At 37.8% G+C, this 68214-nt stretch overlaps 12 protein-coding genes and 1 long non-coding RNA gene across 18 annotated transcripts in view; 7 read left to right on the top strand and 6 right to left on the bottom strand.

Annotated features, from left to right (window-relative positions):
• Positions 1-1226, bottom strand: part of LOC18769036 (B-box zinc finger protein 19) — a 3006-nt gene extending 1780 nt beyond the window's left edge. The window contains exon 1 of one of the 2 annotated variants that reach the window (XM_020568172.1): positions 973-1226. Coding sequence is in view for 1 of the 2 variants with exons in the window: in XM_007202641.2 (XP_007202703.2) it covers positions 478-570 (93 nt within the window). In the remaining variant the exon portion in view is untranslated. Of the gene's footprint in view, positions 1-477 lie in introns of both variants that reach the window. The other variant, XM_007202641.2, reaches the window with a different exon arrangement.
• On the top strand, positions 1835-5592 carry LOC18769745 (pentatricopeptide repeat-containing protein At1g09820). Its single transcript, XM_007203974.2, has 2 exons — positions 1835-4671; positions 5466-5592. The coding sequence occupies exon 1, from the start codon at positions 2266-2268 to the stop codon at positions 4087-4089; it is 1824 nt and encodes a 607-aa protein (XP_007204036.2). The 5' UTR covers positions 1835-2265; the 3' UTR covers positions 4090-4671; positions 5466-5592.
• LOC18771062 lies at positions 4832-6189 on the bottom strand. The gene is made up of 3 exons (XM_007203831.2): positions 5758-6189; positions 5494-5596; positions 4832-5409 (listed from the first exon to the last, which is right to left on the bottom strand). Exons 1-3 carry the CDS (start codon positions 5919-5921, stop codon positions 5119-5121), a joined length of 558 nt encoding a protein of 185 aa, XP_007203893.1. The 5' UTR covers positions 5922-6189; the 3' UTR covers positions 4832-5118.
• Positions 10628-17488, top strand: LOC18770921 (kinesin-like protein KIN-7C). Its single transcript, XM_020569174.1, has 14 exons — positions 10628-10845; positions 11736-12179; positions 12661-12750; positions 12843-12943; positions 13043-13156; positions 13231-13312; positions 13394-13461; positions 13586-13651; positions 13755-13879; positions 13957-14293; positions 14895-14993; positions 15083-16039; positions 16383-16702; positions 16806-17488. Exons 2-14 carry the CDS (start codon positions 11969-11971, stop codon positions 17125-17127), a joined length of 2892 nt encoding a protein of 963 aa, XP_020424763.1. The 5' UTR covers positions 10628-10845; positions 11736-11968; the 3' UTR covers positions 17128-17488.
• Positions 19396-24014, top strand: LOC18770274 (probable LRR receptor-like serine/threonine-protein kinase At4g36180). The gene has a single exon (XM_007204611.2). It carries the CDS (start codon positions 19932-19934, stop codon positions 23337-23339), a length of 3408 nt encoding a protein of 1135 aa, XP_007204673.1. The 5' UTR covers positions 19396-19931; the 3' UTR covers positions 23340-24014.
• Positions 25424-27116, bottom strand: LOC18771680 (V-type proton ATPase 16 kDa proteolipid subunit). Its single transcript, XM_007202614.2, has 3 exons — positions 26870-27116; positions 26480-26765; positions 25424-25875 (listed from the first exon to the last, which is right to left on the bottom strand). The coding sequence occupies exons 1-3, from the start codon at positions 26949-26951 to the stop codon at positions 25743-25745; spliced, it is 501 nt and encodes a 166-aa protein (XP_007202676.1). The 5' UTR covers positions 26952-27116; the 3' UTR covers positions 25424-25742.
• Positions 34409-39153, top strand: LOC18769721 (NAC domain-containing protein 37). Of its 5 annotated transcripts, none has more exons than XM_020567784.1 (4): positions 34409-34918; positions 36816-37021; positions 37396-37667; positions 38444-39153. In XM_020567784.1, the coding sequence occupies exons 2-4, from the start codon at positions 36856-36858 to the stop codon at positions 39011-39013; spliced, it is 1008 nt and encodes a 335-aa protein (XP_020423373.1). In that variant the 5' UTR covers positions 34409-34918; positions 36816-36855; the 3' UTR covers positions 39014-39153. The 5 variants fall into 5 exon arrangements, with proteins under 5 accessions (XP_020423373.1, XP_020423376.1, XP_020423378.1 ...); XM_020567787.1 differs by lacking the exon at positions 34409-34918 and adding an exon at positions 35027-35117; XM_020567789.1 differs by lacking the exon at positions 34409-34918 and adding an exon at positions 35636-35669.
• On the bottom strand, positions 44914-45868 carry LOC18770894 (histone H1). The gene is made up of 2 exons (XM_007202562.2): positions 45581-45868; positions 44914-45486 (listed from the first exon to the last, which is right to left on the bottom strand). The coding sequence occupies exons 1-2, from the start codon at positions 45755-45757 to the stop codon at positions 45091-45093; spliced, it is 573 nt and encodes a 190-aa protein (XP_007202624.1). The 5' UTR covers positions 45758-45868; the 3' UTR covers positions 44914-45090.
• On the bottom strand, positions 48658-53325 carry LOC18769671 (nucleolin). The gene is made up of 11 exons (XM_020567753.1): positions 52929-53325; positions 51515-52626; positions 51356-51445; positions 50749-51213; positions 50237-50360; positions 50000-50152; positions 49640-49911; positions 49469-49562; positions 49309-49361; positions 49142-49226; positions 48658-49050 (listed from the first exon to the last, which is right to left on the bottom strand). Exons 1-10 carry the CDS (start codon positions 53152-53154, stop codon positions 49158-49160), a joined length of 2658 nt encoding a protein of 885 aa, XP_020423342.1. The 5' UTR covers positions 53155-53325; the 3' UTR covers positions 48658-49050; positions 49142-49157.
• LOC18769902 lies at positions 53404-55744 on the top strand. The gene is made up of 6 exons (XM_007202502.2): positions 53404-53559; positions 53652-53735; positions 53869-53953; positions 54226-54314; positions 55066-55177; positions 55341-55744. The coding sequence occupies exons 1-6, from the start codon at positions 53524-53526 to the stop codon at positions 55568-55570; spliced, it is 636 nt and encodes a 211-aa protein (XP_007202564.1). The 5' UTR covers positions 53404-53523; the 3' UTR covers positions 55571-55744.
• LOC18769620 (GDP-mannose 4,6 dehydratase 1) lies at positions 55970-57448 on the bottom strand. The gene has a single exon (XM_007204312.2). It carries the CDS (start codon positions 57283-57285, stop codon positions 56170-56172), a length of 1116 nt encoding a protein of 371 aa, XP_007204374.1. The 5' UTR covers positions 57286-57448; the 3' UTR covers positions 55970-56169.
• Positions 60920-65441, top strand: LOC18771389 (zinc finger CCCH domain-containing protein 6). Its single transcript, XM_020569351.1, has 4 exons — positions 60920-61321; positions 63598-63801; positions 63911-64035; positions 64131-65441. Exons 1-4 carry the CDS (start codon positions 61250-61252, stop codon positions 65251-65253), a joined length of 1524 nt encoding a protein of 507 aa, XP_020424940.1. The 5' UTR covers positions 60920-61249; the 3' UTR covers positions 65254-65441.
• LOC109950433 lies at positions 65770-67043 on the top strand. The gene is made up of 2 exons (XR_002272622.1): positions 65770-66471; positions 66790-67043. It is a non-coding gene; the product is annotated as an uncharacterized LOC109950433 (long non-coding RNA).

Below are 68214 nucleotides of genomic sequence, written 5' to 3' on the forward strand. Positions count from 1 at the left end.
TAACCATTCTCAGTCACTAAGCTATTTCCAAAAGTAATTTTTAACTGAAAAGGATATATGCAATGTGGGAAAGACAAAAGGAAAGTAAACAACAGAGGAAACAAGAAATTACAAGGTTCTAGCAGTACAACCAACGCACATGTTTGCTCCAAAAACTTCTTAAACTCATGTTAGTTAAGCATGGAAGCAACTAACAATTCAACCAGCAAGTAAAGGAGAGCTACAAATATAAACCCACCTGACTATACATATGGGGTTCAACTTGCACCCAGTAAACTAAACATATGAAAAACAGCCAGGGGTCTCAGGTTCAAACCCCATGACATCTTGGTTGTGTGTAAGAAAACCCCTCCCCTCTAGTTTAGGCTATCACTTGTACACAAGCAGTTCCCTTTCCCCTAGATTTTGGGCTTTAACATATGAATCTGCCAATTGGTTACTATAGAAAATTAAGAGCCAAATGGTAAAGAAGCAAACCTTCTCATCACAGGCAGGGCAAAGTGCAGCCTCGTCCGCAGCGCAAAATACGATTGCAGCTGCGCTTTCACAAGAGTCACAAAGTGTTCGCATGATTAGCCCCTTCGACTACTCTCATATTTCTACCCAACTAACACATATAAGATAGCACACATGCTAAGCTCACATCTAATCAAAAAGCCATATACAACAAACTAAAGCAGCAATTCACCAAAATCTACTTGTGTTGGTGATTTGGGATTTATCAAAGAAACGCTGATATCAAACTCACACTCTGGTTGAGGCCAGTCACGAAGTCAATAATGAGGGGAAGGACTAGGAACAGGAAAAAAGGATTAGAGAGAGATAAAAGTGGGTTATGTTTGGTTGGGTTGGCGTTTGTTGGGGAGATTCGAGAAGACAAAGAATAATAATATAAACAATCAAACAAACAAACAAACTATATAATAGAAAATTGATATGGGAAATTTGATAAGAAACAGATATCATAAATACGTTCTTGGGGTTTGTCAACTTTGTTGGCTCCTCAAACTCAAAAGGCTCTCTCTCTGTCTCTCCCAAAGCTCAAAGCTCACACCTTGGCCACAAGTTTAAAGAGGTAGAGTGGGGTTGATATTCGATTGTGGCTCTCGGGCTCTTCTCACCCACCAGATGCATATCTGACGTGGGGTCCATTTCCTTCTGGTAAATATTGTTACTTGCTTGTTTTCATGGTCTCTCTTTGCTCTCCCATTTCGTTTTACAGCTCTCAAGCTCAACCAACGCCCTGCCGTTCACAGAGCATCTTTGGGGCCCTTTACATATATATCTGTCTATCCGTACCTAAAACGGTCATATATATGGAAGGATGATAATCTGAGTGGACGGGAAGACGTGACACCATGAATGCTAAGTATTCATGTCCCTTGAGGATCTGGCAACTCAAAAGGTATTTACAGCATTTGGGAAGGAAAAAAAAATTACAGCAGAAAATGAGTTGTATAAATATTCTACTTAATTCTGCAACATATCTGTCAACGGAATCTAGTTTAGTGAAAAATAATCTAACTTGCATATTAGTAGTCTCTTATCAAACTCCATGACACTTTAATAGTGTATATGAGAAAACTACCTTGTAATTTATCACTTGTATTTTCTACAACATATCTAAATTCTCTTTAATATACTTGTGATTTTTCACCAAATAAATTATGTTAATCAAACAAAAATTGGGTTGATGTGTTGAATTTTATTTTACTTTTTCTCTACGCTATGTTCCTGTGGTTGAGAGTTGGGTCTCCTAATTTTTGTAGAATATAATATGAGAGTTGGGTCTCCTTTGTACAAACCCCAAAAAAAAAAAAAAAAAAAAAAAAAAAAAAAGAAATTGGAAGGCTTCTAATGGAGACATAATGATTTCTCCTCAACATTATAATTTCATCTTTTGACTAATACCTACTAACTTTATCTCCACTAATTCCCACCTAATTTTACCTATGTGGGCTTCATTTATTTTATAACAATTTCATATATGCAATAACCTTTTTAGAGATATTTGGGAACTTTGAAACATAAGAAATTTAAATTTAAAAAAATTAAAGTGAAGGGATTCCTAGGTTCGGGCCGGCCCGTTTACTGTCCGACAGTCGTTAAAAAAGGCGGCAGTCACTGACTCCTCTCTCAAGAACTCCGCAGTCGCAGAAATGGCCGTTTTCCCATACACACAGAAACCAGTGGTCTACAAGCAAACTCATACCCTAAATTAAATTCCAATTTTGACCTCCAATTTCAATTGTACCGCCACTGAAAATGCTGAAACTCCTCTCGTCCTCCTCCTCATGCCTCCAGGCCAGAGTCCACGTTCAGGGACATCGTCGAACCTGCATCAGACTCTGTTCCTTAATTTCCATCTCCACAATTCCAAGCTCACAGCCCTTCAGCCTTCCAATCATTTCAGAGCTCATAGCAAAGCAACATTGGTCAGAGCTGAAAACCCACCTCAAAGACTCGAACTTTATCGCGGTTCTTCACCAACTGTTTGATGCAGGAGCTGACCCAGTTCTGATACTCAGGTACTTTAGTTGGTCGCAGAAGAATTTCAATGTTACACACCCTCTTGAACTCACTTGTAGACTTTTGCACTCCCTAGCAAATGCAAAAAAATACTCAAAGATCAGAGCTTTCTTAGATGGATTTGTTAGAAACAATGAAAAGCATTCGAATTCTTCAATTTTTCACATGCTTTCAATGTGTGGCAACCAGTTCTGTGCAAATTCTGTTATAATTGATATGTTGGTGCTGGCATATGTGAAAAATATGAAGACCCGTTTGGGTTTTGAAGCATTTCAGAGAGCTGGTGATTACGGGTTTAAGTTGTCAGTTTTGTCTTGTAACCCTTTGTTGAGTGCTTTGGTGAAGGAAAATGAAATTGGGTATGTTGAATATGTGTACAAAGAGATGGTTAGGAGGAGGATAGAGGCTGATTTGTTCACTTTCAGTATTGTGATTAATGGTTTGTGTAAAGTTGGGAAATTGAACAAGGCAAGGGATGTTACTAATGACATGAAAGCTTGGGGGATTTCACCAAATGTGGTTACTTATAATACTCTTATTGATGGGTATTGCAAAAAAGGTGGGTTGGGGAAGATGCACAAAGCTGATGCCATTTTGAAGGAGATGGTGGCAAATAATGTTCACCCGAATGAGATTACTTTTAATATTTTGATTGATGGGTTCTGTAAAGATGAAAATGTAGCTTCGGCGGTTAAGGTGTTTGAGGAAATGAAGCAGGGTTTGAAACCGAATGTGATTACATATAATTCTCTGATTAATGGGTTATGTTGTAATGGGAAGCTTGACGAGGCTTGTGGTTTGCAGGATGAAATGCTTGGCTTGGGTTTGAAGCCAAATATAGTTACCTACAATGCACTCATAAATGGGTTCTGCAAAAAGAAGATGATGAAGGAAGCTAAAGAGTTGTTTGATGACATTATGAATGGAGGCCTGGTGCCCAATGCTATAACATATAATACGCTAATTGATGCTTACTGTAAGCATGGAATGATGGAGGAAGCATACGCATTGCATAATTCAATGTTAGAGAGAAGGGTTTCCCCAAACACTTCGACGTTTAACTGCTGGATTGCTTGTTTCTGTAGGCAGGGAAACATGGAATTAGCTAGGAAGTTCTTGCATGAAATGGAGGTTAGGGGCTTGAAAGCTGATCCCATAACGTGTAATTTATTAATAGATGCATTGTGCAAAGAAGGGGAGTCAAGAAAGGCAGAAAGGCTCTTGAATGAGATGTTTAAAAAAGGTTTGAGTCCTAGCCACGTGACGTACAATACTTTGATGGATGGCTATTGCAGGGAAGGAAACCTGAAGGCAGCTTTGAATGTGAGATTACAGATGGAGAAAGAAGGGAAGCGGGCAAATATAGTAACATACAATGTGTTGATCAAGGGACATTGTATGAAGGGAAAGCTTAAAGTTGCAAATGAACTTCTCAATGAGATGCTGGAGAAAGGTTTGGTCCCAAATCGTACTACATATGAAATAGTAAAAGAAGAAATGATGGAGAAAGGTTTTCTTCCTGATATAGAGGGACACCTGTATAACATCTCTAGCTTTTAATCATCGAAATGAGAAATTGAATTGGTTTCACTCTCACCATAATCAAAATGTTTCTTTGATGTGAAGGGGCCATGCATGTATCCACATCTGCAAGTAATCAATATGTGATGGATGAAAGAGGAAAAACATCATTCAGTGGTTGCAAAATGCACTCTTGTCCCTTCTCCCACCTCCACCTATTCAGTTAATATTATTATCGCGATTCGATGTTGTGGTGGTTGACTACAGCAGAGGCGTAAACTGTCACAAAGTTGGAGGACGGTATAACTTGTGATGTAACTCTGAGTCTTCTTTCAGAAGACTATAACAAGGATGATGATGTATAGAGGCAACAATATTTGAGGTTATATTGACCTTCAGAGACTAGTTCCCTATGGAGCATAGACAAAGCTTTGTTCAGCGCCTGATGTACTTGGAATATCTTGTTCCCTGGTTAGCAGATTTTCTGCAGTATCTGGTACAAACAAATTGCAAAGCCAGAAAGTGCTTGAAGAGCTAAGATGTATGTGTCAAGGTTGATATTAAAGAGCTTAATTCAAATGGCTTATTTGTAGAAACATTTCCAGTCAAGCACAAAGATAGGTATCTTCAAAACTTTTTTATCCATCTACCATCCAACCTTTATCTTAAAGCGTCCTGTATCCATAATGCCTTTTAACTCAATTTTTTGTTTCCATGTGTATAAACATTTAAACTTGAAACTTGAATTAGTGAAGAAAGAGCGAAATCAGTAGGATATATATTGAACTACACATGGCCAAATTAACTCAAACTATATTAAGGAGTTTCTTGCTTCAATAATATGAGCTTAATCACATGGCACATATTGGCCTCAAGAGATTAAGTATAAGCATACACACAGTACAACTTAATCTTCCCCACAAATTCTTTATTACAAGCAGTAGAAAACCAATACAACTTGTCTTTGGACCAAGACACTAGACCACACTATATAGACCCTGTAATACATTTGCAACATTTTTCTTCCAGTTGACAGAAAGGAGTGAGACTTATCACTCTTTCTGAAACTTAAAATGAGAAGTTCATCATGTCCAGGCTCAAGCTCTCCATCATGACAGTTTCCATGAATCCGCACTTAGTGATCGATGCCTTCTTGAAACTACTACCTCTGGGTTTGAAGGCACAAGCAGAGATGGGAATGATTGGGATGTTCTCGCAGTTGCAGAGCTCGATCATATACCCGTCCGGGTCATGGAAGAACACCTGGTCGACCTTGACCCCATCGTCCTCCACCACGGCTGTCACATACCTCATCCCCATATCTTGCAGCCTCCTCTTAACAAGTCCAACATCAGTGCACTGCATGATCATAACCAAAACATATTTGTTATATTTGACCACAAATAACATTACAGGTTCCACAAGTACCGGTGCAGCTCTTACTTGGAAGGAGATGTGGTTGTCCTTGGGATTGATTGGCCGAGATTCATAGTCTTCCATGGCTGGACTTTCAATCAAGTGTATCCCGATCCCATAGTTATACAACCTACACAAGGTCAGAGACAGATTGATTTGTTATTTTCTTTTAAACAAACTTTGGAAAAGCATGCATTTTCTTTTCAAGAAAATCATAAATATTCAACTTTGCTGAGTATGAAAAACCATTCCATACTATAAAAAGCATGTTCAGATAGAGAGAAAGCTAACCAGGCTCCATTGAAGTTGAAAGAAGAAGGGCGTTTGATGACAACAAAGCCCAAGACATCTTCATAGAACCTCAAAGAATCCCACACCGATCTGCATAATAAAGACACATGATTTAAAGAGAGCAAAGGCAGTGCCTCGCAGTTGCTTAGCTCCTCAATCTCCATTTGACACTCTTACTCTTATGACTCTTACTTGCACTTAGAATTCTCTCTTTGATTTCTTGTATGCCCTGCATCACAAGACTAGGGGAGGTGCCTTTTTATAAAGCCACACTTTGGTGCATCTTTTGAGTTCAATTCAAATTTTTGCACATTGTTCTTTGCTCTTGTGAGGAACTTTCCTGGCAGATTCTCTCAGATCATACCAGAAAAGTTAAATTTAGTCATCCTCACAGCTACTGTCCACCTTGACATATTGGGAGGGGTGGTGATATCCTTGAAGGCCACATCAACAATGTGTTAAACACAATTAAAAGGGTACTCTTTTTTTTTTTTTTTCCTTTTTTGCTGTGCATTTTCTAACATGTTAAATCTTGTCATCACAGTAATTAGCCACTGTTTAATTTTCATCAGGCAGATTATATCTCAAGGTATTTCCTAATCATCAATCATTTTGTGTGGTTGATTTCAAGTCCAAAGGTACACACAGTTTGGTTAGTATCCTAAAGCAAAAAACCAAAATATGAAATGGGGGCAAGTGTGCATTTTGACCCAACCTTTTCTTGGAACTTCAGGTAGTTCTTAGAAGCTTGTAAATCCAGGGAACTACAAAGATGCCAAATATTGAGAAGTTTCTGTGATGTTTCCTCTCTCCCACATGACATTATCATCCTTTTTTCTTCCTGTAAACTCAACAATCCAAAATAGACAGATAGGATGAGATATCATTCACCAAGAGATTGATCTGCCTTTTTGGACGGTGATAATCAAAATGTTTTGAATGTGTTCATATTCTGTGTCTCCTTTCTATATTTTGTTATGCATGTTTGAACAGTCTAATTTGAGAAACAATGGGAAAGTGCTCATTGGGCTTTTGGTTTGTATGAGTTTAGATCCATTATGCCTGGTTTGGTTGCTATAAACTATGTTTGTACTTGCTTGCTGGCTCTATTGGACTTTGTCACTTGCAGAGCATGCTAACAAACATTCCTAGAACTTGGATTATTGTGAAGAGCCCTAAATTTAACCAATGCAAATAATGGGATCCCAATTCACCCACACGTTTGTTTTTTCCACAGGCAGCCCAGTCATCTTTTAAAAATTCTGAGTAACCCAATTTGGTCTCATCAAGCATTTTACCATATATCTTTTATCTTGTGTAAAATCCTGTCAGTAGAGGCTAGTTGAAACAGTCTCCGCCGACATTTTACCATATATCTCGGGTAAAATCCTAATTTCTTTTGCCTCCAGCAGCGGCGGAGGCTGCTGTACCCGCATGGGCCTGAATGGTTTTTTCATTCGTTTGGTTTGGGCTTTTCTGGTTCTTTTTCTTCCATTCGATTTGCTTGCTTGGGTTTTCTTTTGTTATTATTTGTATTTTATTTTGGTAGGCCCAGTTACTTGATCTCCCATGTGTAATGAGCGCATACTCAATGACTCCTGCAATATTGTTTTTCTTTTCTTTTTTGTTGAATAAAAGACCCTTCAACGATGAATTTTTCTTTCAATACAAGCAATTGGGAAAGGGGGGTTTACACACAAATATTTATTGGGTGTCTGGAGATTTTGAACCTCAATTCACATGGATGGAGGTAGAAAAGTTCAACTAACTGAGCTATACTCCACTGACTAATTTCAACGATGAAATTTAATTGAAGCGTCCCTAATAGAACTTCATTAAGTAGGGCTAATTTCATTTTAGTAAAATAAAAAGATATTTTGAATATTAGGAATTGATCATAAATACTGTGTTAGGTTTGCTAGTCATCCATCAAATTAAATATGAAGAGGTTTTTGCTATGTACGGGCTGTTAGGTTGGGAGTGACATCCTTAACCAAATAATTTACTTTTTTCTAGTTGAAACGGACATATATATATATAGTTCTTTTTTTATTCTGATATCCAGACGCGATTATAAACCTATTTATATATTTCATATGGTGAAGTAGGTAATGGGCTAATGGTGCCATTAATTATGCCCAATTCCAATTCACTGGCAGCCAATTTTTAGTGGAACAGGTAAAATTAGATTTGAAGTTAGGAAGGTACATATAGCAAGCTGGTTAAATGATGTCCTCCCAATTTTAATATATTAACTGAGTATGGATGAGCTTGATTATTTACCACAATCATTCAGAAGAGTGTTGGAATTAGTTGGGTTTTCGTTTTCAATCCTGGACAGATTTTTCTAATCTCGGAAAAGTAAGATGGATTTTTGTGTTTGTTACTCATCTCAACTAGTCCACAGAAGTCTGAGGTTTCTTAAACTATATGTGTCTGTGACATTCTATCATCGCTCATGGGAAGGTGCAAGGAATTAATTAAAGTGTTTTTATATCCAAGATTAATGTAGGACAATTGGAAAATGACAATCCACCACGTGTCATTACTCCACGTCTTCATAGGTCCACTTAGTTGAGATTATCTCGAATATCATTGCTAATTATGCGTAGACCACAGTTAGGTGCCAAATAATGGTTTGTCAAATAATTGCTAATTTACTTTAGGTGCCAAACTATCATTGCTAATTTACTTCAGGTTTGTCAATTAATGGTGTTTAATAGATATATGTTATTTTTCAAGGCATGACGCTTGAGGCTTGTTTCATAGTTTTAGACTAGAACGGACTAGATTAACAATCAAGGCATAATATATAGATATTGTTGTCTAACTTTAGAGGAAGAAAGAGTATTATCGGGGGATTATGAGAAATAAGTTTTAGTCATTAACCTCTTATAGATGGTCCTCATTCTTCCTCAAAATTAAACAACATATATTTATTATGTCTTAAATGCACACAAAATGTAAGCATCATGCTAGTCCAGTCTAGTCTAATACAAAGTTCAACAGAAACTACTGGCACTCGTATTTTCTAATTAAGCAAGAAAAAAATGGGTTCAAAACTTGAAAATATGAGGTCTAAAAGGAACGGAACGGGATATTTTCTATAACCTACTCCATGTAGTTTTTTATTTTTTTTATTTTTTATCGAATATGAATCTGATGGATTCAAAATAATTTATATACAATTTTCTGTTAAAAACTCGAACATGCGTGCATAAATGTCACCGCTGGAACCACAACCAAAATTAAATCCAGATTTCATGACAAAGAAAATAAATCGCCTTTAAAAAACTATCTTCTTTTGTGTTTTTTTTTTCAGCACTGACAAAGAGAAAAACAAAAACAAAGAAGAGAAAAAAAAACACAAAGAAATTACAAAAAGTGGCCCAAATGAAATGAGAGCTAAAAATAAACAAGTATCACTGTCGGCAAGAATATGGTACCACTGCACATGCAATGCAGTGCCTTCTTCTTCTGGTCGAATGAATTTGCATGCACATTATCTACTATATATATTATGAGTCTCATAGATTTTATTTGGGACTTCCATTCCATTTTAATTAATTTAATTTATTTATTTTTACTTTTCATATGTTTTTAATTAATTAATTGTTTAGAGTCTTCTAGCTAAGAGACAAATGCATGGGGTCCTGCTAATCAAGGAGGGACGAATTAATATTTATGTTAAGTAAATAATTCATTTGTGTAGTAATTAGAAGTAATTACTAATTCAAACAAGATTTTAAATTTGAATTCTAGAATTCGTGATGTGTGTGGATTTAGCATATCATCCTGAAAAGGTCCTGAATTTATTTTTTTTCCTAAGCTTTTCTTCCACATGGGCTGTCTCACTACATACATGCTGCATTATTCTTCTTCTTCTTCTTCTTTTTTCTGGTCAAAGGTAAAGCGGTCCCCATACTCTTCGTTTTGCAGCTTTTTGTTTGCCTCACTCTTGGAGAGGGGGAAATTATAAAAACCTCGAAGCAGCTGAGCTGACTTAATATAAATTTTTTTTAAAATTATAAAAAGCTTGCATGGCCGCGCATGCCACAATAAGCTCCTTTTCTTCATATATATTTTCTTCTGAGATATAAATACACATATAGCTTCTGTATATATAAATATAGTACACCAGTCAAACAACTAGGGGCTCCATCAACAAACCCTAGCTCATGTGATGGTGAAGTTTATGGTCAAGGGTTGAACTAAAGATCATTTTCATAACCAAAAAATTATAATTGGACGGTTTTAATCGAAGACTAATTAAGAGAGCTTATGAAAAGTCAAAGCTAGAGTGATATAGGACTTTGTAATATCAAAAATCAAGTAGTAACAACAAGGGCTAATAAGGGTTCATTATGCATAAGTAAACTTTCCATGTTTGCCTCCGAGTGCTCGACACAACGTGTGTGACACATATTTCTCATATTTGGCCAAATTATTATATGTTATAATTTATCAATGAAATATTTCTCACATTTAATAAAATTATTATATGTTATAATTTATCAATGAATCATTCTCATAAAAGTCATACGTATTATTTATTTATTTATAGTACTAGGAATTTATAAATTCTTCTGTTACGTCAAATTGAATCCATCAACCAGATGTTTTCCTTTTTTACTTTTAAATTTTCAGTCCAATATTATGAATATGTTATTTTATTTTAACGTTAAATTTTTTAATTTTGGTTTAACGTGGACGGTCGAAAGTTTTTTTGGAGTTTTACTTTTAAAGTTAGAAGGGTCATGTGCGCCACCGAATTTACAGTGAACATTATTTCAATGCTTTAGCCGTGGCTGCCAACGCAAATTAGGTACAGTGTCAAGGGCAAATCAGTCATTTCGACACCACCAGGTAACCACTCGTTCGCGTTAGCGCGGTAGTTTTATTCAAAGGCCAGTAATGATTTTCAGAGTAGCTGCGAAAGCAACTAACAATTAACAAAGAAGTCGACGCCATAACCACTCCTAGTAGAGTAGAGCCCCATCTTCCTCAGTCCTCGCAGAGATTGAGAGAAAGCAATCATTTTGTCGAAGCTCCAAGTTTTCCAACAATGGCGGTCTCGGATTTCATGAGGTGAGAGAAATTTTAACATTTTCGCTTTTGAATTTTGAGAATGCAAATCTATTTCTGATATGCTCAATGTTATTTCACTGGAGTTTAATTTTGTACGATATTTTTTTTTTTTTTTCAATTTTGATGGTGGTCTCTGATTGATGCAATTTTGGACTTGCTTTAAGTGTGTGTAGTTAATTTCTCTGACAGCGTTCTCAGTTAAATTTTGGAATTTTCCAAATTTAGTTTTAGAAATATCCAAAATTGGAATTTTTTTTTTCTTTGGCTCAAATCTGTTGCCATTCTGTGACGATTTTTTTTAGAATATGATAGATTTTTTGATATAGATATGAGTGTTCTATTTTGGGGAAATGTGGTAGAATTTCTGTTTGGATTTGGCTGTACAGAGTTAAATTTAGAAATGTGGAAGCATCCAAAACCCAAGAGTTTCGTCAGAAAATCAAATCCCGTTCACAATTTCAGACCACCATCTTTTACTCTCTTTCTCCCTCTTCCTCTCCATCTCTCCCTTTTGCAGTTAGAGAAGAATCTTGTTGAGGTCACAAACATTCCTTGATTGAAAGTGACTGTGAATTCTCAACCCCAAGGTTAAATAAAAGTTCTGTTTTTTCTTTCTCTGGTGTTCTCTTTGTTTCTTTGAAATACATGTTCTTAGTCAAAATGGGCCTCTATTAGAATAAGACTTTTGACAGCCTGTGTTCGGCTACCACCTTACAAAAATCCAAGATTTCCATTATAATAGAGAGGCCACCGTTTGTTTGTGTACTGGTTTTTGCATTTCTGAATTAAAAAAAAGGGTGACTAAAGAAATCCAGTTTCATGGTCGAGACAAAACACTGAACAAAATGTGGGTGAATTGATACTGACAAATGATTGGTCTGTTGATGCAGATGATGATTGTTGGTGTATAGCTTGGGTGGCCATTATGTTCTGTACAACCCCAGCAACACATTTGCTTTATAAGCATTTGGGAACATAAAGCATTAACCGAATAGAAAGAAAAGGTTAATGGGAGCTGAACAAAAGAGCCAATGATTAAAGGTTTATAGTTGAATGTGTTGGACTGTTGATATATAGTCTCGTTATCAGTCTTGCCTGGAAGAAGATAGGGTAAGGGTGAAAGATGGTGGCCATTGGTGGTGAGGAGCCAACGCAAGAGCCAGGTAGCCACGGGGACAGAATATTTGTTTCAGTCCGGCTGAGGCCTTTGAGCGAGAAGGAGACTGCAAGAAACGATGTGTCGGATTGGGAATGCATTAATGACAGCACTGTCATATACAGGAACAATCTTTCAGTTTCTGAGCGCTCCATGTACCCAACTGCCTACACATTTGGTAAGGAAGTTCTTACATTGCAGTTTTGTAAAATTAGATTTTATTTGGTTAATGCATTCCAGTTTTCTGTCTGAATTGTTCGAATAATGTGGACTTTGAGATTTATGACATGACCGTTATGAAGCATTCGACCCAAGTGGACCGGGTTATACCGGATTGTGAAGCATTTTGCTGGAATTAGTTTCCATCTCCAGGAGTTTCTGAAATCTTTGTGATTTCAATACTCTAATTTCTTTTTGAATTAAGTGTCTCTAGAAATTCCGAATTCCTTTGCCCTGCTTTTGATACTATTTTCAGTAAAACTGACCATATTAATACTCATAACTCTTTCAAAAAATTTATTGGATATATATACATATATCTGTGAGTTTGTTGGTAGAGCATTTTGCGTAGCCCATATTGTTACTACTGTGTCTCATGGATTTAATTTTCACATGTGCTTACTTATTTAATCTGTATTCTTTCCCTTTCTTGGTATCAGACAGAGTATTTGGGACTGATTGCTCCACAATGCGGGTGTATGAAGAAGGAGCCAAGAAAGTTGCTCTTTCAGTTGTCAGCGGCATAAACTGTAAGTAGAGTATAATTTAATTTCCCTTCTTTTTCATTATTCTTCTTTGGTAATTTTTCTTTGAACTGATCAATATCTATCCATCCTTTCAGCAAGTATTTTTGCATATGGACAAACAAGCAGTGGAAAGACGTACACCATGAGTGGAATTACTGAGTACACTGTTACTGATATATATGACTACATAGAGAAGGTATTTTACAGAAAATGATAATTTTTTTTTTTTGGTTTCCACATTTCATTATGTTTCTTGGTTCTCTAACTTTGATTAAATAATGTGTATTTTATGTAGCACAAGGAGAGAGAATTCCATTTAAAGTTCTCTGCAATGGAGATCTACAACGAATCTGTTAGGGACCTCCTCAGTGCAGATACCACTCCACTTAGACTTCTGGATGATCCAGAGGTAAATTTCATTTTTGGTATGCTTGAGAACTTCTACATGTAAGTTTCTTGTACTAATTGTTAGACTTTTTATAGAGAGGAACAATTGTTGAGAAACTTACAGAGGAAACTCTGAGGGACTGGGATCATTTCAAAGAACTTCTATCTGTCTGTGAAGGCAAGGATGCTTTAACCTATTATTTGATTAACAGATGACTGTGGATGCAAATTTAAACAATGTCTTAATACATTTTCACAGATCAAAGACAGATAGGGGAAACAGCCCTAAATGAAGCAAGCTCCAGATCTCATCAGATTCTCAGATTGGTATGACCAGTTTTTTTGCTAACAAACTGCAATTGTAGATGTCACATTGTTTTTTGCTTGGCTAAGTTTGTTTGCTTACCAATTATACTAAATTACCCTGGTCATTATGTTGTGGTTTTATCAGGTAATAGAAAGTTCAGCACGTGAGTTTCTTGGCTATGACAAATCAAGCTCCCTTACAGCTGTTGTGGTAAGTTATATTATTTTTAAGGGAGAAAATGAGTTTTTTTTTTAAACCATCGTTAAGGGGATAATGGGATAACAAAAGAATGATACAATTCCTTTTGGTACAGAACTTTGTCGATCTTGCCGGAAGTGAGCGTGCATCCCAGACATTATCAGCTGGCACAAGGTTGAAAGAGGGTTGCCATATAAATCGCAGTCTACTAACTCTGGGCACTGTTATTCGCAAGCTCAGGTCAGCTTGTGCAGCCTTTTTTTTATTTTCTCAGTTACGGGTCATATCTGATACTAGTTTGTGCAATACTCCTGCAGCAAGGGAAGAAATGGGCATGTTCCTTACCGAGATTCGAAGCTAACCCGCATTCTGCAGTCCTCCTTGGGAGGAAATGCTAGAACTGCCATCATTTGTACCATGAGTCCTGCACATAGCCATGTTGAACAATCAAGAAATACCCTCTTGTTTGCAAGCTGTGCTAAAGAAGTGACAACAAATGCGCAGGTTAATGTAGTCATGTCGGATAAAGCATTGGTGAAGCATTTGCAAAGAGAATTGACTAGATTAGAGACTGAGTTGAGAGGTTCAGGACCAAAAACTGTTCCAGCTGATTCTTCAACATTACTAAGAGAAAAGGACCATCAAATTGAAAAGGTAACTAATATGCTTTTGGTATAAAAGTTTGGCATCTTACAAATCCTCAAAATTACATTTGTGACAAGTATTCATTTTCCTTGCATGGAAAGATGTCATGTCATTCTCTAAACAATATGTTATTCTCTTCACTCAGTTCTTTTCTTTTTTTACGTATTTTTTTTTAACTTAAGTGAATATCCAAAACTGGGCAAAGAAGCACAAAACAGAGGCCAGCAGATTTGCTAACCTCTTAAAAGATCACCAAAGAATTCAAAAGAGAGGATAAAAATATAAATTCTGGTAATGGAAAGAAGGAATTTTCTCTTTAATATGTATAGACCTTCAAATATTTTCTTTCTGGTCTTTTCACAATTTGATCAAGCAGGTTTCTCCATGTTAATTACTTTTAATTCTGTCTCATGATTCTCGAGTTGTCTCAAGTGGCAGTCTCTGAAAATCTTCATTGTGCTTACCTTGGAAATTTCTTTTCTTTGTTTTTTCTTTCTTCTCCATGGTTCTCATATGTAAGAGGACAGAGTACAGTTTTTCCTGTTCATGTTTCATGCAGCATCCTTTTCTTGTCTAAAAAACCTTTTGGTTTTGTTTATTCATTGTGTAGCTCAAGAAAGAGGTATCCGAGCTGACTCAGCAACGAGACCTTGCTCAGTCTCAGGTTAAGGATCTGGTGCGAGTTCTTGGAGATGATAAACCATCAGCAGTATGTGTACTAACATAAATTGAAGAATCCAGTTTCACTTCAATGTCCCCTGCCTGTCCTAAGTTCAATTTATTTTCATGTTACTGTAGGAGGATCTGGATCGTTATTACCCCAAATTGCGAGTGCGAAATGCATGGGACATTGAAATTCAAACATCAGGGGCACCTGTTCAACCTGTTTCTCACGGCCGAGCCAACAGTGTTAGATCTTTTGGCACATCTCAGTATTCAGATGGAGACAGTAGGAGTAGTTCCAATGAGACTTTATTCCAACTTCCTGACTTGGAAGAGAGTTTCCTGCACACTGACTCCTCTCGGCAGTTGTCCGTTGGCATTCCTAATTTTGTTGATGGGAATCTGCATCAGGAGGAGAGCAAAGAACGATCTGATGGAAATTCGGAGGATCTTTGCAAGGAAGTACGCTGCATTGAAATGGAAGAGTCAAGCACAAACAGATATGTAGTGTCAAATATATCAGATTCAAGTGCAAGCAGATACCAAAACTCAAATATGTCGTCTCCGATGGCAAACACAGCTACCTCAGGATTGACAATGGTTGAGAACGGAGATGGCACAAATCAAGAATTGGAGTCACCCCTATTGAACCAAAAAGGTTTTCTAATTCCATCTTCCGAGCAGACATCTCAGTGGCTGTCAGAGAAGGATATGTTTAGCCCCTCATTCTTGAAGTTAAGGAGGACTAGAAGTTGTAGAGCACGTCTTACGAACAGTTGGTCTTCATGTTGGTTTGAGATGATGGTAGAGAAGAATGAGAGCACACCTCCTCCAATTGATTTTGAGAAAAGTTTTACAGGAAGGCCTGAGGGTGTCCAAAAGAAACTTCCTTCATTGAACTATGGAGGTGAGATTGAGAGGCTATCAAGAAATGGCTCTCAGGCTTCTGCAAGAAGTGATACTGTTGAGGAGTGTAAAGCACAAAATACCACATTCACAACTGATGACAAGAGTACTGAATGCAGTACCTTAGCTGAAGGAACAGAGGAAATGACTGATACCCAATGCAATACTCAACTTGCTGATCGTACGGTGAGTTTTTTATTTTTTCATCACTTCTTTAGAATAGGCCAGTCGTCTTATTGGTGCATTGATGAAGAGAAGGGAAGGGCCACTAGTAAGATGGACACCCAGTTGAAAGAAGTAAAAAGGAAGGGCAATTTAGCAAGACCCTTCACTTTGTTTCACACTGTTAAAACTAAACTGAAAATTATGCAATATCTTCTTTATGCACAATTCTAGCAGGAATTATAGGGGTTTTAGTAAGATGTACAACCAGTTATTCCTTTTTTCTTCAAATTTAGCCGTTGAGACATAAAGAAGAGAAGTTGTAGAAACTAATTATATTTCTAACAAAGATTTTCTCGTATGACAGGTACCAGAGACGGATTTAAAGCCCGTACCATCTGCAAGGGATGTAAAAGATGTTGGCTTGGACCCAATTCATAGTGATGAGGAAAGCCCTTCAATGTGGCCTTCAGAATTCAACAGGCTCCAAAGAGAGATCATTGAACTTTGGGATGCCTGCAACGTGTCATTGGTTCACAGGACTTACTTCTTCCTCCTATTTAAAGGTGATCCGAGTGATTCTATTTACATGGAGGTTGAGCACAGGAGATTGTCCTTCCTCAAAGAAACATTTGCTCGGGGCAATCAAACTTTGGAAGATGGTCAAACTATAACACCCGCTTCAAGGTATTTTAACGCATCTGATCTAGATTAGAAGGCTTCAGATTTACTTGGAACTTATCTTGTATGTGCATTGTCTGAACTTAAACATGTTCCATTCTATAAATAGCTCGAAGGCTTTGTCTAGTGAGAGACACATGCTGAGCAAGCAAATGCGGAGGCGGCTCTCTGCAGACGAAAGAAATAACCTCTACCTAAAGTGGGGTATTGGGCTACATTCAAAGAATAGGAGGCTGCAATTGGCAAACCTACTGTGGAGTGACACAAAGAACATGGACCATATCATGGATAGTGCCACCATTGTTGCAAAGCTTGTGAGCACAGTAGAGCCTGAGCAAGCATTCAAGGAGATGTTTGGACTCAGATTTGCACCCCGAGACGCGAGGCCAAAATCTCACTTCTGGACAGAAAGTTTCAAGGCTCTTGTGTAAGAGCTTGTGGGATCACCATGTTAGAAGTCTCATTTTGTTCAATTCCAATCACCTATAGAATAATGATTCCTTGACAAATATCCCATTTGATATTCTCTCTTCTGATTGTATTTTTTGTTTTTATTTTTTTGACCAGCTGTTCTGATTGTATAATTTTTTTCCCCCCGGTTAAAGTCCTGATTGTAATTGACTGCAAGAAAGAGTGTAAATTTGCCCAGGCTAGGCTTCCCTAGTTTATTGTAAAGTAATTAGTACCTTACCAATAATCATGTGGAGAGATGTAATGTAACTATATAAAGAGTGTTATATACGGGTTTTTTTTTATTCTTTTTATTTTTACCAATTCAATCTTGATTCCTTCGCTTCTGTCTTTGCAAGCATGAACATTACATAATTTATTCACAACAGCTACTCTTTACCATTTTCAAATGCTATTTATTCGTTCCTCTTCTATAACAAGAAGATGTCAAACGCAATCTGTGCCAGCTTCTTTTCTGCTGTCAATTATGAGTTCATATTTGACTTTTCATACTGAAAACTGTATTTCAAAGTTGAACTTGTTTTTTCGGGTTGAAATGGGGATCCTAAACACACAAAAATTAAATGACCGAGAAAATACGAGTTCTAAAAACTCTTAACAAATCATCATCAAAAGTAGCCGCAACCCATCTAGGAATCTCATCCAGCATAAAGTTGGACCCCAAATTTTGAAGTACAAGAAAATTGATCAAAATTTTGCAACTACTGGCATTCATTGTGTCCATCAATATATTCACATAAAAGGGAAAGTCTCTACTCTCATATCATCCCACTGACTCGACATTAATTATTTTCATTCAGACGATGCCTTGGATTGAATTGGATTGGGTTGGGTCAGGCATCGATTCAGGACACTTTTATGACAGCCCTACATGCCCAATATCTACTCATCTGTTGCATTCAACTAGCTTTAATATTAACCCACCTTGGCAAACCAAGGATCCCAGTGGATTTAACAACTGAGAGGAAAAGAAGAAGAAAAAAATACATTATCGTGGGTCTACCACAGACTTGACACCATGAAAACAACAAGAAAGTTTACATGATAAAAATATGATAAGTCATTGAAGCTAATTATTTCCCTAATAGAAAGGGACCCTTTTTAATTGGCGTAATGCGTGGCCATTGTAAAGTTGTGAGTTCAGAGCTCAAATAACATCAAATTGTTCAAATCTGTCATTCCATTTTTAGGACTCGATGCCTATTATCACCATGGTGCACCTCCCTTGGCATTGGCAAAAGGTGAGATTTTGACAGATTGGATAGGGATGAGTTGATGGACATTTTGATCGAGGTTTTCCATCGAGGAAGAGAATCCAATCCAGGATAGGATGAATGCTTTTACTGGTAATTATGTGTTGACTGGATACACGTTTGCCGGATCAACTCATGGACGGGAAAAGTATTTGAATCACGAGACAAATATGACCGAAATTGCATTCTATATAATGCGTCAAAATCTAAGGCTAATAAAATAGTTGGTCCATTCACTCGCCATGTTATCTTGGCGCATTTCACATTCATTATTAGAAGATGTCGTATTATGTTGGGTGTATCTTTCGTTCATTATTAGAAGTTGTCGTATTATGTCAAGATGCATATTATGTTTATTATTAAAAGTTGTCGTATTATGTTTGGTACATTTTACGTTCATAGATACTAAAAGTTATCATATTATGTTAGGCGTATCTCGCGCTAGTTATTAGAAGTTGTCTTATTATATTAAAGACATCTCTCACACTTTCTATTAGAACTCTCACGCTTTTTTACTTGTCCTATTGTATTGGACGTAAACTCGAAGAATGAACCAATTAAGCCTCCTACATTAGTGCCAAATGCATATCCAAGACTGGATGCTTTTAAGATTATTCAAAAAGTGCTGCCAACTATAGCTGATTTTGTGGGTGGTCCTTTCAGCCGATTGACCTTCTACTTTGCTCATACGAGCTTCAACCTTTATGTACTTTCCCATATCACTCCAAGCCAACCACCAAGGCTAATAAAATAGATACATTCCATGATAATTCCACTTCACAATCTCTTTTACAGTTCACCTTGACGTTTTGGATCTTGACCATTCAATCCAAGAACATGCTTCAAAAGAGAGAACCCCATTGCCAGTCACAAAGGTGGGAGTTTCCTTGCTAAAAAGCTACAAGTTACTAGGGTGGGGTTAAGAGGGAAAATTTGTCAAACAAGGGGGTAAAAGCATAAAGGGTCTTAGCCAACCAACTCGAAACCCTAGCCCCAAATCAATGGTAGGGACATTTAAGTTTTAATTGGACCCACATTTAAATTTATCATACTATTTTTTTCCACATACCCCAAAATAAAATAAACAACAAAAGCAAACATACAATATACATAACATCAAACACACTGCACAAGGGCTCAATGATTAAACCAACATCATGTCATATGAGGTTGAAAAGTGCTACCCCCATCCCCCACCACACCTCACTAAACCACTTATTCAAAGTGCTTGTTCAAAAAGCGCTTTTAAGAGCACACCCACAGACCAGCCCCCCTTAAAAATTTCAATTTCAACATCAACACTCTCTCACTCTCACACTCTGACCGAAAGATACTTGCACTGGCCCAACATATGGCGACACCTCTCTCTGCCCCTACCGGCCGGCCTCTGCTAATTTACACACCCGCTGAGCACTTACTTATCCTCAACCCACCCCTCTCGTGAACTAAAATACGAAACCGAAACCCGTTTCATTCATTTTCACACAAAAAATAAAAAAAACCGCCACTTTATGGCCGGGGCTGCGCTTCTCTTCTTCCTTGTGGTACTGTGCGCACCCCCTTTCTTATCCTGGGCCCAACGCAGCGCCGAAACTGTTGCCGAGATCGAGGCCTTGACGTCCTTCAAGCTTAACCTCCACGATCCACTTGGCGCATTGAACGGCTGGGATTCAACCACGCCGTCGGCTCCATGCGACTGGAGGGGAGTCGATTGTACTGATAACCGAGTCAGCGAGCTCCGCCTGCCTCGTCTCGAACTCGGTGGCCGACTGAGCGACCGCCTTGGTAACCTGCGCATGTTGCGCAAGGTGAGCCTCCGGTCCAACTCCTTCAACGGCACCGTTCCGTCTTCGCTTTCCCAATGTACGCTCCTACGCTCCGTCTTCTTGCAGAACAACTCACTCTCCGGCAAGCTCCCGGCGGAGATCGGAAACCTGAGTAACCTCCAGATTTTCAACGTCGCCAGTAACCACCTCTCCGGCGAAATCTCCGGTGAGTTGCCTCCGAGGCTCAAGTACCTCGATCTCTCCTCAAACTCATTCTCCGGCGAGATTCCGAAGAGCATCGTCAATCTGACTGGCCTTCAACTCATCAACCTCTCGTACAACCAGTTCTCCGGTCAGGTTCCGGCGAGCTTTGGCGAGCTCCAAGAGCTCGAGTTCCTCTGGCTCGACTACAACCTCTTATCAGGACCACTGCCTTCGGCGCTCGCCAATTGCTTGGCACTCGTGCATTTGAGCGTTGAAGGCAATGCGCTCAGCGGCGTGATACCGGCGGCGATCGGCGCTCTACCGAAGCTTCAAGTGCTCGCGCTTTCACAAAATACTCTCTCTGGTACTGTCCCGTACTCAATGTTCTGCAACGTTTCAGTTTTTACGCCGTCGCTTCGAATCGTCCAGCTGGGGTTTAATGCGTTCACGGATATCGTGAAGCCCGAGACAGCGAGTTGTTTTAGTGCTCTGCAAGTTTTGGATCTTCAACACAATCAGATTGGCGGCGATTTTCCTTGGTGGTTAACACAGGTATCAAACTTGACAATTCTCGATGTTTCTAGTAACTCATTTTCTGGTGTGGTGCCGCCAGAGATTGGAAACTTAACCAGATTGGAGGAGCTTAAAATGGCTAATAATTCATTTAGCGGTCCGATTCCTGCAGAGATTAAGCAATGTAGCTTACTGCGCGTGCTTGATCTCCAAGGGAATCGATTTTCGGGTGAAATTCCTTTGTTTTTGGGTGATTTGAGAGGTTTGAAGGTGCTGTCCCTGGGGGAAAATCAGTTCTTGGGTTCAATTCCTGCAAATTTTCCCAACCTTTTGGGGCTGGAGACTTTGAGCTTGAGAGGGAACCAGTTGACTGGAACTTTGCCTGAGGAGGTGCTTATGGGGTTGGGCAATTTGACCACATTGGACCTCAGTAGGAACAAGTTTTCTGGTGAAGTTGGCATCACTATTGGGAATTTGAGTCAGTTAATGGTTCTGAATCTAAGTGGTAATGGCTTTTCTGGGAGGGTTCCTAGCAGCTTGGCCAGTCTTTTCAGGCTTACAACTATTGATTTGAGCAAACAGAACTTCTCTGGTGAGCTACCTTTTGAGCTTTCTGGGTTACCCAATCTGCAAGTTATTGCATTGCAAGAGAACAGTTTGTCTGGAGATGTTCCTGAGGGCTTTAGTAGTTTGATGGGCCTGCATTATTTGAACCTCAGTTCCAACGCATTTTCTGGTCATATTCCGGAGAATTATGGTTTTCTTCGGTCATTGGTTGTTCTGTCATTGGCTGACAACCACATTTCGGGTGTGATTCCACCAGAGCTTGGAAACTGCTCGGATCTTCAAGTTGTGGAGCTGCAATCAAACTCTTTGACAGGCAGCATTCCAGCTGATCTTTCTCACCTCTCATTGTTGAAGGAGCTTGATTTGGGAAACAACAACTTAACAGGTGAAATCCCTGAAGAAATTTCCAAATGTTCATCACTAACTGCTTTGTTACTGGAGTCCAATCATCTTTCAGGTGGCATACCAGTCTCATTGTCTGTGCTATCAAACCTAACTACTCTGGATCTTTCGAACAACAACTTGAGTGGGGAAATTCCTTGTAATCTTACATTAATTCCTGGTCTTGTGAACTTCAATGTCTCCATGAATAACCTCGATGGTAAGATCCCGGAATTGCTTGGTTCTCGGATCAACAATCCATCAGCATTTGGAGGAAATAAAAACCTATGCGGGCGGCCATTGGATCGGAAATGTGAGGATGTAGGCACCAAGAGTGACAACAAGAAGAGGCTGATTCTAATGATTGTTATTATTGCAAGTGGAGCTTGCCTATTAGCTCTGTGTTGCTGCTTCTACATCTTCAGCCTCTTCAGGTGGCGCAAAAAGCTCAAACAAAAGGCATCTGGAGAGAAGAACAGGAGTCCAGCAAGGGCAAGCTCAGGGGCCAGTGGGGGCCGTGGAAGCTCTGATAGTGGAGGGCCAAAGCTTGTTATGTTCAACAACAAAATCACACTGGCAGAGACAATTGAAGCTACCAGACAATTCGACGAAGAAAATGTGCTCAGCAGAACAAGATATGGGTTGGTCTTCAAGGCTTGTTATGCTGATGGTATGGTGTTATCGGTCCGCCGCTTCCCAGATGGAGCACTCAATGAAAACTTGTTCAGAAAGGAAGCTGAAGCACTGGGCAGAGTGAAGCACCGGAACTTAACAGTTCTTCGAGGCTACTACGCCGGGCCACCAGACATGAGGCTTCTTGTCTATGACTACATGCCCAACGGAAATCTCGCCACCCTTTTGCAAGAAGCATCACACCAAGATGGCCATGTCCTCAATTGGCCAATGCGCCACCTCATTGCACTTGGAATTGCTCGTGGCTTGGCCTTCTTACACAGTTCCGCAGTGGTTCACGGCGATGTGAAACCCCAAAGCGTGCTCTTCGACGCCGATTTCGAAGCCCATCTGTCCGATTTCGGGCTAGACAAACTCACATTGGCAACCCCAGCTGAGGCCTCAAGCTCAACCACAGTTGGGACATTAGGCTATGTGTCTCCAGAAGCAGTTCTAACAGGAGCAGTTACAAAAGAATCAGATGTTTACAGCTATGGGATCGTTTTGCTTGAGCTCTTGACAGGGAAGAGGCCGGTGATGTTTACCCAAGACGAAGATATAGTGAAATGGGTGAAGAAGCAGCTCCAAAAAGGCCAAATCACAGAGTTGCTGGAGCCGGGTTTGCTTGAGCTCGACCCTGAGTCAACGGAGTGGGAAGAGTTCTTGCTTGGAGTGAAAGTTGGGTTGCTCTGCACAGCACCCGACCCGCTTGACCGACCCACCATGTCCGATATCGTTTTCATGCTCGAAGGCTGCCGGGTCGGACCCGATATTCCCTCCTCCGCTGACCCGACGTCTCAACCGTCTCCGGCGTAATCAGAAGCCCAACAAACTTTGACCTTTTCTTTTTTCTTTTTTTAATTTTTTTTAAAAAAATGTTTCTTTAACTGTAGTCTATCGTAGCTGAAGTTTTGGACTTTTTTGTCTATTTTACGCTTTTGCCCTTTTAGCACGCTCGTCTATGCCGGCCGAGCCGGGACTGTGGGGTCCGCCGGGGGATTTGAGTAAAATCCAAGATTTTCAGTCAACGAAATGGACAGGCGCAGTTAATTAATTAAATAAAAAGCCAAACGAAGAGCGAAAAAGACAGGGCCCACCGTTCTGTTTCCCGCCGCACACCAAGCGACGAAAGGAACTGTTTATTTGGTTTCGGGCGGGGCCATGTGGGCTCGTGAAAATATAGCCGTTAATGTTGTGGGGTCTGAGTGGTACATACATACACCCTGGAATCCAGTTAAGCACAGATTCAACGTGATTTCGATCTGTTGGACTGCCACGTGGGGTAAGCTGCTGGCGCTGATTTGTTTCATGGCAGTGGACTAGAGTGGAGAGGTGCAGACAAGGACGTTGAGTTCAGGTCCCACTGGATCAGGACTCAATAACTCTTTCCAGTACTTGGAACTTTTAGTGGGTCGTGACTCGTGACTATTTTGTATTGAAATGAATTGATTCATTCAATTGAATCGTAGTAGTCGTGTGTCTCATTCGTCATCTAATTGGCATTCGTGGTTTGATGCTACCAAACTTGAAATTTGGCTCCAAAATGAGCCAAACTGAAATTTATATACCACAAATATTTTTGTAATATTAGAGGCACAAAAGAAGAGACAACAACCAGAAGATTCGCCTTGGAATACCCAAACATATAATAACTAAATACTAAATAAATACAAGAGTTGAACGAATGGTTGGGTGTGGAAATAAAATATATGTTCAGCGACACTGGGAACTGGGCAAAACGCAGTGACCGTTAAGCTATGGATCTTCCTCTTTTGAATGTCTCTGATTTTTTTTTTTTTTTTATAATTTATTTTGGTTTACGTTGCTTCTGATTTCCGTTGGTTAACAAACAGCACGATAAGTTGTTTAACAAATATTTTCCGAAACGTTGGTCTCTGTTATTCGATAAAGAAAATACGTTTTTTTTCTTTTTTTCTTATGGTCAATGGAAATGTGTTAAGTCAACGCTTATAAATGGCATCATCACCCAAAAAAAAGGCCAAAAAAAATCTCTTGAGAATGGCTAGGTGAAGGAGAATGACTGACGATGGAAATTGGCAGGCAAGACCAACATAGTTGGACCTACAAATTATGCTTAAAAGCCTATAACTCTGTTCAACTTGGGATATGTAAGGAAAAACCCAACAACATATGGGTTAAGAGAGAAGCCCAAACAAGAGATAGTTGGGTCCAATTCCGACCCAAAACAGATTCGATCCCTAAGAATTAAAAAACTTGGCCACAGGTTCCCACCACAGTGTTGGTGGATTCCCCTTCTCCCCATGGCACCCAGCTTCGAAACCTCTAGGGTTTGTTTCCTCCAATGTAACAACCAAAAACAAAACCAAAAACTTGAATTTTGAGTTTCCATTCTGAGTCATGGTGAATAATACTAGAAGGCTCCAAATCAAACACATCAAACTTGAGATAATTAGCCATGGCCGCAATCAAGCTAGATTTGTTTGCCAGTGCCAGGAGGACCATACAATAATAAGTAGCCTCTTTTCCAAACCTTGCCCACCTAATAAAACTCCCTTCTCCTCCCCCACAAACCTATCCTAATCCTCTACAATCATTTTCTCAACCTTTTTCTCTTCTCCAATTGCATTGGCCTCAGCGAACACATGGGACAAGTAGTGTGTTTCATGTGGAGCGTTAGCACAAACTAACTCTTTTGCGGTTGTTCAGGGGCGGTGGCTCGTTGCAGTATTTAGTTTAAACTTATCGAAGGAAGGCGTCAATGATTTCATGGCCTTTTTCTTTTCACAAGGTGTTTTGCTAAGTCTGAGACCGTCTGTGGAGGGAGGGACTAATCTTGGTTCAGAGGTGAGAGCTAGCGGCTTAGTATAAGTAAGATTATGTTTTTAGAGGTCATCAATGTATTAAGCATTTCCCAGTACAATAATCTATCAAATGATAGTAATACCATTGAATATGATGATCAGAAACATAAAACAAATTCGTGGAGTGGAATATTCCAGAATGATGACTTCTCCATTATGTCAAACTAATATGTAGAAAAAGGAGCAGGTGAACAACCAGCTAAAAAAGCTTTATTTCAAAGACAATTCACTTCAAATTCTACAATCAGAAAAAGGATCTTCCTATGCAAGACCAATAACTTGGCACAACACTGCACACTGCGAATGAGCATCACAAACCTGTGAGTAACCGAGACGCCAACAACATACACATTCAAAGCTGGCAGGAATGCCATCTCTAATCTGCTCTGGATTGTCCGGATCGGGATGAAAGGATGATGCCGACAATGAGACCGTACAAAGCCAAAGCTTCAGCAAAGATGAGAATGAGAATCATTCCAACAAAAAGCTTTGGCTGTTGCGCATTCGCCCTGCGGAATAAACCTATTACATCAGGAACATACTAAACATCCTATCACAGAAAAGAAAAAAGATCAATTGCACAAGAAGAAAACAAGGAGCAATCCAAATGTAATGCCTGCAGAGCCAAGAACCAAAAAAACACGGCACCTAAAATCGGGAGAATAAATCTCGAAAACCCTTCGGGGAAACATCCAATTAAAAACTGGGTGGAACAACAGTCATGGCAGCAAACACAGGAAGACTAGGGATTATCACTCTACCAACATGGAAAAGATTTTGTCTTTCTTCTGTAAGAGTCACTAAGAAACATTAAGAAGGGTGATCACATTTCCTTCCCATTAATACACTCATCCAATCCAATTGTATCAAAACCCAACAAACATTGTAGACTAATTTTCATTTATAGGTCAGTTCTCTTCACATTGCCTAGAAAATTCCACGTATTTCTGCCAGTCTAAAACCTTAATCAAATCCCATAACAATGCCAACAAGTTATTCAAATACCCAATTACTCAGACAAAACATAATTCTCTTCCAACGCACAAAAAAAAACATAGCTTCATCCATACAAAACTTAAACAAAAACCAAAAATGGAGGGAAAACCAAATTACCTAACACCGGCATCGCCGACGATTCCGATGGCCATTCCGGCGGAAAGTCCGGCGAGGCCGCAAGCGAGGCCGGAGGAGAGGTGGGCATAGCCATCGAAAAGGTAATAAGATTTGGCCTTCGGGTTAATCCCAGTGCTGATAATCACAGCAATGATCAAACCATAGATACCCAACACTCCCGCCATAACCACCGGAACAATCGATTTCATGACCAGCTCTGGCCTCATTACCCCCATCGACGCCACGCCCACGCCGCTCTTCGCCGTCCCGTACGCCGCTCCCATACCTGAATTGACCAAAAAGCCCCTCTAAGTCATTCAATTTTCACGCAGAAATGAAATGTGCAAATTGGAGCTAGATTTGGAGGGAAAGTTGGGGGTTCTCACTTACAGGAGAAAACTAGGGCGGCCGCGGCGCCGAGGAAGCCGAAGAACGGCGCCGTTTCGTCGCCGCTGAACGTGGATGACGCCATTTTCTTTGCTTTTGGTTTTCCGATTAGCGATTGGCTTCAGCCTCTCTCAGATTTGGGAAATTTTGATCGCGGAGATTAGAGACTGATAGATTTGGATTCACACGAGCGTTTTGTCGCTTACGAGTCACGACAGCGTGTGGTGCCTCTTTCTCTGAAGCTTCAGTGGGGCCCGCTGATTGATTGGCAACGGGACAAAATGGATAAATGTTGAATTGGGCGTTTCATGGGCCTACAATACAGGCCAGCCCAATGGGTCATTTTTATATGTTCGATCAACGACTTGTCGTTTCACAACGCCCAACTAAAAAAATAGGCTTCCCCCATTTTTATGAGTGATATGGGCTATAATGCCTGCAAAGCCCAATCATCAAGCCGGTCGAGGCTTAACTTTTGGCGTAAGCGTGCCTTTGATTTCCCTTCGTGTTCTATTTTTACATGCATCTGTGATCAGAAATTAAATTTGCACGTATAGACAACTGATCATAACAACTCATTTTAATTCTTTCTAAAATATTTATTTTCAGTAACTAATAGACAATTGTAAGATGCGTATGTTCATTTTCACTTTTATTATGAAAAGAAGAAAGAAAAAAGACTTCCAAGAGTGTGAGTAAAACCACCATCATGCAAACAAGTACCACCATGACCTTTTTATTTTCATCTTCTTTGCTTTTTTCCATTAATATCTACCATCACATTCACATACCCAATAAAAAGATGAAAAAGAATGCAAGAGTCAGTTTAAAGTAAAATAATTATGACTGGTTTGATGGATCCGTGCAAATGCTTAACGTTGAATACATTGTGATTATTAATATGCATTTAAAAAGCTCTTCCCCTTTCATCATTCTGCCTTCAAGAAATTTGTTGTGGTGCAGAAAATACAATCTCCCCAACCCTGAAATGGTTGACTTTGATTGACCCGTTGCTCTACTTAATTATGCTTATTGAGGAGGATTAATTAATCTCAGATTATTACTTCCAGAAGATGTTTACAGATAAAAGAGAGGTGTTGGCCACACGTTGGTTTCAGATATTATTTTATGGGGCCATGTCCAAGTGTGGCCAGAGAGATGAAGGAAGCACATAAAATTACTGGGAAAATTTAAATAAATAAATAAAGAAAAATTAAAAAAGGGGTATTTGAAATCTCAGTGACATTCCCCAGTGAGGCAGTGAAGTGTAATCATTCTATGATATGCTTTCCATACCTTTGGTGGTGATAAGTCCACTTCCTCTAGCATTTGAAATCTCTCTAAATTGCATCATACTTTCTATCATTTCACAAATTTAATTTTCCTTTTTTTTTCCCTTATGATTTTATTTTTTGGTTATATTGGGAGGAAAGAAACATATGATTTCGATCCTGAGTACCAAGCATAAGGGAAGGGGGAGGGCACAACCATTGTGGTAACCCCGCTCGACTTGTTATGATTTCTTTAATTATCTGCAACTGAGATTTATTGAGCCTAGTTGCTACTAGCATTTGCCATATTAATCTGCAGAATAATGAGCCTGACATCACTCTCTATGCAAGACAGTTCCCAATTGAATTTTGCTTCATTGACTGGAAAAAAGGTAACACGCCAACAATCAAACCTTTTTGACAAACAAGCACAAACAACATGTCTAATCAGGGCCAAAATGTATCAAGAACCAGGAGAGGCATGTCTGTGCAACACAAGCAACAGATCCAACAAGTCAATTTATACGCGTTGTCATTGTCATTGTCGTTGTCATCACTATCTATTCGACTCGGACCCTCCACTGAAACCTTAGAATGATCTCATTGTTCATGAACACAGGGCAGAGTCAGGGGCAGCTCATTTGGAAACCCACCACCATCATATAGTCTCTGCTGCTGCTTGTAGCAGAGGACCCCTCACCTAACCCCATTCAACATCATGGCATCTATTCCAATCCTTTCCCAATCAATGGCCCATCTCCGCCCAATTTGCATACCTAGAGAGTTCCTGTTCAAGTTGATAACCTATCTGTCAATATCATCGTATGCTTAGCAGCTCAACTGCTGTAATTAAGAGTGTTTATTCCTGCATCCGAGATCCTGTATTCGATTTTTCTTTTTCCTAATATCCCTTGCATCAAAGAGAGAAAAAGAGCCTGTGCCAATTCTCTTGAATGGTTTTCCAAATCAATCTCTCAGGCATCATACAAGTCTTCAGTTCTCATTGTTACTTCATTGGCACACTTATGAGTGCTTTGGGTTCAATCTCCAACACTCTTCTTCTCTTTGCTGGACTTTTCACTGGTAATGATTTCAATGCCAAAAACCATCACAACTACAATATTTCTAGTTTAGGGCCATTTTAGAATGCACTGATAACCAATTTGATACCATCTTCAATCAAACCCTAACTTTCTTTTTTTTCAAATCTGATCATATAACTTGGCCACGGGATATCCACTCTAATTTGCATTATGATCAATCATCACCTCACAGAAATGACAAAATACACGTAATTTAACTTTTCCCCCGTCAAAAATCTAGAAAGGTACAAACAGTTTCCATCAATTGCTAGGGTCTAGAAGGCAATATATAATTTTATGTTTATGTGTGAATAAAATGTTAGAATTATTAGACGCTACAAGAAGTGCAATGATCATCCATGTCCTTGCAAGAAGCTTGTGTTTCACACCTTACAATAAAGAGAGATATTCAAGGGTCTAGATATATATAGACTCTCAAATACTTTTATTTGAGGGACTCCATTTAGGATCCCTTACGACCTTTTTAAAACATCCAAATCATCTATTTTTCAAGTCTCCATTCATAGATCATTCTTGCAAAAAACCAAGCAAATTGAAAATCATTAAGGCATCTCATTCACACCAAAAAAATCAATAAACACGGTGCTTCAAGAAAATACTTAAGTTTCAATAATTTAATTGAGTGACCAGATGATATCGGATTTAAGTAATTTTTTTGTAAAGATGATTTTTCAATGAGTATCTACAAAATAGATTATTTGAATTAGTAAAATACAATAAAGAAGTGAGCCTTACAAGAGTATTCTTCATCGAAAGCTCTCTCTATATAACTACTTACAAGTTAATAATTGAGAAAATTCGTGGTCATTTTCTCTTCACCAACCACCATGAAAACCATATTTCAAAAAGAAGACATAATTTCCGTAACATAATTTGTAAAGGGTAGGGTGTAATTCAGAGATTGAGATTTGAGAGAGAGAGTTTGGAGGGTGGTCGATGTCAAAAAGGGCTATAAGATCCTCATAGGACCCCCCAAGGATCTCCTTTTGCTGCTTACGCTAACCCTAACAATATCAATTTCTCCACATTTTTTTTAATTTTGTTTGTTACAAGCTTTTGGATTAATAAAAAAAAACACACGCTTATAGTTTCAGTGATGAAGCATTTTACTTAGTTTATAAAGAATTGAAAGAAAATTTATCTTTTTTTTAACGCATTCACAATTCAATTCTATGCAATCACTCGCAAACTACGCACATTAAAAGCGAAAAAGATTCTTATTTGGGCGATTGTTTGGCTCACCGCCCCAAGATAGCCTATGAAGAAGAGGGTTAGAAGAGGAAAGGCAAATTTATGGTGGGGACCACAGTGAGTCTCATAAGCTCAATGATGCGGTCCGCCGCATGATTGGAGAGACCACGGCCGACCATCACCGTCCTACGTGGACTGCACGTCCATATCACCGTTCACTATCCTCCACTCACGAGCCACAGCTTCACAGCTTCATAGCTTGCCCTTCGTATTTTTAGTTTCCGTAACTGCCACTTCTTTTCTATTATAGTTACAAACTTACCCTCTGCCGTCCCCAAACAAGTTTGCTACCTTTTCCATGCGTCAGATCAGTCAATCAACGTTCAAAGTTGGGCTTACCCTGCAATTTACATCCTTGTCTTGAACTACCAAATTAGATGGTTTCTTCAATGAAATACTCTTCTTGCACGCATTATGTTTTTAGGATTTAGATTTTTTTTGTTGGTCTCTCATATGTATAGGGTTCAAGGCTTATTATGTATTTGTATTGTATTGATTGCATGAATCTCTATTTGCCTAGTCTAGGCATTACCTTTTGTTGTTTGTCTCTAATATTCATTTTGTGTTCGTCATTGAAAAAATAAAAATTTATATAAATAAAAACTTTTCAGATGAAAAAAAGAAAAGAAAAAACTACAACACATTGGTTTGGAAATATTATTTTGTTGAACATATAGTCATTGGAAATTAGTCAATGAAACTACAAACTAGCGTTGTTTATATAATTCAGTGTATACTTTTATTTTTAGAAAAAAAAAATATAGAAATTGTTAAGCTAAAGGCATGTTTGTTGGACCGAATTAGGACAAGAATCTCATTCATCCTTACTTATCTATAATGATAATAAATAAATACACGTGTAATAACATGAATAAATTAACAACACCACTAAAAATCTATCTCACTATGTATTGCCGACATCTTCTCTCTTTTAGCCAGAAGTAATTTTTGTGTTAACAAAAGTAAAATCAGATCGAAGTTTGAAATCTCACCTTCCCTCATGCATCAAATTACATAAAAAAGAGAAGGGCTTAATGATTTCTATCCAAATTTAGCCTCATTGGATTACACGTGCATCATGTTTTGTTCCAAAAATTACTCATGATTTTTGGGTAAAAAGTCTATAATTTTTCAACACAAACAGATCCCCCCGCCATGTGGCCTCTCATTGCAGGTAATGTTGCTTGACAACAAGTTGGTCCGATTTCACATCATTAGAAACTCTGTCGTTTGGCCCTGTGCACCAAATTTAAATGTGAAATGCATTGAATTGCACAAGTCTTTTCTCATTTCTTGGTCCAATATTACGGGAAGAAGAAAGCTAGTCTTATTATTATTTATATAATTAAGTTTCTCATAACATGAGATCCTCAATCAACATTGCCGTACAAACCTTTATTATATCAAAATGAACTTTTATCAATTTCACAAGAAACAAACCTATACTTACAGAACTTATTTATATTCGAAGGCACAAAATGATAATTGATCTTAATTCATTGCGATTTATCTAGTTTAAGACCGTATTTTTTCCTTTTCGCAAGGTTTGTTTCCGTAACCAGAAATTACCGTTAAGCACAAAGTGCTCACATTTCATCACAAAATGATTCCCTTATGTGTGGCCGGTTTCATCTCTTGCTCAACCAAACGTTCTTTCTTTGTTATTATTTGTTCTTCCATGGAAAATGACATGCAGCAAAGAAAGCTCTTCCCTATAATTATTCATACAAAAGCTGATCAAGATGTATATCAAAACCGCCCTTTAAAACATTTAGGCATAATAATTAAATGGATTCAGTGGGATAAGATTGTGACTTTGTATCAGAAAAAGAACTCAGTTTGTTGGCAGAAAGTAGTCCATTCAGATCGACCAAAAAAAATCTCAAGGCATCTAGTAAAAAAGATACGAGTACTGCATATATAAATAAGACTGCCATGATTAGTTCTTGTTATGATAGTTACTAATACTTAACATATCGATAAATAAATCCGTCAAGAAATTAACGATCATGCAGATGGAACCACGTACTAGCTAGTTTGGTCCACTGATCATCTTCTAGAACTCACTCATCCAAATTCCCTCTTGTTTGAATATTATATATGAGACTATTGATCAAAGACTGTGAAATTTATTTTATTATTATTAAAGACTATGTCAAATTGACTAGAACGGATGTGTTCCCTACTCTACACTCGAGAATTCTCCCTCCACGTAGTTTAGATTATATTAAAATAGAATATCATTTGTAAAATGATATTTGACCCAATTGAGGCGGGGTCCTGATAAATCGAAAAGAATCTAGTCTTTATAGTCTTTAGGAAATATTTATTTGTACTGTTTGCTTTGCTTTGCTTTGTTTATCTTCTACGTAAAGTTGTACCCCAAAATAAAAAACCTAAAAAACCACAGATTGTCTCACGCGTTGGTTTGCTTCGATTGTTCTCCTCACTATACGTTTTCCCTGTCTTTTTCTACTCTTTCCTTCTCCAAAATACTTGTCCACAAAGAAATCAAATCATTTCCAGGCCCTAAACGGAAGTGCGTGGACCTCTTAAATGACCAAAACGCCCTTCCAATACTATTCACAGCGGAGCCTGGAGGAGTTTTTGGTAAACTGGCATGCAGCTAGCTAGCAAAACCAAGAAGCCATGTGAGCCGCGCGAGCCGAGCCGAACTGGGGTGTTTGGCGGCAACACGTGGCGCGAGGTCGTAATTTCAGTGCCGACGTGGCAGGTGTGTCAGTCAGAAGACTGTTTGAAAAAGAAAAGCGACTACTACCCAGAATATTAATGGGAGATAATTGTTGTTTTTCAAAGGATTTTTGACGACAAGTTGAAGAAGAAGAAGGAAAGGAATGGAAAGATAACATGAAGCTTTCAGTTTTGGGGTCCATATATGTGGAGGAAGATAGTAGTCACGGCAAAACGGGATAGCAACAACACCAAAACACCATGATCATGAATTCTTTTGCAACCAAATTAATTAATTGCAATGATTATTGTACCTCACTAGTGACTAGTAAGTTTATTATTTGGTACCAACTTAATACTCATCCAATCATATTGTTCAAGTGTAAATATTGAACTGCCGAGAATTTAAGGGTTTGTTTGATAATCATTTCAATTTTAGTTTTTAGTTTTTATTTTTTGTGCTAGAAGATAAAGGAAAAAGAGAGAGAATGGAAGTGAGAATGAGAGTGAAGATGGGATTGAGAGGGAAGATGAGAGGAGATAATGGGATGGAGGAGTAATAAAAGTGAAAACAAAAACTGAAAACGATTTCAAATTGTTTTCACTTTTGTTACTCCCCCCTCTCACTCTCATTTTCCTCTATACTCTAGCACAAAAATGAAAACTAAAAACTATAATTGAAATGGTTATCAAACGTGCCCTAATTAATTCATATCATTTTATTGAGAGTTTCCCTAGGAAATAAAAAGCATTTTGGAGATTTACTAAACATAAACGAGTTAGAACTTGCCACGGACATTGATTTTTGAATGAAAGTCATAAACATCTGAAAGTGATGCTAATGAAACTCGTTTAATTCTGATTAACAAATCTCCAAAAGCATTATGATGATGGAGTAATGGGCAATATATGCGATCATGCCCTTACAAGGAGAATTACTCCATACTACTAATAGAAGTACTCTTTTTCTTTTTCTTTCAAAAGAAATTTCTTGATCATTTGTTTCAATCCAACAACTTGTTGTTCCACAATGGTGCGCTTTATATATGCGACATTAATATGTGGGTTATCATATATATAAAGTAAGAGAATTGTAATTCAGTTGATTAAGAGCATTTATTATTAGACTTAAGGTCCTATATTCGATTTCCTCATTCTCTAATATCGTTTGTATTAAAAAAAAAATTAAATTAAAATTAAACAAAAAGAAAAAAGGTTGTTTAAACTTGAAGATGTCCTAAAAATATTGTTAAAGAAAAATATAAAAAAATCAATTAAAGAAAAAAAGTTGATAAGTTTCCATATATATCTAGAAGAAATTGAACAAAGGAAGTTCCCTTTTTAAACTTGGAAAGAAAGAAAGAAAGAAAGTTGTAAAAAAATGAATAAAATATTATATATGGTGATGGTGAGAAGAGAAAATGGACGGAAAGCAAAGAAGAAAAAGGGAGTTTCTGTAGGAAGCTAGGGGGGGAGTGAGAGTGACGTCAGCTGCTGGGGACAACCATCAACCCATGCGCAATCGAGCGGTCCTCCCTCTCTCTTGTCTTAGCTCTCCTTCCTTCCCTTTTATATTCTCTTCATCTCTCTCCCTCTTAACGGAATTTTATTTAACTCTCTCTCTCTTCAACTTCGTCTCATTTTCTTCTTGTTGTTGTTGTTCATCTTCAGTTTGTCTTCTTCTTCTTCATTGCTTTCTGTCTTTAACGAGTAATTACATCAACGCCGTTGATCAGGTAATTTTTAATTAACTATTTAATCAAATTAAGTTGTTTTTGTGGTTGCATGGCAAATTCCTTATCATAGAAAAACGCGTCTCATTAGTCATTCATTCCCACCAGACTATAATACTTTAGTTTAAGGAATAAATTTGATCTTCTGTGTTTGTTCTTGGTAATTAAGACGACGACGGAGGAGCTATATATGCAACACAAGGTCTCTCTCCCTCTCATCCACCTGCATTTATTTTGCATCCCAAATATATATATATATATATATATTTGCATAGGACTTCTTCTTGATCCTGTCACAAACTGTTTGTCCTTATTAATTTCCCAGACCAGACGGTTTCTTCTTCTTCTTCTTCTTCTTCTTCTTCTTTCTGGTCTGGTTTTCTGGTGGAGATTTGATATCTCTGGTTTTCTGGTCTTGGGTATACATACTTTCTACCACTAGAGCTACAAGTCCCGGTTAACCCAGCTGTTCTGCCGGTTGAGCAATCAAGACTTTTGCTCCGTACACAAACACACGATGAGAAAAAAAACATTCTGATCTAGTAATTTCTTGGCCTATTTGACAAGTACTGATCAAGTGACATTCTACTCATATGATCTCTGTCTGAGCCAACACATGGTCATTTGCTCACATCTTTCTATTTGTTATAACACATTAATATTATTGTTGACCTAGGCTCTCTCCAAGCCTCCTAGCCTTCTAGCCAGGTGACTTAAGAGGAAAACAAGAGAAATAAAAAACCTGGAGTTTAAGGTAAAGATTAATTAAACACATGGATTAGCTAAATTAGGATAAGTTTAGAGAACATTGATGATATGATGGTTTCAATGCATGCATGTTTGTTTGTTTGTTCTTCTTCTTTTGTATGTATAATGTATGGGTCAGCAGCAGTACTCTAGCTATCAAAGAAAAAGAGGTCAGATTTGTGCCATTGAAATTCTCGACAAGCAGACAAGTAGTTCAGTGCCCCCCGTCTTTGCAGTGAGAGAGAGACCACAGTTGTTTTTCTCTTTTTCTTTCTTATCCTTTTCTCTTAGCAGGCTTGATCCAATCAAACGCTGTCGTCTTCCATCTTTTTGCTTCCAAAAACCCTTTCCTCTTTCGAGACAAACGCATGCTTATTCTGTGATCACGTCATCCACCCGACTGATCTTCCTTTGCAATTCTCAATTTCAACCCTTGTATTTTTTCCCCCTAATATATATAATATAATGGGTCTACTTTAACTAGTAATTAATTATTATAAATAAATAATTGTATTAAAATAGAAACCCCGTTCTTGATGCATCATTTCCACCATTCACCAACACAAGACAACATCATTAGCACAAACCTCTGGTTGTCCGTTTCTTGAGACCCCCCCTCCCTCTCCCTCTTCCCCCCCTCTGCACAAATTAGCAAACTCCAACTTCCTCTTAGTTTTTATCAAAACCAAACTCTCATGATTCTCTTTTTCTATTCCTTATTTCACTCTTGGGACAAAAAGTAATTAATTTAATTAATTACTTATTAATTGTCTCTGATTAGTCTCTGAGAGAGATATATATATATATATATATAATTAAGTATTTTGTTTATCCCACGCGCTTATTATAGTTCCCTCTCCTATATCAAACCAAAAATGGTGATGGTGGGGGTTGCTCACCACCAAATGAGCTGATGATTATCTCTGATAACACTTGTCACCTTTTTAATTCATCATGTATAGACTCTTCATTATTCCTTTTAACTTACAATATTTTTATTTTTAATTTTCCCTTTTTTTTCTACTTTTTAACATTTTAATGTTATCTACTGCCTCTTTTCACCTTTTTTCTTCCCAAGTTTTCATTTTCTCTGTATATATAAGTTGGTGTGGTGGTGGGCACTAATGGGGGTGTGGTGATGAATTTGATGCAGTACAAGCAAGGGCACCACAAGAAAACCAACCAGCTGCGCCATGATGGAGTCAATCGAGTCCACTGTCCCACCAGGTTTCCGATTTCATCCAACTGATGAAGAGCTCGTCGGCTACTATCTCAGGAAGAAAGTTGCCTCCCAGAAGATCGATCTTGATGTCATCAGAGACATTGATCTCTACAGAATCGAACCATGGGACCTTCAAGGTATGTACTAATTATATATAAGGACTATTTCTTCACCTGGATGATAATCCTTTGGATCCATCATGCTTAATTACTCACTAGGGTTTATGTTTGCTCATCAAATGGACGCGTATGTGTTTTTTAATTTTTATTTCGTTTGGGTTCATTTCTACCAATAATTTATCTTATATACCAACATATATAATTGCATTATTGGGGTGAACATATTCTTCTAGCACATGCACATCTAATACGATAATAAGGGTATCAATCTACGATACCTCGTACATTATTGGATCCATTTTTTTTTTTTTATCTAGTTAATTTAGTATTTGGTTTGTATAATTAACATGAATCTTGATCCGATTAATTGATTGATTGACATGAATGGGCAGAGAGATGCCGGATCGGGTATGAAGAGCAGAACGAGTGGTACTTCTTCAGCCACAAAGACAAGAAGTATCCGACTGGGACAAGGACCAACAGAGCCACCATGGCTGGGTTTTGGAAAGCAACGGGTCGAGACAAATCAGTGTACGACAAGACAAAACTGATTGGGATGAGGAAAACCCTTGTTTTCTACAAAGGAAGGGCTCCAAATGGACAGAAGACCGATTGGATTATGCACGAATACAGACTTGAATCCGAGGAGAATGGACCTCCACAGGCAAGTAATCTCATCTTCTCTCTCTCTCTCTCTCACACACACACACACACACACACACAAACCAGCACTGAGTATATTAACGTTACAGAGAAGCTATGGTCAACATGGCATGGGTTTGAAACAGCACTTGTTGACCTAATATACTTATAGGCTATAGCTGATTCAGAATTTCTTATAGATTGGAGTTTGGCATCAATTACCATCACTTGCTATACAAAAAGGTTTATGGCAACACTTTCTCTCTCTCCATGCTCGATCGTTCAACATCAGATAGTAGCCTCTCACAAACATGGTTTTAAAAAAATAAATAAAAAATAAAAAAACTTAATATTGTGTGAGTACTGTAGTTTTCTAAAAGCCAATGGAACCATCTCATGTAATTTGCATGCGTAAGTCGTAGACCACTAATATATATGTGTGTGCATTCTCACTTCCACCAACACACGAAAGTCAAAAGTTAAAGCTTTTAAAAGCGTGTATTAATTTGCTTTCTGCCAATTCATTTTCTGGTGTGGCTTTCTCCTCCTTCAGTTTGTCAAAAAGAAAAGTTCCAATTCTGTTGCATGGCCTTTGCCTTTAGATTGACATCAAGCTACGACTCTCTTTACCAAACAGAAAGAAAACTCCAAAAGCTACTTAAAGAAAATGCATGTCTATGTATAAAGGTCAAAAGGAAAAACATTCACTTTTCCCCTCAAGAAACATTCCCAACCTCTTTTCCACAACAACATGATTAGAAAAACAAAATGGAAAGTAATTTTATTTATTTATTTCAGGAAGAAGGATGGGTGGTATGCAGAGCATTCAAGAAGAGAACCAGTAGCCAAAACAAAGGCATTGAAGGGTGGGACTCAAGCTACTTCTACGAAGAACTCAACGGTGTCAGTTCTGTCGTTGATCCAACCGAATATATGATCTCGAGGCAGCCTCCAAGCTTTTTAGCCCAGAATTTCATGTGCAAGCAAGAGACAGAAGCTGACAGTTTGAACTTCATGCACTCTGATCATTTTGTGCAGCTGCCTCAGCTAGAGAGCCCATCTCTGCCATTGATATCAAAGAGGCCGAGCTCAATGTCTCTGATATCGGAGAACAATATTGAAGTGGAAGACGAGCCCAAGAAGGTGACTGACTGGAGGGCCTTGGACAAGTTTGTGGCATCTCAGTTGAGTCAAGAAGAGAGGTATGAAGGTGATGGAGAGTCAAGCTTTGGGGCGCATGATGATTCAGAGATGGCATTGTTGTTATTGCAGAGTAGTGGTAGGGATGATGACCAGGGGAACAAGTTGAATGGGTTCCTAAATTCCAGTCCTGATGGTGATATTGGGATATGCATATTTGAAAAATAATTAAGAGGGACTGCAATAATGGAGGAAGCTAATTAATTTTTATTGGTAAGTAGGTATTATAAATGTTATAAGGGTTGATTGACTCAATCCCTAAGACATATATTTTTGTAAAAATATGGTTGTGAGTGTATTTCTCTCTCTCTCTCTCTCTCTCTCTCTCTCTTCCACACACAGAGACACAAAGTTCCATGCATGTATATCTTAATTTGTATAATTAGTGATATACCCACAAGAATTTTTTTTAAAAAATATTGAAATAGTGTTATTTTTTTTATTGTTGTCAAAATTAGAACCGGAGTAGACTTACATACACGGATAACATGTATGGAGACTTAAATCAAAGTTCATTTAGGAACATACCAAAAACCTGAACCAATTCAACTAACACCCCATTTAATTATTGAAACTAGTGTTTCACTCACTACAGAAAACTCAATCTAATTCTCCAAATGTACAATATGCTTATATACCAAAATCGTATATCAAGATATTATACCAAGAAAATTTGTCTACGACATACAAGAAAATTGGCTCATTGAGATCTCAACTCATCAATTCAAATAGCTGAACATAATTTCTAAACCCCTCCACTCAAATTACTGTCTTGTTATGATTTGTACTCATGAATAACACCAATATTATCTGGTTACAAAACTCAAAAATGTCAACCAAAATAAAAGCGAACATATTCAAATCTCCCCTCAACAGTATTTATATATATACACATGAACATAAAGTCTTTGTTTTGTGATAATAGTATCAGACACATTATCGATAATAATATCGTTAATTTATTTTTGATTTTTTAAATATATACGATAGTCTAAACTACAAAAGAAATTAGAGTTTCTCACACACATATTATATTATCAAGAAAATACATCCGTTACATAATCACACTATATATACATGAAAACATGACAATATGATATGTATCTATGTAAATGTGAAATAAATTAACAATGAAAGCCAGATCAAATTAAGATTTTCTATGTATATACATATACGTGTGTGTGTTTGTTCACAAAATACTCAAACTCCATTTGTTGAGTGTCGTCGAGGCATGAGATTGTAAGCATCTCAGTGATAGCAATGAAAATATGTTTCAAAGCCCTGCAAAATCTACGTACGTTTCTTTTCTATTAAAAATCTAAACTAATTTTCATTTCGAAACATACAGCCATTATTTGGAGAGAGCTTAATTAAGATTAATATATGGTGAGCATGGTAAGCATGGCGGCAGGCATCTCTCTCGGAGAGAGATGCTCGGGTGTGGGTTGGGTGGGTCCCAAAAGGCTTGTTCACTGTCCAGCATGCGCTGTGCAACGTGGTACCTGTTGGGCATGCTTTGTCCTCATTCAGTTTTTGTATTTTCAGCTTCACTTCACATGCATGGCCATTGCTCTCTCTCTCTCTCTCTATATATATATATATATATATATATACATACACATTGCCACAACCACACCCTACCAATTTATGAAGAAGATTCAAACGAACACTTTTCGATATTGGACGACAACCCAGTGGCATTAAATATATTGGAGGTTGGACGAACAAATTAATCAAAGTTTTTGACGTGGTTTTTTCATGCAATGTGGACCATTTTTGAAGTATTTATCACATTTTATGAATACCCTCAGAAATTATCTAACTAGATATATGTGTCACACACATAGTATCCAAACGTGTATTAACACAAGGATAATATGTTTGATTTCTACACACATGTCAAACTGTAATTAGTATATAAAAGTAAGAATTCATAGATACTCTCAAAAGAACGAGACAATAATATTTTCTTTAACATAGTTTACCCTACTCACTTAAACAAGTCATTCACACTAATGTGTGGACCTGGTCTAATTAACTTGTGCTTGACCTTAGTGTCATGCATAATTAGAAGCAAGTGCTTTTCTCTTTTGCATGTAATTAATGGGATACGAGAGCGAAAATGTATTTCACTTTTAACTACAGCTAATTAATCATCAATCAATGTAATTTGTAAAGGCATTAAACCGGAAAACTTTGCAAGCATGATCCACTGTCGCCGGGCTACAAAAATTAAAGTCAAATGTGTTAACGCGGTTCATGATCAATCGCATCATGTGTGTTAGCCGGCAATTGCACCAAATGTTGTGAAAAAGGGGCCAATTAATTTCACTTCGGATAACAGGTTTTTATGTGTGGGATCCAGATGCACCTTAGGCATAAAAAGCACCTTTTCCACAAAGTTTGGTGCAATGGCCACTAGAAACATGCCAAATTTTAGCATGTAAATATTAATTATTATGCGATCTAATTAGGAATGATTTGATTATCCAGAAAGTTATTCATATTATGAAATTAAATCCTTTAGCAGATGTGTTTGTTACGTTAGTTGGACATGGTAGTGTATTCATATCTTGTTCTTAAGTTCGATTAGAATTTTTTGAGTGCTAGTATAATTTGTTAAAATAGTATATGATGCCAATGCGTTTTGTAGAATAATTCTTATGCCGCATTGTCTTAAATTTTTTAGGATTTTTCTTTATTGAACTATAAAGTACAACTATCACTAACTTGAATAAAACCCTAAAAGCCCTTTTGGAACAACTCCAAACCTTATCCTATTATTGTCCTGTGAGAGATAATTTTATATAGTGTTTGTCTGCAACCGTTCAACCAGTATTTGACAACGCCAACTGAGTTGTATAAGACAGGGCCTCCTAATCATGATGAATTACTTATAATCCAGTTGAAACATGGTTTGCTTCACCGATTTGAGCCACGTGGCATATTGGGTTTCCAATTTACTATGTAGTTTATAGTAAAAATGGTTACCTTTTGCCGACCCCGTTGCAGAAATGTGACATTCAGAGCAGCCCCATGACCGTGAGCTGTTGGAAACATCACACCACGTTCCATCAAATGAGTGCAGTGAAAACCATGTTGATTCTTCTTGAATATATAAATAATAATCTCCATTTCCAGAAGCCAAAAGCCAAAAGCACATATTATATGCTAATTAAGTTGCTTATGGCCAGAAAGTGGTCTTCAGCTATAGCGCTAAGCTAGGTAGCTTTTGAAAGTGGAAGAGACACAGGGTGAGAAAGATGATGGATGAAGATGAAAGCAATTATAGTATAGTGGTTGACCAAAAACAAGCTGCCTTTTGGACAACAATGATACCTATGAATTATGATGATGGCACCAGCAGCAAATGCAAGCCAGCCTTGTGAATATAACAATCAATTGGGAATTGGGATGATCATATTCCAAATTCATCACACAGAGATGCCATATCGATATAATATTTCACAATCCAAATTGAGTAGCACCAATGAGAATGCACCATGTACCTGGTTTCTGATGCCCCACCATCGATATCTCCCCCCCACGTTAAGGTAGGAGCTCTCTGTCTAGCCTTGCCTTTGAGGTTTAGTTGCTTCTGTATGTGTTGTATCGTTTTAAGCTTTGTTATTTTGTTTCTGCTCTTTTTGGGGTTTCTAATGAATTCAGATTCAGTCCAAAAAAAATGAGAATGAACATTTCAATTCAATGTGAAATGGACATATGACTTTATCTTATATTCTAATTAGTCAAACGAATTTAAATAAACTATACTCAGTATCTCATAATGTTTCATTTACACTGTGGCGATATAACTTTTCTAATTTGAAAACAAAAGAAACATTATCACATCAGTCGAGATAAATTTTTTTTGAGATTTGTTTTGACTAGTCACAACACATTAATTAATTTTTATTCTTTGATTTTCTAGTTACATCCTCACCGTTCAACAGGATTGCGTGCCCGTCAACAGAACCCTAGTACTTCAGTATGGAAACCGACATAGACCATAGACTATGGCAAAAAAAAGTAGCAATCCTAGTTATCTAATTGGGTAAACCAGCAAGAATTAATGCTAGGAAAGCATTTGCAGCCGGTGTTGGATCAATTTTTATTGAGTAGCCAGACTTTTCCTCAAAATGATTCAACATGGTGATGGAAAAAGTGATTCGTACTGTTTGCCACTCCCTGCCATGCTTTATATCCTTTGTAGCATTGTGATTGTATATGCTAACAAAAATCTTTTACATTTGGGCCCCAAATCACGTGAACAGGTTGGAGAGGTTGGGTGCGAGCAGACTGGAAGTGATTGCTGGGCTTAGTTTTACAATGTAAGGAATGTGGACTGGGCTTTAACTCAGCGCAGCTAACCCTTGCATTCAACTTTGATTCTAAGAATGCAAATTTAGGACCTAGTTTTTTTTTTTTTTTGTGAAATTCTAAGATTGCATTTATAATTTAGTCAAAAATGTCACTAGTCATAAAGGCCATTACAATAACGGAGAGGTCTAACATCAAAATTAAGACAATATGTTGCGCCTCCACTAACGATCACGTAGGATCAAAGAAATTATAGCGTAGGCATCCCAATTAAGATTGCAAACTCAGAATAATCAAAAATAGATAAAGCTTGACAAAACCAAGCCATAACTATATAAATAAAACTCTCACAAAGGAGAGATGAAAAACTCTCACAAAGGAGATGTAAAAGGCTCTCACAAAATAAGAGGTAAAAATTACACATAGAACTTAAAGAGTCTTTGTAACTTATTTCAAACATAAAGAAACTGTAAAAATGATGGTGGTGGAGATCTAACGCCGAAACGTAGGTGGAGATTCGATGTCGAGACGCAACCACCTGTGATAATTTGAGGAAAATTATAAAACGAAGACAAATAGGAAAAACCTTTTGTCTCTGAAAATGAGGGAAGAAGAGAGGGAAGAATAGGAGAAGAGAGGGGAGAGGGAAGGAAGAACAATGGTTTCCTCCTCTCAAAGTAAAAACGGCTTTAGGAGTGTTTTGGAAGAAAGGGACTAGGGTTCTCTCGACATGCAATTAATTTAGGACATACTAGAAGTTACTTATTTTAAGAGTGAGAAGAAGTTCATCTATGCTGACCCATAAAAGCTTATGCTTAGAGCATTCATAATGGGCTCCCTAAACCACATCTTTAGATAAAATTGGAAGACTTTGAAAAAGGCTAAAGGAGAGAGAAATTTTTTAAAAGAAGCCCAAATGAATAAAATTGCCCTTATTTATTTTTGGATTTCTTAAGGAATCCTTTATACTTGCATGTCTTTTGTTTAAAAGTTGAGAAGTTTTTCTGTCTTTTTTGAAATTTTTTTGGCTTTTTCTAAAAGTAAAAGTTTTTTTTTTGGTTAAAACCTAAATTTACTGATAAATTTTAGGGAGGATTTGGAAAAATACAACTCCAGCTATGCTCCCTATTCACCTCCTAAAATAGAGAAATATCTACGAGTTTCTAAATCTGAGGAGAGAGAAATGACTCTTAATGACTCTCTATAATTTAATGCTGTTTTATTTAATAAGTATTTCAAACCTTTAATTAATGTTAATTAATTTTTATATATTTTTTAAATAAAAATAGACTAATTAAAAAAGAGTTATGGCATTTATGACTCCATAAACTAGATAGTATAATTTGAGTTTATATTTTATAAAAAGCTCTTAAAATAACTTTTGTATGTATTTAGTTAAAATTTAACGAAAAAATGAAGAGAATGATTGTGGATTAGTGAACAAAAAGTAGAGACATAAATAAAGTTGGAAATTCCCTATGAGAACACACTTAGAAATAGGAAAGTTCTACAAGCTAGTAGCAGCTTCATAATTTACAAGGTGCAGAGACCAGTGGCATGAGTTGCTAAGGCAACACCAATTTGGCTTTCTCTTGAAGACCCATTTTGCACACCAATTTCATAGATGAACCAAATCTATGATCTAGCTAGCATAACATTGCAACCAAACGGAACCTTTATGAGATGGTTGTGTTTTGTAATGCCAAGAGTGTTTTGAGAGAGAGCGAGAGAGGAGCAAACCCAGCAAATTAGTACAAAGTCAGTTCAGTTCCATTCCATTCCAACATAAGATTACATATTCACAACAAAAACAGAGCACCTGCTAACTCCTAACACCAACACACACAACCCAACTTCCTTCAACTTAATTATTACTAATTCATCATCGCTCTCAACTTCTATACAACTTTTTCACATGTTTCATTTCAAGCAACAGCCTTCTTGGGTTTCTTAGCAGCTGGGCTCTTGATGGACTTGGGCTGCTTAGGCTTAGAAGCCGTGGACTTCTTGTTCTTCTTCGCAGGCTTCTTAGTCGCCTTCGGAGCAGGGGCGGTCGTTTTGGTCTTTTTCTCCGTTTTGGGTTTTGTTGAAGCCTTGGTTTTGCCTGTGGTTTTGTCCTTCTTGCCTGCCTCAGAGAGCTTGTACGAGGCCCTGATCTTGATCAGCTTGCCTCTCGCCGCAGAGTTCTTCAGTTGCAGAGCCAGGGTCTTCTTGAAGTTGGAAGGAAGCACCGCCTTGTGCTTCTCCTCCATGTACTTGGCTATGGCGTAAGGACTGGACCCGCTCTTCTCGTTCAGAGACAACAGTGCCTCCTTTATCATCTGTGCACAAATTTCACAAATATTTAAGAAAAACCCAGAAACAGAAATGAAGAAAAGAAAGAAACCGCGATCTGAAAACCCCGAATTCAAGTACCTGAAAGTATGGAGGATGAGCAGCGGTTTTGGGCTCTTTAGGCTTCTTCTCCCTTGGGGTTCTCGTCTTTCTCTCTTTGACCGGCTTTTCTTCTTTTTTGGGCTCCTCCATCGCTGGAGCCTCCACCGCCGGCGGGGCCTCAACGGCCGGAGCCTGAACAACTTCTGTGGCTGACATCACGGTTTTTTTTGGTTCTGAAAATATAAAATTAGCACTGACCGACTGACGCCGCTGGAAACTGAACCTATTGGTATTTATATGGAGGGAGGGATCTGTGGCTAAGACGTTCTGGGTTGTGATTGGTTGATTTGATGTGTTCCGGATTGACAAGTTGAGCAGATGAAAGATCTGGAACGTACACGTGGAGAGAAAGTGGGATGTCGGATTTCCAGCGTGGCTTTGGTTTTCTTATCGAGTTTGATTCTGGTGGGAAAGAGTGTGTGAGTCTGTGTTTTCTTCTTGTTCTTGTCGGCAATTTTCTGCGGGTGTGGTTTGTATTTCGAAGTGAAATTTTGAGAAGATTGAAGAACAGAAGGTGTGTGTTCCAATGTGGGTTGAAGGAGGAAAAATGGTTTGCATTTCAGGGGGATATTGAGGCAGGAAATACTAACAGTTTTTTTTTTAAAAGGGGAAGAAAGAAAAACATGTTTTTCTTGGTTTTGTCATTTTAGCTTTTTTGTAATTAAAATTGAAAATATAAGATCAGAGATATTGAAAATGCGGGAACGTCACTTATCTATTGAACTTCTCTTTTAAATAAAACTAGCTTCTATGCACGCACTTCCGCGCTTGCGACAAGCTTTTAAAAAAAAAAAATTTTATTTTAGAATAAAAAAGATAATGAGTAGTTGTGTTCCATAAAAATAAAATCTATTATCTGAATTTTCTTTTATTTTTATTTTTTTAAATATGAAAAATTATGAATTTATTATATTATCCTCATTTAATTAATAATTTTAATTCTTAATGTTTACATTAACTAAGGGCATTTTCTGGTATTTTAAATATTTCATCATTCTCTGACTTTTGCTTTATATATATAGATAAAGCAACTAACATAAATAGGAAAAAGAAATAAAAACAAAACCTCTATGATAAATTCTTATCTTGATAGCTCAAATTTTTGTGATGTTCGTATTTTATTTAAGAAAAAAGTAATGTTGCATTTGTTTCCCTAAAAATGCTTGCAGAATATCATGGAGTTAATTAATTGTATTTTTTTTACAAATATAACATTGTAATTTTTGTTTTTCTGAATCCCAGAAATCACCCAATCCGCTTTGGGGATCAGATTCGAAAATGGGCCCGACGCCGAACCCTACAATCTTTGGGGAAATTGCCTGTGTCAAATGCAAAGTATTTGTCTTCTAGAATTTTCAATGGTGAAAATAGTATGACAGAACACCCCAAAGTCCACCAATATTTTTCACATCCCAATCAACAATTATAAATATATAAGCTAGTCAAGTTTTTACATGACAACTATTTTTTTATGCGATTTACATGACAGCTATGTTTTGCTAAATGCCAAGACAAACGAACTTTATAATATTCTGATCATAATTTAATATGCACAACTTCAGAATCAAAACAAGAAAGGAGACAGAAATGAAGAGGGAAAAGAAAAGGGGCAATTCTCTGAAGGAAAGTGCACAACAGAAAAAAAAAAATCATACCATCAGACTTTTTATATAGCATCTGCGGTTATCCGTGTTCCTCGATAAAAAAACCATGTAGCCTACATCAACCTAAAACTAAGAACTCTGTATATGATCTAGGAAGAGATTCCCTATGTTATGCATGCCTCTGCTACGTCTTAAAAGGATCAAAATCGGAGGATGCATCGAAATGAGGCATGGGTATATCCTATGTTCATTCTCTCAGTTCAGCATGAACAGATAATTTAAAAGGAAGAACGCTGACCAGTCGAGCACTTTGGTTTGTAAATACAAGCAAGGGAAATCAATCACAATGGTCGGTCATAGCATAAACCTCTACCGAAAAGTATTCAATTTGTCAAGACCAATTACATCCTAACCTAATATCCCTTTGTTGACACACAGACGCAGACAATGTACCTTCAACTAAGAACAGTGGATTCAGGATCCTTTCCTCCACTATCAGAGAAGTCATAAATGGCCGACATTTGCTAAATCAATCACAATGATCCTAAAAATATAAGGCCCTACCGAGAGGTATCAGATCATCAAAACGAATTACATCCTGAGCTTCTACCTGACTGACAAAACACAATGTACCTTCAATGGAGAACCAAAATAACACACATTCAGTATCCTGTCCTCGGTTTTCAGAAAAATCATAAATGGCCAGCATTTGCCAACAGAGAGCTTAGAACTACAGAGAAAAAAAAATATATTCAACCATTGAAAGTCCAATATTATCTTGATGAAAATCACAGATAGTCAATTGTTGGACCTTAAAAACTACTCAGCAATAACTAGTTGTCACCTGAGAAACAATGAACTCTAACCTGATCAATCACTTGTGCTCCTCGCAGGGATCCCCCACAAAATAAATCCTTTATGAAATTGAATATAACTGGACACCATATGGCCGACTTGACCTGATCAATCACTTATGCTCCTCACGGATAGACACCAAAACAAATTTACTTGATTTTTTTTTTATTCCAAACAGCATCAGCATCTATCCCTCAGATAAACTGAACATTAAGTTATACTAGACCTCTGGCAGAACAGTTTGATGAAACATGGCAACAATGTTCATGAACCACTATATCCATGCCAAATACAGCTAGAGAACCTGAGCTACATTTCAATAAAGAAAAAAGGACCACATAACATCATACACACCACCACCTCATTCACCCATCAGCAAAAAACAAGAATGTCATATAGAAGCCTACCCTAATATAGAAAAACCATAGAACTCCATAATACATGCATATTGTCTCTCCATTTAAAAAAACCTTCAGGTTCATCTCCATCAGCATGCTTATTCTTATCCCTTGCATCTCCATGAAAAAGGAAAAACCCTAAACTGAAAACCTTTTATCTCCCACAAATCACCGAACTTGATTTCTCTAAACCACAAAATTAACTGTAATCAACAAACAAATGGCCCATGCCATTATTTATAGATAGGGCTCAAAAAAGCATCTTAGCTTCAAAAGAACCATAACAGAGTTCATTGAGTTGTCCATTCCTAGAGTAAGATGAGTAAATCTTTTCCAACCTCTGCCATACAAACAATTACTAAGTTTCTAAGTCAGGGGTCCTTGAAAGACTACCTAAACTACAAACATCAAAACTTCGGAAATCCTACCCAAATTTAACTAAACAGGCAACTAACAAGTAAAGAAGATAGATGGAGAATGAGGAAAAGTAGGATGAAGACAGAGAGGTGAAAGAAATATTCAACTTCTTTCTAACAGCAATCCACTTGCCCATTTTTGATAAATTACATCCTGCGTGCAGATCCATGGCTACCTGATCACAATTAATAATAACCATTAGAACATTAGCATACGGAATTCACAATCACAGATTATAACTCAAAATCATAAAGCATTTCTATTACCAAAAAGTTCTCGAGTCTAAAAGTAGTGGCCTCCTCTATATGAGTGATTCCTCCCATAATAAGATGAATATGGACCAGAATGATACTGCAAAATGAAATTGATATCATCATCATATGTTAATGTAAATGTAAAGTAAGTCACAGTCACGTAAGCATTAATTGCTTACTTCAGGACCATAATAATCAGGAGAGTAGAGACTACTGCCAGCTCCATAAGTATCTAGAAGATAAAGCAAATTAAGTGAGTAAACTGGCATAAAAGTTAACAATATGGCAGCCCAGGAGAAGAGAGGAAAAACAAAGGAATGCTGAGCATAAAATCCATACCACTATAATGGTTTCCACGGAATGAAGCTGTTGGATCAGTATAATCCAACCGTGGGCGACGTCTACTAGGCTCCAAGTAATCATAATCATAGTCCTAAAGGTAGCACATATATGATAAGGATGGGCATAAAAGGCTTAGAGAAGAACAAAATGTTATCAAGGGAAGCTTACTCTCATATGAAATGGACGTTTTATTCCTTGTGTGTTATCATCATAAAAATAAGGTTCATCAAAATGACCCCCCATTGGCGGTCTGTCAAAATGACCCCCCATTGGCGGTCTGCCAAAATGTCCTTCTGGAGAATATGGAAGCCTTCTAGGAGGAATATGCATACCATAGCCTCTATCAGGGGCACCTGGCCAGGGTCCATCTATGTAGGGTCTTGATGATGAACCTCCAGCAGATGGATAATGACCACCCATGAAAGGGTCCCTTCTCCCCCCTGAGAAACATAACAAAATCAGTAAGATACTTTTGGTGGGAGGGGGAGTTGAAAAACTACAAGAAATGATTATAAGCACAACAGAAACCTCGTCCATGAAACTCATCATATGGGTAATCAAAGTCATATTCATTTGGGAAACCCATCCTGCCAGTTTGACCTTGTCCACCATGATAGAAATGTCTGTCACGTTGGAAATTTGCACGGTTGAAATGATGTCCACCGCGACCAAAACCCCTCCCTGTGAGCAATATAGAGTAACAACAAGAAAATGATGTGCAAAGCAAAATGAATCTTCAACCAAACAAATAAACATATATCTTACCGAATCTTGGAAAGATACCACTACCACCACCACCATCACCACCAATTCGAAATCCACCGGCCATTCCACCCTTCACAGCCTGAGTTTTAGGCAAAGGATTTGAAAGTCTTGCTTTCACTTTTATCTAGAATTACAAAAACCAACATAAGTACCAAATTAAAATAGGTAATGAAAGTATGTTATTCAACTAATAATTCTGTGCCATGCAGGACATGCAATCACATCTGAAGAAAACAATGGCCAATCAGAACAGGGAACTAGTAAAAACTCATCTCTTGCGTGTGTGTATGCATGTAGGAAGGTATGCATGTCTGTATACAAGAATTCATGCATCTATGTAAAGCAGTTAAAGAACATCCCTATCCTTGCCTAGTCCAGCTTAAAAAATCAATGTTTATTTATTTCCAATCCAATGTGTCACATAACCTAATCACTTGTTTCCACAGAGACAGACAGAGAGAGAGAGAGAGAGAGAGAGAGAGAGAGAGAGAGAGAGAGAAACACAAGAATACCTTTGAGTTTCCATCTGCCAGTTCTATATTATTTATACCATCAACACAGGCCACAGCAGATTCATGGGTTGAGAAATCAACAAATCCAAAATCTTTCCGCTTGGCTGTAGACATATTCCGTGCCAGAACAATGCGTAAGATTTCTCCATAGCATTTAAATTGCTCCCTAACCTGGTCCTCATCCCAACGAGGTGGCAGGCCATCCACAAATACCGACTTCACTTGGGACATGATCTCTGGGTCAGGCTCACGTAGAGGTTCAGCAAAAGCCACTTTGGCAGTTCTTTCAAGGTGACCAAATATAGCATCGGGCTGTTGAAGCCTCTTGTATGCAAGCATAGCATCACCATGACAAGAGAATTCAACAAATGCAAAACCTCGGCTCAACCCATAATGTTGAACATCTGGGACAAGATTTATGTTCTCAACACCTTCAACACCATAATCCTTCAATTTTTGTTTAATCTGTCATCCCATATTATGATAAAGGAAAGAGTGAACAATCCAGAGAAGCATATATACAAATTTAAAGATACTTATAACTTTATCCCTTTCTGTTACCTATTTACTTATTTGGTTATCTAAATTAATACTGAATGACACTTACAGCTTCCTTTGTCCATGTATTGCAGATATTACCCAAGAACAATGTGTCGTTGTCCTCACTCGGTGCTGTCCCACATCGCTTCCCTCGAATCTGCAGAAGGGTCAATTAGAATGAAGCTTATAAGAATATGAAACAGGAAGGACAAAGAAAAATCCATACAACAGGGTTTTTCATTTCAGACAAAGCACGCCTTGCAAGCTCCTTATTTTCGAACTCCACAAATGCATAACCCTTGTTCTTATTAGTTGAAGTATTCTTGTGTAACCTAACTTCAACTATCCCTCCAATCCTCTCAAAGACCCTTCTCACATCTTCCTCCACAGCATCCCGATCAAGCCCCCCAAGAAAAATTTCTCGTTCTTTCTTCATCTTGCGTTCATTTGCAATGGCTGTTAATTGCTTATCCTCCAATGTCTCAGTTTCTTCTGCAGGATCCTCTGCATCATCCTCTGGAAGTTCCTCCTCTCCATGTTCTCCAAGATCCACTTTCTCACCATACTCGTCCATCTGCTCATCACCATCATACACATCTTTTACACCCTCAATATCTTCTTCTTGTAACCCCTCTTTGACATTTTCTACCTTGTTAGCAGCCTCAACACGGGTCCCCTCTTCATCACCATTATCCATTGGCTCCTCCTGATCTCCTTTCACTGCCACTCCCTCTTTTACATCATAATATGGTTCATTCTCAGAAGACTTTCCAACCTCCCCAACAACAGACTTTTCTGCCTCAACTGGATCATCTTCCTTGATAGGATCCACCTCCTCAACAGGATGCTCCTCCTCAAAAGGATCCTCCTCTTCAACAGGATCCTCTTCCTCAATAGGATCCTCTTCATTTTCATTAGGATCTGGTTCTACTTCCTTGGCGCTTTGTTTGTTTGTTGGCTGTTCAACCTTCTCAACAGCTGGTTCTTGACCTCCAACAGCTGATTCTTCCTTCCTTGAAGGCTCTCCAACATTCTCAACAGTGCATGCTTCAAATTCCACATGGCTTTCCTCCTTTTCAGACTTTCCATCATTCTCAGAAATGGGAGTCTTCTTTGTGGACTCCGCATCCTTGAGATCTGCCACTTTCTCCTTGTTTAACGCATCTACTTTTGCCTTCACCGAACCCCCTGCTTTCCGTGTATGTGATGAAACAGATTTAGCTGATGCCGGTGTATTAGCTTTCCCAGGCGATTTTTTCGCAACTAATTTATTCACTACACCAACTTTAGAGGCTGGTGTCACCTTGGCAGTACCAGCTGATGCCTCAGCCTCCTCAACTACGAGTAACCCACAGGTTTAAAAAAAAAATGTCAATAACTAATAAACACCATGCCATCAATAAAATATATCAAGCATAGCGATTCAAAACTGACTTATTCACAACATCTTCAACTTAATTGGTAATAAAAGGTATAAATATCTACACTCCAGTACCTGTACTGTTCTTAATTTCACTAAGTACCAAATTTCATTTTCTATATGCAGCAGCAGTCATAACTTCAGAGGCTAAACCCTAACTCAATAAAACAAATTATTCGAAGTTCGAAACAAATCAACACATAACTAATTCAATAGCTACCTGATGATTTTTGAGAGTTTGAAGCAGTAGGGGGTGTAGTCTCCGTCTTCTTGACTTGCTTAGCTCTGTCAGCAGCAGAGACGCGTTTCGTCTCGACAGTTTTAGGAGCGGCCGCTTCTAAGTCCAACTGAGAAGCCGCGGGTTGTGATTTACCGGCGGTTTTCCTGGCCGGCGGTGTTTTCTTGCTGGCCGCCGATTTCGGAGTGTCCGCATTGCGAGTTCTCATGCTGACTATACGCAGCGGATAGGTAAGCAACTGAGAGAAACAGAGTTAGGGCTTGGCAATTGTAGCTTGGGAATTTGACTGTGAAATGGCGGAGCGCGGTGGAGTTTTCAGTTTTGTGAAGCAAATAAGCTTCCGTTGAGGTGTTTATAGGGAGCTACGCGCTAAAGAAAAGTTCGCGAAAATAAATTGTTACTAATTTCAATTTTCTTTTTCCCTCAACTTTGTTTTTCAATCTATGTGTCGTCGAACACGCGCGCGAACATTGTGTCGTCGAAAAGGTACTCGGAAGTAGAACAGTTAAGGCCGCTTCATTTCTCAGCAGCGCCACTGAAACGGTGAGTTTCGTTCGTAACAAGCGGCGGCGAAGCGATGGGTGCCTCAGAATCCACACTCTCAAGCTCACAGGTAGCTCTGCGTTTTAATCAACTTCAAATTTTCTTTTCTCTTTTGAATTCAATTTCATTTACAGTATCAATTTAATTTAATTATGGTTGAAGAGGCCAGCCGATGAAATCACGACCGTGTCTGAGCGGTCAGAAGTCTCTGATCCCGTCTTAGAAAAGCTCAAATCCCTCAAAATTGTAAGTTTACAATTTCCTATTTTCAAATTATAATTAATTTAGGAAGAAAAAACAAATAGTTAGGGTTTAAGTTCATCGGTGTTTGGATTTTCTAAACGACATTTGAATTCACGTTTGAGTTGTTTCATTGTAGTCGACGCCGATACTGACTTCACCCCCGGCTGAGGGTAGCTTGACTGACATTTTAGTGAGGAAACCTTCGTCGTCTTCTGTTTCAAGTAAGCTGCTTCAGTGATTTATAATTTTCGGTTTTGATGCAAAAAGGAAAAAAACAGAAGAAAAAACCCAAAATTAAGTTCTTACAACGCAATTGAACTAGCTAAGCCCCGTGGTCTGTGCATTGTGTATGCTTCAGAATTTTCATTTCTGCATCTATAAGTATATGGTTGTAATTTTGTAGATGCTGTGTCTTTCTCTTTGCAACATTGATACTGATACATATTGCCTTTTGAAGTGGAATTCAATGCTCTGTTATGAATTGTCACTGCAGGTATTGTGAACCCAAAAGTGCTATTGGAACTCTTCTCTATGTACCGTGATTGGCAGGAAGAGAAGGTGCAAAAGATGAGCAAAAGACAGGTTTGTTTTAACAAGATACAACATTCCTTGTTGAATTTTGAGTTTGTTTGACATAACTCTAAGTTCTTTATGGTCCACACGGGCACTAGCCGTTAGTTTTTGATGGCTGGAGGGGTTACTTCACACAACCTCAAAGTTGAGGAGACATTGAATGATTTTAAAATGTAGGAAGAAAATTAGAACTCGATTCAGGGTTTAGGGTATTCTTCCTATTTCCCAAAGACATTGTGATGAATCATATTTTCAAAGGCAGTAGATTGATCTTTGGCCTGTCCTTATGCATCTTCCATCCGCCAACTTCAGGCCTTCTATTTGGATCACCATGGAACAAAGAAATATGCGAGGTTACTTATGTAATTGGATCTTGTCTGAGACTTGGTTCATTTGATGTTATAGTGGATGAAATAATATCACAGAATTAAAGGGATCAACAGTTTAGTATGATATCAGTTAACGACTGCCTTAACGAAGATGTTTCCATGAAATTCAAGTATAGCTCTCTGTGCAGTATTAGCCAGTGGTATGAACTTGGTGAAAATCCAACATAATTGCACACTGTTGTTATGTCTTGCAAATCGGAAAGTTTTATGTTTGGAACAATTTATGTGTTTGCCCTTGCTTTTAAGAAGCCTGTGTTGCTTATGCTGAATTTTGTGAAAGGCTGGCAGCAAATTAGGAACATTGACTTGTTTTTCCATCCTTTCTCCTCACCTGGAACTACGTAAACTTGATTTGTTGATAATTGTTGCAGGAAGACATAGAAGATAAGATAGAAGTAGCTGATGCTTTGGCTGTTAAACTTCTTCAACGTTTTAATTATTCAGTGTCAGCAATGAAGACGTCTTCGCAACATTTATCTGAAGGTAATTGATATATGTTCTACCTAATGTCTGGATGGACCTAGAGTATGGTGAAATTAGTTGTACAGTATGTGTCCATTATAATTTTCACATCAAAACCTGCTCTTGCCTGTATACCTTCTTATGACCTAATTTACTCTAACTTTATCTTGGAATGTGCATGCAGTTCATGCATTGCAGGTGGAGATTGGGGAGCTTAAAGGAAGACTGACAGAGGTAATTAGTAACTGTGATGCACTGTGCCGGAGAATATCGGTGGAAGGACCAGAATCCCTTAGGTCATCTGTCAAGCCATTTGCAGTCGGCACTGCCGACCAAGAATTTCAATCAAGCTCATCTGATCTGCAAAGAGATCTAAACGGAAGTCTACCTTCTGCCGAAACCAAGTTAGACTGACTTAGCATCCATTCTTTCTTGTACAAAAACCTTTGTTGATTGTGATTTATTAACATTTTCAATGATAACAAAAGTGTTCCTGTTGGCTCTCCTCCCTCCCATACTGAAGATACAAATGTAAAGGGGCAGGGTAGGAACAAGACAAGTCCCACTATACAACACACTTTAATTTTATGTTTTTACTTGTTCCCATCGTTCTTGGCTTAACCAATAAACCAAGAAACAATCCACGTGAGCAACTGCCATCACCGACATAAAACTTTATACAAAATTAACTTGTTTTAGTGAATTACTGAATCAAATTATTGTCAAATGAGAGGGATCAGATCCAGCAGATCCCAGAGAGCTTTCACTATTCAAAACTGTCAAGCTCCAGAGCAGAAAAAATGAACAAAAACATAAACTGCAACAATAGTTCAAGTATAGAATTGCTGAAATTGAATGAATGAAGTTACAGAAAAATTTAAAAAAAACAACCCTCAGGACAGAGAACATTGAACAATAAATTACTGGAACCATTACCAAACTCTATCACCTCTAGAAAACCATTCAACTAAGCCACATTATATAAACTTCAACCCAAATTGAGACCAGAGAAATCAAGGTTGTTGCTGAGCATCCATGTACCCAGCATCAACGAGAACCTTCTCCCTCTTGGCCAATTCAACGTCTTCATCCACCATCATCTTCACCAGCTGCTGAAAACCAACCTTGGGCTTCCACCCAAGCTCCTTCTTAGCCTTTGTAGCATCCCCTTTCAGATTATCGACCTCTGATGGCCGCAAGTACCTCTTGTCAATCAGCACATGGTCCCTCCAATTCAAACCCACATACCCAAACGACGCCTCCAAGAACTCCTCCACCGTATGCGACTCCTCCGTCGCCACCACGTAGTCGTCAGGCTTCTCCTGCTGCAGCATCATCCACATCGCCTCCACGTAGTCACCGGCAAAACCCCAATCCCTCGACGCCTGCAAGTTCCCCAAGAACAACTTGCTCTGCAACCCGACCTTGATCCGACCCACTGCCCGAGTGATCTTCCGGGTCACGAAATTCTCCCCCCTCCTCGGCGACTCGTGGTTGAACAGTATCCCATTACACGCGAACAGCCCGTAGGCCTCGCGATAGTTGACCGTGTACCAATGCGCCGCGCATTTCGAAACAGCGTAGGGGGATCGGGGGTGAAACGGCGTCGTCTCCGATTGCGGAGGCGGGGTCGCCCCGAACATCTCCGACGACCCGGCCTGGTAGTATTTAATGTCTGTGCGTCCGGTGGCTGCGATGTGGGAGCGAACGGCCTCGAGGAGGCGGAGGGCGCCGGTGGCGACGACGTCCGCAGTGTAATCGGGGATCTCGAACGAAACGGCGACGTGCGATTGGGCGGCGAGGTTGTAGACCTCGTTGGGGGCGATGGTGTCGATCCAACGGCGGAGCGACGACGCATCGGTGAGGTCGGCGTAGTGGAGCTTCATGCGGGCCTTGTGGGCGTTGTGGGGGTCGATGTAGATGTGGTTGATGCGCTGGGTGTTGAAATTGGAGGACCGTCGGATCAGGCCGTGAACGTCGTAGCCTTTGTTGAGGAGGAATTCGGTAAGGTAGGAGCCGTCCTGGCCGGTGATGCCGGTGATGAGCGCGACCTTGCGGGGCTCCGGCGGATCCGGGGCGGAGCCGTTGGGGGTGGATCCGGATCTGGTGGTGTCGGTCTCGGACGCCATTGTCGGGTCGGGTTGGTGAGGAGAAATGAGAGAGGAGTGAGAGTAGAAGTGAGATTGTGCAGAGGAGGGTGTAGTGGTTTTGAGAGATTTTAAGAGGAAGGGAAGGAGGGAGGGATCCAAGCCTGGTGGCTTGGTTGGACAGGAACGCGCTTCTAGCGGTTTTACTGTTGGGGTGGCTAGTAGAAGGGAGCCAGCTGAGTTGTCGGTGGGGGACCCACAGCACGATAGTCAGAAGGGTGCCAAATTTCTAACGTTTTTTAAAATTTCTAATCTTTGATTTGATTTTTATACGAAATATTTAATTTTGTTGAGTTAATCTAGCAAATCAGCATAATCATATTCTTAAACCAAAATGCTACTTGTACCACATGGTAAGGGTAGCATTACTCTTTTTTTTATATTAAAAAATAATATCATCGCATGGTTTTGTTTTTTTTTGTTTTTTTACAAACAGTATGGTCAAGCAGCTATACTAATTTCCAAGTGGGCGCCTAATCGTTGTGCTTCAGCTATGTTTTTTTTAAAAAGTAAATAGTATCGCCGTGCGGCTATACTTAATTTTTGATTTATTTTTTAAAAAATAGTATAGCCGGGCGGCGTTATTGGTTTTTTTTTTTAGTCTTTTTTTTTTGGGTCAAGTTTTTAATTGTCTTTAATAAATAGTATAGACGAGCAGCTATAGTCTTTTATATATGTATATGTACGTACGTATTTTTCAATAATATATTGGTGTTCTATACACGTCTTTTATTTTTTAAAAAGCAAACGTACAATAGTCGTATTGTACATGTACATATAAATTTCTAATGTTTTATACATGTACTTTTTACAAAAATTTTAGTAAGACACACAAAATTCACATATTATACAAATAATTCTCACATATTATTGAATAAGAATAATATATGTTATAAAAATTATATATTGTGGCCGATTAATATTTACTTTGGATATATTGAAACTATTAAATTAATATCTATAAAGTACAAACTAATGCAACTAGGTGGGTCATTTTTTATTTATTTTTAATTAAATAGTAGAGCCCTGTGGCTATACCGTTTAAATGTAATGTATTTAAATAGTATAGTCGTTCAGTTATACTACGATTTTTGACACGTGACGCCTAATCATCAGAGGGTCCCTTAAAAAAAAAAAATAGTACAGCTGTGCGGCTAGACTTCGTGTTTTTTTTTTTTTTAAAGACTTGTCTTGACACGTGGCGCTTAATCGTTGGGGGACATCTTTTTTTTTTATATTAAAAAATAGTATAGCCAGACGGCTATATGCAGTTTTTAAAAAACAAATTTAAACAGTACAGCCGCACAGCTCTACTTATGTTTTTTATTTTTTTATAAACAGTATAGCTAAGCGGCTATACTATTTTACACGTGGGCCCTTACACTCTGTGTGTCAGCTCTATTTTTTTATATTAGAATTACTATAGCCACACGGCTATATGCAATTTTTTTTTCTTATTTTTTTAAAAAATAGTTTAGCCGGGCTGCTTTATTGGTTATATATATACTAGCCTCTCTGCACGCGCTTCCGCGGATGCGAGAGGTTTTTTTAAAAAAAAATTTAAATTTATTTTAGAATTAAAAAAGATAATGGATATTTGTGTTCCATAAAAATATGATCCATTATCTGAATTTTCTTTTAATTTTAATTTTTTTAATACGAAAATTGTGAATTTACCATATTATCCTCATTTAATTAATAATTTCAATTCTTAATGTTTGCATTAACCAATGACATTTTTTGGTATTTTGAATGTTTCACCATTCTCTGCCTTTTGCTTTATATATATAGATAATTATCTTTAATAAATAGTATAGACGAGCGGCTAAGTCTTTTATATATATATATATGTACGTACGTATTTTTCATAATACATTCGTGTTCTATACACGTCTCATGTTTTTTAAATAGCAAGTGTACAATAGTCATATTGTACATGTCTGTACTTATTTCTAATATTTTGTACATGTATTTTTTATAAAATTTTCAGTAAGACACAAAATTCACATATTATACAAATAATTTTCACATATTACTAAATAAGAATAATATACGTCATAAAAATTATATTAAAATATTATGTAGTGCCCAATTAATATCTACTTTGGATATGTTGAAACTAGCAAATTAATATATATAAAGTACAAACTAATGCAACTAGGAAGGTCCTTTTTTTTTTAAAATTAAATAATATCGTTGTGCGGCCATTCCTTTTAAATATAATATATTTAAGTAGTATAGCCAGCCGACTATACTTTTTTTGACACGTGGCGCCTGATTGCTAGAGGATCATCTTTTTAGAATATATATATATATATAATACAATCGTACGGCCATACTTCTTGTTTTTTTTTATTTTAAAAAAATAGACTTCTCTTGACACGTGGGGCCTAATTGTTGGGGGGTCCTCATAATGTTACTCTTACCACATTTGTATATCACATTCTCATACAACCTTATGTGGCAGATGAGGTGGACAACCACATCAATTAAAATTAATTTAGCATTTTTTTCTTTTATGATTTATTGACACTTTTTAATTAATGTGACTATCCATTTTATCTATCACATAAAGTGATATGAGAATGTGATATACAAATGCGGTAAGAGTAACATTACTTAATTGGTTAGTGCAGCAGTCTCACGAGTTCAAATATCATCAATCATGAGTTCAAATATCATTAATAATGAGTGTTTAATTAAAAAAAAATTGTACTAAACCATTATTCTTTTGGTGTCAAATTATTACAAATTCAAATATCAAATATAAATGCCAAGAGTGGCTAAGGATATTTATTTCTGCATTTGAGGTCCTAGATTTGATGCCCCCTCTCCCAATATCACACTTGTATAAAAAATAAATCAAATATATACAATTAAATTTTATTTGTTGAGTCTTATTTTACCCTTTTTTACGAGCCTTTCTTAAATAAATTTCGAGATTGTTGGAGTCCCTCGACTACATGCTCCGTCAACCAAGTATGGCGGTGTCTTCACCATCTTCTTCAAATACTGATTGATGATTAATTGTGGGTCAACTCAATAGCCTCCAATTTGGCTATAAAAGATACAAGAAAGGGAGATGCTATGGACAATCGCCTTGGCCCTTGCAGTGGTCCATCTCACGTGAGCGTAGGGTAAGCATGCAATCCATTGCTCACTTAAAAATCCATTGGGGTAATGGTCTCAGCTTACTTATATTGGGCCAGATGTGGGGGATGCGGCTCGATGGGCAAAATATTAGCTCCATAGACTCTCTATTTTTTCTAAATTAAGATAAAAGAGTATGGTTTTTTTTCACACATTGTCAGAGTGTCATAAATATTCGAATATGAAATTACTAATTTATAAGTTAAATTTTTTTTATTATTGAGATATATCTTGTTGGTCAATTTTTATTTTCTTTTGACAACATAATATAACAAACTCGAGTGAAGTGGAACCGATGAGGTGATTTTAAGGAAAATTAAAAAAAAAAAGTTAATATAGAGTCTTTTTTTTTGTCAGGATGGTAAAATAATGCTATTGTAATTAATTCCTATCCGTACAAGTCGGAAAGGCCAGGCCAGGCCAGAAAAGCACAAGCGCATACCATACGCCAGGCGTACCATAGGCGTGCCGCGTGCGCTGTAAAACACCAAATAAGCCGTCATAATTGAAATCGGAAAATTAGGAAAATGGAAAACGAACAAAAAACTGTCTCTCGAACCTCCCAATAAATACAAAAACACCACCACACTTCTCATATTAAGCAAACGCATCGGCTTCCTCTTCTCCTCTCGGTATCAAAATTAGGGCATTGCTCTTTGTTTTGCAGCCTAGGGTTTCGAGAAGATCTGCACAGCCAGATCGATTACGATTTTACAAATCTTACATAGCTATTTTTTAATCTAGGATTAGTAGGAATTTTATATCGGTAAATTGAAGCGGGAAGGGTTTTTGAGATATGAGAATGAATATGAAGCGGTCGAGGATTTCAAACTCAGTTTCTTGGGCTGCCGGAGCCAATCTTTGTCAGGTATAATCGCAAAATCTTAAAATATTGGCTTCTCAGTTCTGATTCTGAACCACCAATTTGTTTTAGGTTTTTTTTGTTTCTTCTTCGTATTGGATTGGATTGGATTGGAGGTGGTTCTGGATTTGTTTTAACCTTATAAGATTTTATTCGATTCTTCTGTTTGGCAAGTCAGAAAATACTCCATTAGTTTTCCCTGTTAAATTAATCACAAAACCATACCTGTCAACTTGATTGATTAAAGTTTGCTTCTGTTTATTATTTTTAATTATTATTTATTTAATAAATCAAATCTGGATTACATTCGATTGGCAAATTAAAGGAAAGAGTGGATGCTCATTTAAAACCATCATAAAAAACTCATTGAAAATTCATTCTGTTGTTAAGCTACTTAATTAATTGTGAGTCCAGAAATCTGGGCAACAAAATTATACAACAATGACATTTATTACCAAAAAAAAATATAGAGAGAAAAAGCCATTGCAATATTGGCAGTGTGACAAGAGCTTGAATAAACGAAAAGATCTCGACACCAAATAATAAAAAATTAAACGGAGAGATTCGATATTCATTCTCCTTCAAAACAGATTGATTGACAAGAAGATGGGGTGGTCTTAAGGCTGGTCCTTGTGACTTATTTCTTGCATGCCACCCAGTGGTAAATCTGTTGAACTTCTTTAAAACCTATAATCCATGAAGTCCTTCAGCCACATCAATCGATTAATGATCTTATTGAAAGTGTAGTGATCTTGCAGAAAACTCTTTTTTCTATATTAAGTGTTAACAGAGTTATCACAAGAATCAAAAGAATTTAATCTGATTTGGTTGTTATAAAATATTACTTGATGAAGTCCTTCAGACCGATAAATTGATTGATGATCTTATCAAAACTGTTCTGCTGGTCTTTATAATTAGGATCAACAGAATAACTAGGATCAACAAAGTTATTACAAGAATCAGCAGAACTAAATCTACAAAATCTGTTTTGTTGCTATAATGTCTATAATCTGTGAAGTCTTGTGGTGTTATCTTCCACCCGTATTACAACATGTAACACCTGAAATGTGGTTTGACCATCTAACCCATGTTATATAACACATACAAATTCATTAATTACTATACCTTAAAGTATAAACTCGTCGGCCACCACGTGCCATAGTTTGGGTGCGCACTGGTAACAGCATATATACACGTAGTGGCGATGGGTTTATACTTTAGGGTATGATAAATACACACATGTTATAACTTGGGTAGTTCAGTAAAACCACGTTGAGGTGTTACCCTCACATACTTAAATTTATCCAAAACATGTAGAAACTGCTCCATTTTAAGGATAGGATCAACAAAATTTAAGATCAGCAAGACTTACATAAAGTATTATTGAAAGTTCAAAATGGCTTATACTTGGGTGAGGATAGTTGTCCAAGAAGTGTCAAAGGTTCCTGATTAAGAAAATATTGTCGTAATTTGGTATGCTGAAGGTTATAATTTATAATCATATACGTAAATAGTAGAAAAGATTCTCTATCTTACTTATGCCACTGTTTTTTCCTTAAGAGTATGTAATACATAATATCTGAATAAAGCAAGCACTAACTGATTGGTCAGTTACCTGAGCTTGTAGAACCCAAATTTTGATTACGATTGAAAAATCTACTGTGTCTAATCCCTCGAAGATAAGATGGAGTCTTGGAATTTTCTTCTTAACTCATAGTTGCAAATACATATTTGCAATGCACTGCCTAGTGTAGGATATAACGCTAATAGTTGCAGAAAACTAGGGTGATACCATCCAGATACTGGAGTTAGGGTGTGTTCATGTGTCACATAGCCTGAAGATGTTACATATGTGGTGAAATCCATGCGTTTGAAGTCTTCATAAAATGTAAAGCAAAATTGTTCACTCTAATCAGAAATTAAATGCTAAAACTAGGCTTCTGCCTGAGATTCATATAATGGTATATAGCCTCTAGGGTATAAAGGAAAAAGGTTTGGCCTTAGATATCTAAATATCCTTTATGTGTAGAATGCCATGGAAATCATTAATATAAATGTCCATATGATAAAATGCAGAGACAATTAGTGTGTAGGTTTGATGAGCCGTACTGCATATAATGTGGTCAGTCTCTAATGTAGATGCTGCATATAATCTGGTTTTTAAAATATGATCATTCTTTCTTCTTGTTAAAATTATCTTTCCAATTTTTAGTGGTAAATGTTGCTGATTGTTATCATATTCATCTGTTCATTGTGACTTACCAAGTTGTGATTTTAAATAGGTGAAGCTGTTCTCTTCTGAGGATTGTCCTGTTAAAGTTGGCCTGAAATGTCAAGATCATCTTCAAGCAAAGGCATCAAGTATGTTGAATTCAATTCCTGCGGAAAATGATTTCCCCCCTGGATTTGAAGGCAGTTTTTCTGTGGGCAAGTCAAAAGTGGAACTTCCCCACATCCCGAGTATTCAATGGAAACGCCCTTCCAAGGTGTGTAGATGTTAGATCTTTACTAAATTATGATTAATTATGCATGTGATTAGAATATCTGGTCTGTAATCTGAATTCAGGTGTTGATATGTTTATTTTACTTGAACAGTTTGTCATAAGTCCCACCTGGGAAGTAGCAGCTGGCGAGGAAAGTGAGGATGCCAAGGCTCAAAAATCGAGAGAGATGAGAGTGCTTGAAGCAGTTTATCCTCGTTTTTCTGCAATTCCCCCTAAGTAAGCTTTCGACCTGTATCCGGAATTACATTTCGTAGTCTTTTTGTTCTTTTACATGATTAAGCCTGATCATCTTTTTTTTTTTTTTGGCACAGCCCCTCAGTTTCTTTGGATGTAGAGGGCGAGCATTATGATGATAGCCTCACTCCTTTTGTTCCTGATACTCCAATTGAAGAAGAGTCCCCAGATTTACTTGATCTGGAAACTCCAGTGAATACCAATGTAGGTTGTCAACCACCAGTCTTGCACCAAGGTCTGTCGGCATCTGGGAAATCAAATGCTTCTAAATGTAACTCTCCTGGTTTGCAGCAACTCGCCAGTGATCAACCTGTACTAGGAAACTTATTTGATCTTAACGCGGACGTGACTGCTGCTGCTTCAGCTGCATTGACTGCAATCATGAAAAGCACTGAGAAGGGAAGTTTGGTCGATACTGGTTTGCTCATTAAAATTCTTAGTGACCCAAAAATGATCCAGAAATTGAGTAATGAATCCGGACCACAGGCCAATGCAGGACTTGCACCCAGGCCAAAGACATTAGTTCCATCAATTCCCTCATCTCATCCAAAATCTGATATGCAAGGGACTGCTGCAGGTGGAAACTACTGCCCTATGCCAGGTACATTGGGAATTGCTTTGAATACAATCCCTCTTCAGCCAAATAATGTTCAACTATCCGGGTTGAATCGACAAACACCACCGTCTCCTTTGCCCAGCTCCAAATCCAACTTCTTTATGTTGCCTAGCCTGCCAAATCAAAACCAAGCACAACCCCCGCAACCCCCTTTAAGAGCAATGACTCAACCGAACAGACCTCCATTACCGCCATTCTCTTCAAGTGCAATGAATGATCCAAATAGAGCTCCCTTACCACCATTCCCAGCCAACGAAGCCGGACATGTGAAGGATGTGAACTACTTTAAGAACCTCATTATGCAACATGGAGTTGAAATCCAGGACCCATTTATTGCACAAAATGGTAACAATCATAATCACTTGACAGACTTGAAAATGGTTCAAAACTTTAAACCAGGAGAAACGAAACCTTGCAAGAATCGCAAACCTTGCTTGTACTTTAAAAGCTCTAGGGGATGCCGTAATGGAGTTAATTGCACTTTCCAGCATGATATGTCATGCCAGTGGCCGACTGGCAGCATCATGGAGGCCCATAGTACCAAGAGAATGAAACTAACTGGGTTTAATACTGGAAGGATGTGAATAATGGAGCTAAAATCCTGCAAATTTGGCCTCTCTTTACTTTTCATTTTCTACACAAGTTTTGTGCACAGCTTGGGGTAAATTTGAGACCTCGAGACAGGGTAGGTAGGTAGTTTTTCCAATGACTCAGGCAATTTTTTAAGACTAATGAAAGTTACTTTTAAGATAAAGTGTTTTTGTTCTGCTTATGTTTGTTTCTGTGCTCCTAAATTCTCTTCGCACTTTATCTGCACAATTGACGAACCATTCATAAAGGAATGGCCCATAAATGGTAGATCGTGTAATGAATTCTTTAACTCTAGGCCCAAAGTAGAACTTTTCAGATGATTGGTAAAACAAAGATCAAAAGAAGAATTGTAAGTGGTAATATGTTGACAAGCTTTAGTGATCAATGAATAATTATTCATGCATTCTCATATTTTATTTTATTTTGAATGTTCAAATCGTTATTTTAAAGTAATGTTACTATCATCCCCTTAATTATTCATCCTATCCACCTTTTGCAAAAGAAAACTTATTGGAATGGCACCCAAGAAAGAAAGTGCTTGACACTAATTAAGTTTTCATGGAACTTTAAAACACAACATTAAAGAAAATGAAAATTTGTAAGGGACTTGTAGTTCAAGTGGTTAAAAATAATTACCTCTGCACCCGAGGTTGTAGGTTTGATTCTCCCCTCCTCCAATATCGCTTTGTATCAAATTAAAGAAAAATGAAAATGAAATTTTTAATAACAAGACTAGCTAGGGTTTGTGTCCCGAAGGAACATGTGTGGGCTAGGAGACATTCTTGATATTTCCTTCATCTCATTTGGCCACTTGTGAAGATACAAAATTGGTTTGCGGGAGTTGTGTGGCACTCAAAATTAAACCCCAAATTCCAATAAATAGAAGAAAAAACATGTGAACTAAAGAGCATATGCAGGTTTAGATCTCTACTCTTGGTGCTTATGAACCCAACATATCTACCCTACAAGCTAATCTCAGCCGACCCCCTTCTCAACACAATCTGTTCTTGCATCCAAACTAAGCAAATTTATGTGGGAGATCCCCATGTCAGATTCAGAGCATTTTGATTATGCACAAGGTCGACGAAAGAGACTTGTACCAGAAAAGCTTCACAAGCTGACTAATATCTTCCATGCAAATTCAGCTTTCTTCACCCATGTGTGTTGGGATTTTAGTTCTTCATATTCTTCAAGCCTTAAATGTTTTGTTGGTAAAGATCTAAAATGTTGGCTTCTTTCTTACCATTTATCAATTCTCTTGTGTTGGTGGGGGTGGGGTGGGGGCACAAAATAATCCAGTGATGGGAAGGTTAAATGCAAGAATACCTCCTCACCCAATTAATCCACTCATGATCTGTGCTACAATTAAATATACAAAAAAATTATCGCAAACCCCATTCGGACAAATGACAAACTCTATGTGTTAAATTCAGTACCGTTAATTTTCCCCTTTTTATTATCTTTATAGGAACCCTAATTTGGTGTGGATGATGCTCTGATTAAGATTTTTTTGTGATTTATTACGGCAGCGCGGAAACACACCGAAGGCTGTGCTGGGCTGTAGGGAAGTTTTGAAGAAAAAAACAACAATAAAATTATCTACTACAAGAAGTATGCTGCCCTTTGGTTTCTTCATCTCAAAATATGCATTATCTACTGTCTTGTTGTTGTTGAAATTATATGGCAAAAGGTTTTAATAAGGAAAAAAAAAAAATGCGCCTGTATGGCTCACCATCAACTATAAAACTATATGTTTTCTCTTTTAAGAACGGAAAAATATGTTAACCAAATTCTATTATTTTTGTATTTACAACTAATATATAAATGAAACTTAATTATTTATATTTTTGCACTTTGCATTTATGAAGCTTATTTAGTTGATGCCAAGAAATTTTTAGGGATTCACACTACAAATGTAAGATTTTTTTTTAATAAAAAAATCATTAGATTTTAAGTTAAAAATTCTTGGTTCCGTCCTTATACGGCAGGGTGCAAAAAAAATGTTTTTGTGCATCAAAGTACATATGATTGACATGGATGGAAAACTCGATGCGATTAGTTAAGGAGTAAATCTTTTAGGGATGTTTTAATTTGAAGAAAAAGATGATGTGAAAGATTATGGCCTCTTTCGTTGATCACAACATTCTCATGTGAGCTTTGTCCCCTTCGTCACAAGGTTAGGTATTTCCCAATCCTTTTCTCCAAAATAATGCTTATACGAATGGAAATGCAATTAGTTGGAATCTTGGAGATTAAAGGAATGAAAAGGAATTTGTACCCTCCAAATTGTGCATGGACTGTGCATGGCCGTATTAATCAATAATCCATCATCATCATCATTTGATTAATTAAAATCGCATGATTTGATCGTAACCGGGTAAGTGTGATTAGGGCGGGATCTAGTGACTAAAGCGTGATTAAGAGTCTCATAATGACCAAGACCAGCCAAAGTGGACAACGAGACCCACTTGCATGTGCCTCTCAAACGTACAAAAATGGAGTCCAATTAAGCATATGGCGTCACTAATAATAAAGATCAGAGGCTAAAAGCTGGTGGAATACATCTCTAATATCGTGGACCCAAATGCATGATGGCAGGAAACCATTAAAAACAGGTTAGGTATTTGGTTTGAATAACTACTTCTTCTTGCAATCTTTATGTGGCTTTGGACTCTACGTATAATTAATTGGTTTCTTAATCAATATCTTTTTCCATGGCTTTTGAAGAAGACTTTGTGGAGCATGACACTGGTCTGTGGTTGGCACTTGGGGATTAGGGTCTATAATCTATAATAAGAAAAGATAGAGGAGAATGGATTTGTTTAAATAAGTAGATCACTTCCACAAATTATATGAAATAGGTACTTGAAGATTGTACGATATTGTCAAGAAAAAACCAAATAATATTATATAGATTATGTCGTGTGGTGGGTGTCTTCAACTAGGACTAGCAC

This window comes from Prunus persica, chromosome G7 (assembly GCF_000346465.2).
Source record: "Prunus persica cultivar Lovell chromosome G7, Prunus_persica_NCBIv2, whole genome shotgun sequence".
Taxonomy (NCBI): domain Eukaryota; kingdom Viridiplantae; phylum Streptophyta; class Magnoliopsida; order Rosales; family Rosaceae; genus Prunus; species Prunus persica.

Excerpts from the sequence above, each read along its gene's own strand:
- LOC18770894 (XM_007202562.2), bottom strand. The coding sequence starts at position 45,757 with ATGTCAGCCACAGAAGTTGTTCAGGCTCCGGCCGTTGAGGCCCCGCCG. Across the intron at positions 45,487-45,580 it reads CTCATCCTCCATACTTTCAG|ATGATAAAGGAGGCACTGTT; the intron begins GTACTTGAATTC and ends ATTTGTGCACAG.
- LOC18769721 (XM_020567784.1), top strand. The coding sequence starts at position 36,856 with ATGATGGAGTCAATCGAGTCCACTGTCCCACCAGGTTTCCGATTTCAT. Across the intron at positions 37,022-37,395 it reads CGAACCATGGGACCTTCAAG|AGAGATGCCGGATCGGGTAT; the intron begins GTATGTACTAAT and ends ATGAATGGGCAG. Across the intron at positions 37,668-38,443 it reads AGGAGAATGGACCTCCACAG|GAAGAAGGATGGGTGGTATG; the intron begins GCAAGTAATCTC and ends TATTTATTTCAG.
- LOC18771389 (XM_020569351.1), top strand. The coding sequence starts at position 61,250 with ATGAGAATGAATATGAAGCGGTCGAGGATTTCAAACTCAGTTTCTTGG. Across the intron at positions 63,802-63,910 it reads AATGGAAACGCCCTTCCAAG|TTTGTCATAAGTCCCACCTG; the intron begins GTGTGTAGATGT and ends TTACTTGAACAG. Across the intron at positions 64,036-64,130 it reads TTTTCTGCAATTCCCCCTAA|CCCCTCAGTTTCTTTGGATG; the intron begins GTAAGCTTTCGA and ends TTTTTGGCACAG.
- LOC18771680 (XM_007202614.2), bottom strand. The coding sequence starts at position 26,951 with ATGGCGTCATCCACGTTCAGCGGCGACGAAACGGCGCCGTTCTTCGGC. Across the intron at positions 26,766-26,869 it reads GGCCGCCCTAGTTTTCTCCT|GTATGGGAGCGGCGTACGGG; the intron begins GTAAGTGAGAAC and ends TGGTCAATTCAG. Across the intron at positions 25,876-26,479 it reads GTCGGCGATGCCGGTGTTAG|GGCGAATGCGCAACAGCCAA; the intron begins GTAATTTGGTTT and ends TTTATTCCGCAG.
- LOC18770921 (XM_020569174.1), top strand. The coding sequence starts at position 11,969 with ATGGTGGCCATTGGTGGTGAGGAGCCAACGCAAGAGCCAGGTAGCCAC. Across the intron at positions 13,880-13,956 it reads ACTGTTATTCGCAAGCTCAG|CAAGGGAAGAAATGGGCATG; the intron begins GTCAGCTTGTGC and ends ATACTCCTGCAG. Across the intron at positions 14,994-15,082 it reads GAGATGATAAACCATCAGCA|GAGGATCTGGATCGTTATTA; the intron begins GTATGTGTACTA and ends ATGTTACTGTAG.
- LOC18769620 (XM_007204312.2), bottom strand. The coding sequence starts at position 57,285 with ATGGCGTCCGAGACCGACACCACCAGATCCGGATCCACCCCCAACGGC.
- LOC18770274 (XM_007204611.2), top strand. The coding sequence starts at position 19,932 with ATGGCCGGGGCTGCGCTTCTCTTCTTCCTTGTGGTACTGTGCGCACCC.
- LOC18769745 (XM_007203974.2), top strand. The coding sequence starts at position 2,266 with ATGCTGAAACTCCTCTCGTCCTCCTCCTCATGCCTCCAGGCCAGAGTC.
- LOC18769671 (XM_020567753.1), bottom strand. The coding sequence starts at position 53,154 with ATGAGAACTCGCAATGCGGACACTCCGAAATCGGCGGCCAGCAAGAAA. Across the intron at positions 51,214-51,355 it reads ATACATGGACAAAGGAAGCT|ATTAAACAAAAATTGAAGGA; the intron begins GTAAGTGTCATT and ends ATGGGATGACAG. Across the intron at positions 49,563-49,639 it reads AACGTCCATTTCATATGAGA|GACTATGATTATGATTACTT; the intron begins GTAAGCTTCCCT and ends TGCTACCTTTAG.
- LOC18769902 (XM_007202502.2), top strand. The coding sequence starts at position 53,524 with ATGGGTGCCTCAGAATCCACACTCTCAAGCTCACAG. Across the intron at positions 53,560-53,651 it reads CCACACTCTCAAGCTCACAG|AGGCCAGCCGATGAAATCAC; the intron begins GTAGCTCTGCGT and ends TTATGGTTGAAG. Across the intron at positions 54,315-55,065 it reads AAAAGATGAGCAAAAGACAG|GAAGACATAGAAGATAAGAT; the intron begins GTTTGTTTTAAC and ends TAATTGTTGCAG.
- LOC18771062 (XM_007203831.2), bottom strand. The coding sequence starts at position 5,921 with ATGGAGATTGAGGAGCTAAGCAACTGCGAGGCACTGCCTTTGCTCTCT. Across the intron at positions 5,597-5,757 it reads TTCAACTTCAATGGAGCCTG|GTTGTATAACTATGGGATCG; the intron begins GTTAGCTTTCTC and ends GACCTTGTGTAG. Across the intron at positions 5,410-5,493 it reads ACAACCACATCTCCTTCCAA|TGCACTGATGTTGGACTTGT; the intron begins GTAAGAGCTGCA and ends ATGATCATGCAG.